Below are 72,089 nucleotides of genomic sequence, written 5' to 3'. Positions count from 1 at the left end.
TATTTATTTTTTATAAAATATATAAAAAATCGGTTAACCATTCGGTTTTCGGTTAACCGAGGTTTAAAAACCGAAAAATCAAAATTTGGCTACCGAAAACCGAACCGATATTTAAATTCTGGTTAACCGAACCGAAATTATTTCAGTTTTTCGGTTCGGTTTTCGGTTAACCGAACCGAATGCACACCCCTACATGCAATGATTTTGCCAAATAGACGACTGTTAATATATGTCAAGGAAGAGCGTAAAAGTTCATTTAATAAATATTTCAAACAACTGTTATTCTAGCACCATGTTATTTGAAAGTCTAGTCACAATAGACCGGTTTTTAAGAAAAAATGTTAGAAAAGTGGTTGGACCACAAGTATTGTAACTAAACCACAACACTTTGTCAAAACAATCGTGGTTAACTGTTATCTAAAAGGTCTTTACATCATATATTAATTTTAACTTACATTGTAGTTTAGGTTTTCAAACAGTTTCATCTTCTAAAACTGACCCTGTTTAGTAAATAAAAACTGTAGTCTGAAAGAATAGCCACAATATTTTAGGTCTAAAACATAGTTATTTCTATTTGACAAAATTATTTATCTATATAACTTGTCCTCGAAACCAAAGTATTTACAAAATTCCAAATTCTAAAAACTAAATACAAAACTAGTTTGATCACTTGCTATTTTTTACTTGGATTGGTATCACGGTCTCGAACAACTTCTTTATTCTATGGCGCCACCAGCATCTTGCCGCTTTGAGTTTTTCACTTGACCTTGTTCTTCAAGTCTAGATGGTATGATCCAGTGCGCACCTGTGATTAAAATGAAGCATACATCAGTTAGGACCAAGATTTTTATGCACCAAACAAGTATCACAAATAACCGAAGGCTTGTAAGAAGAGATAATTACCTAGAAGCTACCATCACCAATACATCTTTGGAGCTTGCTGTGCCACAACTGTATTCATTCCTTCATTTCAGAATTACAGAATTTGGTCATTTTTAGGACTGCTACTGACAACTTACAATACATGGTATATACCATTGCTTCACTTACTTTCATTTGATTAAAACAGGACATCTATCTGATCTGAAATCCCTTAAAGAGAAATCAATCTGCTTTTCTAGTGAATCAAGGTCCTTTCTGTGTAAGAGCCGGATCATCCCCGTTGAAATTCCTGAAAAATTAGAACAAAACAATGTCAATCGAGACATTATTTATAACCATAGGGAGTGCTTTCAGTAATGGAAACATACGACGGAAGATTTTAATAAACAGAGGAACCATTAGGGTGATCAACTTTCTCTGAGCCTAAACATATTGTTAAAACAGGACATATATCATGTGCATCTACTAAAACATGCAAGTCATTTGATTAATCTGAGCTATCACCTTATTTCAAATTCTTTTCTGGTTCCATGGTGTTTATGGTATTGTAAGTCTAACGCTATAACGTTTCATTCATCAGGTATGGGTTAGGTTTTAGGGTTAGTTTGACACATCAACCAAACACCTGATATTGGAAATGATACCTCCAACCCATACCATTTTAACACGATTCCTCATTCCAACCCCATACCCCCTCTCCAACCAACCATCCCTTAGAATGTACGTTATAAACTAATAACAATTCACTTTTATTTACTATATAAACATTTCAGTAATAAATTTTATGAATTCTAAACTTATAAATTAGTTATCTTAAATATCTAAATCAGTTTTATTATAAATGATGTTTCATAGTTGCTTTGACATCCGTTTCCTAGGAACCGATGTGTTAAGTTAGTTTTAAGAAAGTTTAACCCACTTAATCCCCATCGTTCCTCTTAGCAATATTTTCCAAAATTTTCCCACAAGCCAAAATCAAAATATAAAAATTAAAAGATAAATAATCAGATCTTAAAAGCAAAAAACACATAACACATACACAAAACAGATCATATATCTTTCTCTGTCTCTCTCTTTACCAGTTTCTCCAAACCCAAACTCAAGAACCCTAGATTATACCAAGCAAATTAGCTCTGATTCAAGTAGAGGTCAACACGTAATAGCTCAAATGAAGGTTAATAAATAAGGTCTTATTTTTTTGAAAGATTGATGACCAAACAGGCACTATATATGCTTGGTTTTAAGCGTTTTCATTGTAGAAGACGTTTAGATCTAGGGCTGTAAACAAACCGAGCTGAGCCGAGTTTTACCGAGTTCGAGTTTGAGTCAATTTTTTTTTTACCGAGTCGAGCCAAACTCGATAAGTTTATCGATCTTTTTTTTTCAATTCGAACTCGTGTTCGTAAAAAACCGAATCGGGTTCGAGTTTTTAACAAACCGATCCGAGTCGAGTTGGCTTAACAACCAGCTCAGTTCGTTTATAGCCCTATTTTCTTCTATTTTTTCAAGTGAAAGTAAAATCAGCTGCAAATTCGGTTGCACTAATCCGATAATTAGTTTCCAATCTTCACTTCGACTTGACCGGATTTAAATCTTGCAGCCTTTTAATTTGAACTAAAATTGCTTATATATATATATATATATATATATATATATATATATATATATATATATATAGAGAGAGAGAGAGAGAGAGAGAGAGAGAGAGAGAGAGAGAGAGACAAGAGAGAGTAAAGTTCTATGGAGACCACTTTTATTGAAGACCGTAGAGACCACTTATGTTCTGCAATCAAAACACTATAAAATACATTATTTTGTGAAGTATGTTCAACAAATATCATGTATTCATTAAAATTGTTGAAGATCATCAATGTTTCATAAGTATATAATGTATGTTCTGCAAGCTGAACAATGTCCTGCAAACTAAATATATTTCGTAGAATATAACATTTTGTAATGTTCTACATGCGAAACTTATATGATATTCAAGATTTTAAAGTGAAATAATGATTTTGTAAATGTGCAAAACTATACGTTTTGCAATGTTTTTATGCAATATTTCACTTGCAGAACATAAGTGGTCTCCACGGTCTTCAATAAATGTGGTCTCCATAGAACTTTACTCTATATATATATATATTCAAATATCTCAAAGATTTGAGTGTAAATACATACTTGTCAACTAACGCTCTAATTTGCCATGCTCCTGATCATTCACCCTCTCCCGCACGAAGTAGTGGTGTGTAGATTATATTTATGAAAGGTGGTTGTTCGCTTGTTCTAATGCACCTCCGACATGAGAAGAAAGCTGCGGTTATTTTGACAATAATAATTTTAGTTATTAGTGTGAGGTATGTGCAAAATTCAAATTGTACAAAGGATTATCATAATTATTTCAAATTTGTACTTTTAAACTATACAATGTTGGTGTTAAGGATACGCATGCAACCGAGTACGACTGTTTCAAGAAATCCAAACGACTTAGGACGGCAGCAGGACAATATTCTACATGACTACATCTATATATAAGAGGAAAAACCTTTGTGGACAGATATACTACAATCAGATTCATACAAATTCATCTCTGTACGTGTTTTGTAATTACATTGTTACATTTTTAACTCAAATCAATTCGGGGCATATAACAGTCAATGATCAGCTTGGACATTAATACCTTTTATACCACTGTTGAGCGTGCTATACAGAATTTCGTGAACAACAGGGACTGTAAATCATCTCTGTTATAACTTATTGGCCCAGACTATTGTAAGGTGTGAAAGGTTAATTCCGTAGGTTACATATCCTGGTGCAAGGTAATAGAAATTGAGTAGAGAAGAAGTTATAGAATAATGTTGTGTTACAAAAACGTCACGGTACTTGATTAATGTAACTCAACTCCTCCCTGGATACAAGATAAATTCTACATTTTAGCATTCAGATTTAGCAGCTAAGCAAATTTTTATTCCAAGGCAGGTAGATTGTGACAACCATATTTCTTTTTAAAAATTTTAATAAATAAACTTTAAATTAATATGTATACACATAGAAAAAACATAATTTAAGAAGATATACTGAACAGAGACAAGCAGCAATTAAGAAGGAAATTATAATTATTTCAGCATTAGTCGTAGAACTTCAATTGGCAGTGTTTTTGTGTGATGGATAAGCACATAACATGTAGCTTGCCTACTCATCATTTTACATTGATTCTCCAACTCTTTTTTTTATCTTACAACACAGTTAACACTGAATAAGGATAAATAATCCCACAAGTCTATAACTCCAACTATTAAGCTTAACATATAGCTCTCGTTCAATGGTACCCTTTGATAATATATCTTAATTTTGATGTTGTTAAAACGCGTAAGTAGAAAATAAGAACAAGTATACAAATACATGTTAGCAAATAACTCACCAGCAACCGCTGCAGCTGCCCTTTCCATCTTCTTAGCATTTGCAACTTCAGCCATAAGTTTCGGAATTTCCGGTTCCATAGAACGTATGTTCTCCTCCAAAATCTGAGTCATCTCATTGTTGACAGCATGCATAACTTGTTTACATATTCAAGGGCAGCCTTGTTCAATTTATGAATATATATATATACACCTTGTAGAAATCTACAAACTACTAATTTATAGATATAACCAATAACATAGTATAACTAATTTTTCTTTGATTCAATAAGCCTCCATTTGATGCACAGACAACAAACTGATGTCAAAAATAAAAAATAATGTCTCGAAATTATCAATTCAATACTCATTATAAAATAAATTATAACAAAAATTCAAAAAAAACTATATATTAAAATGGTTTTCAAACACAGAATGGATCTTAAGAATTATATTAGGATCACATTTTGTGAGTACATAAGAACATAAATATACGAAAATTGTAATATAAATCTTGTTAAAAAGTTAATTGACAAGGAAAATCAGTATAATAAATGCTTAGCATAATGATAACACTAAATCTGGGCCACCTAGGACAAAATAATGACTAAAGCAAAAGAACTTCAAATAACAAATTTTATAGAGAGGTATAATTCTTAAGATCCATTTTGTGTTTGAAAACCATTCAATATATAGTTTTTTTTTTTAATTTTTGTTATAATTTATTTTATAATGAGTATTGAATTGATAATTTGCGGACATTATTTTTTATTTTTGACATCGGGTTGTTATCTGTGCATCAAATGGAGGTTGATTCCATCAAAGAAAAATGAGGAGGATATTGGTGAACACATCCCTAGAAATATATGAAATAGTCTTATTTTTATAAATATAATTTGGTCTTATTCATCTTTTTTCCTAAAAAAATAGATTTCAAAATTTTCTAATTCCAAAATGAAACTTAAGATCCCCTGCTACCCTACCTATATATTAATATAGCTGCTGACCAGATTTGATTAGTTCTAACACTCATATACACACTCTTTTTTGTAAAATATATTTTTTTTGTGTGATTTTAGTTTGCAAGTATAATTTTGTGCTTCTTTTTGTAATTGCTGCTCTTTTAAGGTAAAAAACTTGCCGCTCATTAGGGTAAAAGTTTTAAAAAGAGCATGAGTCTCTGGTTGTAGTAATAAGTTTAATTTCATAGACCTTGATGAATGGATACTTGATTATTTAATAACTCCGTTATAGTATATATTAAGATTGTTTACCTCAATTAACTTATAATTTTTATTTATTAACAAAGTTAACTATACCAGCCTATTAATTTATTGAGGTTTTTGTGGACAAATACTAAATTTTGTCTTGGATCGTAACTTTCTCCGATTATCTTTATTTTGTTTGTGTTTGCTAGGGTGGCCAACAAGTGGGAGGGCAGAGGAGGATTTTCAAAAGAAAAGAAGAAGAGAAAATGAATAATCTACTGGTGGTAAAATCTTGACTCTACATATTGTCTTTCTCTAGATAGAAAGTAAAATCATGGAAATATTTCTCAAAAGATGAGCTGAAAATTTTATTGTCGAACACATTGAATTTTCTATGCGAAATCAGCACGTCATATATCTCTAATATCTTTAAATTAGCTTATGATAGAATTTTTTTTAGCATAATTTACCTACCATATTCTTTCATATTCATCATCTAACATCTATTAATGAAATACTTGAAGCAAATAATGAAAAAAAAAATGCTCCAAAAAGAATTGAGATTCATATGTCCATGAGTCTGTGACATTGACAAATATCTTAAGGTAATATTATTTTACTTTCATAGAAAAATTATTCCATGTTAATTGATTATTGAATTTATGTTGAGAGTTAATACGTTTATGCTATTTTAAAAAAATCACTTATACACGTTGTTGGGTACAAAACTTATAAAATCAAAAAAAAAACTTTTTAATAGGTTTGATTATATTTTTTTTTTTGTTTTTGCTTACATACATGGGGTTAGGAAGATGAGCTTAAAGAAAGAGCAAAAGATTATGTATGATAAGGGTAAAAATCTTGGAGCTAGATACCATCATTTTCTCGTGTTATTTGAATGCATAGGTTTGTGATTCCTAACATGCATTCTACCTTGAATGTTTGTGATTCCTAACATGCATTCTACCTTGAATTGCTCTACATTGTTATGGACCTCATGTACATGCGCACCACTAGTAAAATGCCTAACATTTTTAAACTAAAGGTCATACTTATATACATATAGTTTTAGAATAATTAAGATACAAACGTCACAATAACAAAAAATATGTCATACCTGCACATGATAAACAACAATTCTCATCTGAAGATGCTCGAAAAGTAGAGCTTCTGACCTCTGCAAGATATTAGGAGGTCCCCATAAAGCAAGCCCCAGTGTGGTATTTCGTCCCAAGTATTTGTCGAATGCTCTTCCCATGGTTTCACTTGGAGAATCAAAAGTGAGAAGTTAGATAGGATCATGCAGTTAACTAAAACAGGGTAGACAACCGTTCAAAGCATAATTATTAAATCCCAATTCAACATGTATAATTAAGGGCAGTTATCTGATATTAAACATTCAAAACCCCAATTCAATAATTTAAAACCCTAATTTTGTAATTAAAATAGATAGGTGAAGAAGCCCCAATTATCAGTTACTCAAGAACCCTGATGCAAAACCCGTTTAGGAGAACCCTAGCTAACTCGGATCCACAGCAGTAGAACCGTTGCTTCAACCCGTTAATGAAGAATCCAAATTGAATTCAATACCGTTGAAACCCCTTTTTACAACCCCTTCTACAATCTGTTGCTCGAGATCCCTAATTGAAACCCATTTGTTGAGAAGTGAGTAAGAGAGAGTTTTGAGCGGGAGAGAGTTGAGACAAAGCTGTGCGAGAGAGATTGGGAGAGACATGTGCGAGAGAGATTGGGAGAGAGAGAGAGAGAAATGTGCCACAGAGAGTGGTTTGAGAGAGAGAGTTGTGAGACAGTGAGCATGTTGTGAGTTGTGGAAATTTTGTTTAACCCGCTACATTGAAAATTTTAGCATTTTAATTATTAATCGCCTTAGAAAAAAGATTTATGTCCCACCGGTTTTTCATTAGTTTAGTTACACCGCTACCGTTACATAGAGTTTAGCATTTCCGTAGATATCGAATCATGTATACAGTACCATCTATTCATATTAATTGTAACGATAAAAAACGATGTAGTCATAGATCAATATGGCTTCCGGAATTCTACATACCGTATTTTCAACCTTGAAGAATATAGCTAACACCATATTCTAACCAAATCTCACGGGTAGTTTAATTTTAGTAAGTCTGAAACAAGAATACACCAATACGCAAAGATTAAATATCAATATTAAAACATAAATCAGTTGAGTAAGCATTTGGGCAACTGGTTCCATATTTGCTTGTGAAAATTACGCTTTAGTTAATTTGTTATTTGTTTTTAAATACGTGTTTTTTAGGTGTATTTTTAGCTTTGAATTAGTTATACTGTGTTATTGGTTTTATCTATAAATTAGTAGTTTATAGATTTCTACAAGGTGTATATATATATTCATAAATTGAACAGGGGTGCCCTTGAATATGTAAAGAAGATATGCATGCTGTCAACGATGAGATGACTCAGATTTTGGAGGAGAACATACGTTCTATGGAACGGGAAATTCCGAAACTTATGGCTGAAGTTGCTAATACTAAGAAGATGGAATGGGCAGCATGCAGCTGTTGCTGGTGAGTTATTTGCTAACATGTATTTGTATACTTGTTCTTATTTTCTACTTATGGCTATGAATAGTGCTTTGAACATATGTAGGATTGCAAATGATAGATTATTTATTCCTCTTTTGATGTTCGAATCATTCTTGTGGGGTCTGTATATGCTTCTAGTATATGCTTCTGATGTGGGATATACCGCTAATTCTGCTGGTCGTCCCCTCCCCCACCCAAAAAACCCAACACAATGTAACAATGTCTACTGAGTTGGCTGACCAAAACCATGCCTTTTAACGACATCAAAATTTAGATATATTATCAAAAGGGTACCATTGGACTCAACTATTACATTCCATTAGGCCTGTCAATTACATATAGTGAAGGAGAGATATTTGTTAAGCTTAATAGTTGGAGTTATAGACTTCTGGGATTATTTATCCTTATTCAGTGTTAACTGTGTTGTAAGATAAAAAAAAGAGTTGGAGAATCCATGTAAAATGATGAGTAGGCAAGCTACATGTTATGTGCTTATCCATCACACAAAAACACTGCCAATTGAAGTTCCACCACTAATGCTGAAATAATTATAATCTCCTTCTTAATTGCCCCTTGTCTCTGTTCAGTATAACTTCTTAAATTATATTTTTCGTATGTGTATACATATTAGTAATTCTATATAATAATATTATATCTTTTATATGTGTGTTGCATGTATTACTTTTAGAAAATCGAATTTTTAGATAGAAATCTAAAAAGATAATGTATTTTAGTTAAAAAAAAGGTAGTTGCTATGTTTTCCAATGTTATTTTTAGAAAATTGAGTTTTTTTAGTTAGAAAATGTAAAATAGAAAATAATTTTAGTTAAAAAGGACAACTCCTTATATAAATAAGCCTCTCATTCGACGCAAATACTGACTGACCAAACTTTTAATGTTTAGATTTTAATAATATACTATAGATGGCTTATCCATGTGGCAAGCTAATGGGGTGGATCCAAAATTGAAAGGATCTCATTGTACACCCTCTTAGTTATGCTATTCTTGAATCCATTTGTTATATAATGATTAAATCACAATTTTATTAATCAGCTCAATCAACTTCTAGCTAATAGCATACGATATTTATGAATATGCGTAATCAGCCGAGAGGGGATACCCAACTTTTGCGAGATCCGATAATATTTATATTTACTTCAACACCTAATTTAATTCCTTTTTACACATTTGAAGTGTGCACTCCCTCGATATTTACATATATAGTGATTAAATACAAACCGAAAGGAAAATACAAAGTACAAACTAATCTAAGTCATTAGATCATTCTAATCTAATGGCCCCCTAAAATTCACCACTACTTCATGCGCGAGATGGTGAATGATCAGGAGCCTGGAAAATTAGGGCATTATCTGACAAGTATGTATTTACACTCAAATCTTTGAGATATTTGAATATATATCACCAATTTTAGTCAAAATCAAAAGGCTGCAAGATTTAAATTCGGTCAATTTGAAGTGAAGATTTGAAACTAATAATTGGATTAGTACAACCTAATTTGCAGCTGATTTTACTTTCACTTGAAAAAATAGAACAAAACGTCTTCCTGAAATGAAAACTCTTAAAAGCAAGCATATATAGTGCTGGTTTGGTCACTGGTCTTTCAAAAAAATAAGCCCTTATTTATTAACCTTCATTTGAGCTATTACGTGTTGACCTCTACTTGAATCACAGCTAATTTGCTTGGTAAAATCTAGGGTTCTTGAGTTTAGGTTTGGGGAAACTAGTAAAGAGAGAGACAGAGAAAGATATATGGACTGTTTTATGCATGTGTTATGTGTTTTTTGCTTTTAAGATCTGATTATTTATCTTTTAATTTTTATATTTTGATTTTGGCTTGTGGGAAAATTTTGGAAAATATTGCTAAAGAGGAAGGATATGGGGATTAAGTGGGTTAAACATTTTTAAAACAAACTAACACATGGGTTCTTAGGAAATGGATGTCAAATCAACTATGAGACATCATTTATAGTAAAACTGATTTAGATATTTAAGATAAGTAATTTAAAAAATTTTAGAATTCATAAAATTTTTATTACTGAATTGTTTATATAGTACATAAAAGTAAATTGTTATAAATTTATAACGTAGATTCTAAGGGATGATTTGGTTGGAGGGGGTATTGGATTGGAATGAGGAATCATGTTAAAATGGTATGGGATTGAAGTATCATTTTTAATATCTGGTGTTTGGTTGATGTGTCAAACTAACCCTAAAACCTATCCCACACCTGATGAATGAAAAGTTATAGCATTAGTATGACATCATGTTAACCAAATAACATTCAATGACATAATTTTATATAAATATTATCTTTATTATTCTAAAAATTATTATTTCAAAAAAATCACATATTTAGTTATTAACGTGAAAAAGTAAGAATGAACAAGTAGGAGAATATCAAATAAGAAAAATTATGTCAAACTCAAGTCATATATTTAATTATTAAGAAGTATGAACCAATCGAATTAAGTTAAATTTATAAAATTCAGGGCTTAGCATGTGTTCATGAACACACCACAGGAAAACCGATAATTAATAACTAGAAATAGAAATGTCACCATTGCCCCAACTATGGCTTCTTTTTTCCATATTATTTCTATTTGGATCTTCAGTTCCGATGGTATATTTCAAAAAAAAGAGTTAAATATCGATCTCGACTCTCGTACGCATAAAGTGATATTTTCAACTATATACAAGTTATTTTATATAATATATGAAAATAAAATATTTTATCATAGTAATTTATGCAACTTTTCTTGTGAAATAACTTTCATACCTTGTATTATCATGTATTTTATGTTTAACTTATCTTCGTGATATCGTCTATGTTACATATATGACGGAATTTCATCAATTTAGTAAATGTAAAAAATTTGATGTGTTAACACATATAAAATTAAAAGATTAGAACAACATTGTTCACCAAAATTAACATTTAATTTTTAAATAAGAAAATAACATAATGCCTTTGTTAGGTGGGTAGGACTAGGCCGGGAGAGGACGTTACATGTTATTCGTAACCACATTTGGACCTATATAAATTTTAGTTACGCTTTTTTTGCATGTGATTTTATCCATTATATACTTCTTTTGTGATGGTCACTTTTAGATTTACAACTGTCATGAGTTAACATATGTGTGTGCGCGCGCGTATGTTCGGAACAATGACAAAAATATAGTAGTAAATGCCTTAATTGCATCTTTGTACATATATGAAAATTGTAAATATCTATTTATTATAATATTTCTCGAACTCATCTACCATTATACAAATTTGCTATAAAAGGGGCTATCGTGAGAGTTTTTTTATTCATAACAAGCATTAACATCTCTTCTACTCAAAACTAGTAAGCTTGTTTTTTTTTAGTTGGCATTCTTTTCATCTCTATTGTTTAAATCTATTTACACTCTTGACCATACCTATTTCTCAACTCATAAGGATATCAAAATAAAACTTATTTTCATTCATTCATGAAGTTTTTTTTCTTTTTTTTAATGTCCACATATATTTTCTCAATGTTTGTTTGATTCAACAATTTGTATATCAAGTCCTACTATACCTCTCTTTATATATTTAGAGATCTTATAAGTATAGCTAAACCTCTTTAAAGTAATAACGTTGGGACCAACGGAAAATATTACTTTATCGAGTTTATTACTTTATCGAGAGTAAAAATACACTATGTACATTGAAAGGCATATGCTCAGCCTATTTGTATTTAAAGAGGTTCAACTCAACTCTGATAAGAAAGCTCAGTAAATAGCAAGTTATCGGAATCCGTACGAAGAACGTCAAATGACTTATGGGAATTATATGTCAGAAGAATTCCAGGATGCTGCTGCACACCACTAAAAGAAGTTCATTAATATGTTCAAGCCTCAGTGCTTAAATAATCTTTTGTGGCACGTCCAGGAGTTCAGAATATATAAAGTTTCTATACATTATTTATTCAGAAGATTCCAGTTTAAATGAATAAAAAACTTACAAGTCGAAGACTCGACGAACAAGCCAAATCTCTATTGTTTATTTGACGAAGAATATTTGATTGAACTAGATACAGATGAACCAGACAGTACATTTTTGTATCAGTTACTCAGATTAAATATTCGACGTCAAGCAAAAGTGGTAGTTCAGTCGATCGACAATTCAAGACGAAGATATTTAAAGTTTAAAGAAGACATTTTGTTTTTCTGCTGAAGGATGAGTGATTAAATATTTTATAGATTATTATTTCACTTCGATCTCAAATAATTAAATTAATTATGTAATATATATATTAAATTAATTCACTCTCGAATTAATTGAATTTATGAAGTTGTATGATTAACTTAATTAAGTGAATAATTTTCTATCTAATATATATTTCAAATTACATTCTAAATCACCTATACAACTCGGAAAGACAAGTCAAATAATTGTCCTACCGAGTTGTTGGCTTGGCTTAAAGGAACACAGCAAGACCAAGTCTCACTTTGTCTTGCCGAATAGTCTAAAGAGGTGAAAAGACTCAGCAAGACAAATGGTGCATTTGTCCTACGTACCAAAGGATCAAGCAACTAGCAAGACATTTCTTAATTTTGTCCTACCGATTGCTTGATACTTCCAAGACAAAGTGGATATTTGTCTTACTACTTTAACAAGTGGCTTCCAAGACATCTTCTTTGATTGTCTTACCGCCGAGTTGTTGAACAAGGTAGGCAATCTCCTTGATTATCCTACCTTGCCTCTTTTTGTCCTGCCCAAGCTAAATATTGTCTTGCCCTTGTGTGTTTTGTCTTACCCTTCATTAGTTTGTCTTTGCACCTTGTAATTATCTTTCCCTTTAATTGTCTTACAAGTTCAAAGCTTTACCTATATATATGATATTGCTTCCTTCATTTTAAGGTTCATTCACTTTGATTTCAAGGCATTTGTAAAGCTTTCAAGTTGTTTGTAACTTGCTTGTTTGTTATAACCACAGTTTCATGTGCTTTGATAACTCGGTTGTTTTAATCACTAATCTAGAATATACTCTGTCGAATTTATTCTACGAACATTAGTGGACATTAAAACTGAACCTTATTAATTATATAACGACTTAAAACATTGTTATATTAATTAATTATAATCAGATTAACAAGCTATATTCTAATCAGATTTACTTCCGCGATTATTTGGTATCGATTGTATTCAACTCCCCCCCCCCCCCCCTCTCCTACAATCGTATCTGGACCTAACATACATTATGTTTGACACTATAACACACTAATAAAAAAAAGCTAGATTATATACTAATACATTGTATTTTTTGATTTCTGAATGAAGGCTTCTGACACACTTACACATCAGTCATGGAAGGTTTCTCTAATTGGCCTACACAAGTCCATATTTCTGAGCAAAATTTCGCGTGTTTCACACCATGGATCGCATGTTATACATGATTATTTTGACAGAACTCTTCTGCGATCCATGGATGCCATGAATACCATGTCCTTTTGGTTGTGGCTTACGCGGGTCGGTTTCCTAGGCATCATAAGAAGAATCATCCATTTACCCATCCAACTCATTAGTGAGCTTGTAGATGAGGCTTACATATGCCTCAATTTTATCAAAAACCCACAATTACCTCTCATAAATGAATTCAATGAAATTCATTTTACACAAAGCTTCATACATGGATTTTCACTCCAGTATTTGCAAAAAAATCAAATACTTGCAATATCTGGAGTGGAAATAGTTCGAACACAAATTTGTATGCAGGCTGTTAGTGATTTAATGCAACAAACTATTCTTCAAAATGAAGCTTGGCGCATAGCTGAGAGCCAACGTTACTTTCCATGCAGTTAATGTTGTCTAATGGTTCTAGCAGTAGTGTTTTGCCTCATGAAAGTCGGACTATGTTTGCTACATTTTTCAAAGGCTATCCAGTGACCGAGTGGGAAATTCAAGAATTTCTTGTGCAAAATTTTTGAGACTGCATTGAATTATTTTCCATGGAAGAAGTGAGAAAGATTGGAGATCAACCAATATTTGCCAGAATTGTATTCTTTGAAGTTGACATAGTTTATACCATCCTCAATGGATTGCCGAAGGCTAAGTTTACCATTAATGGTAAACATGTTTGGATGAGAAAATATGTTCCAAAAAGTCAAAAAAATTCAAATAAAACAACAACTCACTGCGCACAATAAGGTGTTGCTAAAATACTTTTTAGTGCATGTAGTATTTACAAGTCTATGTTTCAATAAAAAAAATTGTTTTATAAGATCATCATGTGTATTTTATATTCACCATCACTAAAAATTTAAAGCAATAATCAATCTTGATGTCGAAAATGATATAACTTGGGAACTCAGTAAACATGAGTGCTGATAGTATGTTTATATAGTAACTCTTCTAAATCATCCATGATTCAGAAAAGAAGGCTAAATTAGATGCTTATTTTATATTTAATAGGTATGAAAATAGTTCGTCCATATTAAGTAATTAACACGAAACATATAATAATAAAATAATACACAACATTTGTTAGGTGGGACGAATGTCGTTACATGATACAACTGTCCGTTCTTGACTAGCCTAAATTTTAATTGGCATCTTTCGTTAAGTTGTTAGAGGGATGTTACATTGTAAAACTTGTCACGTTTGACATGTTTCAATTTTAATTGTCATTATTTGCATGTGATTTTGGATGCTTTATGTGATTTTAATTTTAAACCTCGTCATCATTAAGTTTACACTAGTCATATGTTACTCTGTTTGTGCATATATGATTAAAATAGCAAAAATAAAATGTGTGTGTATGAAGAGTCTTACTACACTAGAAATCTTCTTATCATGAATATATCAGTGTTTACAAGTGATCTCCGTCCTGGGTAATTAGTATTTTAGCAAGGCAAGTGGGGTACATTCTATTTGAGAGGTGAGGGAGTGAGTCTGAATGACGACCCTTCTGAGGGATACGAGACTAGTTACCAGGCTCATCTGGTAGTTACCAGGCTCATCTGGTAGTTACCAAGCTCATCTGGAAGTCGCCGGGCTCATCCGGCAAGTACCCGGGCTCATTCGGCGTGGTCTGCAATCTTCAATACTGCTATCTGCCGTGTTAACCCTCGTGTGGGGGCTTGAGGTGATCACGATTCTTGAAGGCCCCCCGGGGTGGTATGGAGAGCGATAATATGTCTGGATCCTGTATTCTGGTGAGTTGCCCTCATCGGTAGATTGAGACGATCGTGTGCATTGGCTCCTTGATTGCCCTGCCTCTTAGTGATAACCTTCGCTAGGAGGTAGGGGCGCATCCTTACACCTCAAGGAATGGTCACATCTCTAACAGACGACTCCTCCATGATACGAAAAGTAGTTGTTAGTGTTATCACCCATAGTTGGGATAATGCCGTATCCGTGATATGCTTGGACTAGGAGTCAGGTAGTTAGCCTCAAGGCTAATTCTAACTGGAGTAAGACTCTAAAGGCGTTAGACGTCGAAGAGATAAGTCATCGGTTTAAGGTTGTCTTATCCCCAAGAGGCCTAGTCCTGATCAAATTAGGAGTCTTGGTTCAATAGAACTACGTACGGATTGATCCCTATAAATAGGGTGCGTAGGCACATCAAGGGGGTATATCGAGAGTTGTGAGCACGAGAGCAAAAATATATCCTTTTGATCTCAGCCACCCTTAAACACCTAAAACCACCACCCTACGGTGGATTTCCATCATATAATCACCACGCAACACCTGATTCCGGCAACGAAGCTCACGTTTGTTGATTTACCAAATTCCTCTATCAACAGTATATATTGATTGTTATTACACTTTTAATAAAATTTTGATTACAGTATTAAAAATACTTTGTGTGCTATATATATATATTTGTTATAACACAATGACACAATATGGAATCGAAATAAAAACTGAGATATATACATTGAAATACTGTGCTTGTTATGGACTTTAATCAGCAGCCACTTTCAGTGGGGCATCTATTTGACAAGTGGACACCAATATCAACAGCTTTGACCTAACACTCGTGAAACATATTCTTGCTCTTTCGCATGCTTATGGTCATGTTAACTATGCTCCTATTTTTCCTTTCAGTGACTCCATTTTATCAAGGTGATCTTCGAACAATTACGGGTTGTCTAATTCTATAATCTTCACAAAAGTTTAAGAACTCTTTGAATTGAATTCACCTCCTCGGTCCGAACCAATGACTTTTATTTGATATGCTCTTCTTTTTTTAACTTGGGCTTTGAATTTTTCGAAGTATTCAGAAAATTTACACTTCTCTTTGAAAAAGTACACCCGTATCTAATGGCTAAAATCATCAATGAATAATAAGAAATAACGAATCTTACTAAAAGACGGAGGATTAAAGGCCTACATACATCAAAGTGGATAAGTTCTAGAGGCTCCCTTGCTCTTGTCATAGATTCTTTTGGAAAACTCCTTCTTGATTGTTTTTCGAAAAGTCATCCTTCACAAATTTATATAAAATACATTGTCAAACAAAAGTATAATAACACAAACATGTTCGAATTAAAAAACTAACAAAAATCTACAATATATACAATTTGGCCTTCATGTAACCGTTGGACAAATATCATGCCAGCAAGGATGCTAATATCATACACGGGTGAGTACCATGTGTGCCATTGAAAAGAGCTCATCCCACCAAATCACCTTTGTATCTAGCACATTAAACAGCATACCCTTTCTCAACATACTCGACTCTTTTCCAAGTGCTGAATCTAGCAAGGTGATAGATCAGAGATTATGTTTTGGTTCAACCTTAAAATCAGATGATAAATGACATTTTGATCTTATTATAAATGCAGAGAAGTCGAGAGAGTACATATGATACAAGATTATCAATTAATTGAGACAAAAAAATTTCATAATATCTACTATAATTAAACTAATTAAATAATGAAGTATACATTTCTCAAGATCTATGAAATCAAACTTATTACTATAAAGTAGATAATATATCTTTATCTTAAAACAAGAGCATGTTAAGTTTTTTACCTTAAAAAGCGCTTTTTTTACCTTAAAGAGGAGCAACTACAATAACCAACATATAATTATATTTGCAAACTAAATTGCACGCAAAATTTCATATTTTGCAAAAAAAAAAAAAGTGTATATATGATTACAAGAACCAATCAAATAATGTAAGCACCTATATTAATTTATAGGTTGTAGGTGATATTAAGGTTCTTATCAGAATTAGAAAATTTTACAATCTGATTCTTTAGAAAAAAAGATGAATAAAACTCGCCGTTTGGCTAACCTTGTTTTTGGGAAATAATAGCTTATTTGTTGAAAAAAATATATATAGTTCTACTTTTTTTCTGAAATAAGCTCTTATTTTTTTTCGCTAAATAACAAATAAGAAACACCTATTTAACATATATATTCTCAAATGCAAAATTGTACTTGCAAAAGTAAGCCTCCACGCCGTATTTCATATGTTCTCCGGATGTGTTCACTGACATCCTTCTAATTTCCCTTTGATGCAATCAACCTCCATTTGATGTAGAGAGAACAATGCGGTGTGCAAAAAATTTGAAATAATATATGTAAATTATCAATTCAATACTTATCACAAAATAAATTATAAAAAAATCAAAAAATACTCTCATTTATATTGAATATATTTCAAACACAAAATTGAATTTAAGAATCATATCATAATTATATTTCGTGTATATATAAATATAAATAAACGAAAATTGTAATAAAAATCTTAAATTGAGAATCAGCATCTCACTTAAAATTTTGTCAACCTTTACTGCACGTTTTAGATCATTCCGGGCTTATCTGTACATGAAGAATTACACTACAAGATTTATGGGAACTCAAAGTTTCAAGGTCCAAGTATTCAGCACTGCATGCGACTTCTTGGAAGCTGCACGTGATACTTTTTCTTAATGACGCTCTTCTTTGCCCGTTTTATACGGGGCTGGCAATATCAGACACGATCCGAACCCGATCAGAACTCGCAACCCGATTTATTGAGACAAAACCCGAAAGTGATCCGAAAATCACTCGTTTGACACGAAATGGACCCGACATGATCCGAAATTAGAATTTCGTTTCTAATAACTTCAATTTTCACTTTTATTCAATTTTAAGTGATTTTAACTTGACCTGAAATCAACTCGAAATCGACCCGATTGCTGACACGAAACGACCGTTACCCGAAACTGCCACCCCTATTATTAGCACAAATTAATACTTTAGCCGCCCGATTCCAGGTCACCAGTTCTTCCGAGGGTATCCATAATCCATGTGCTAAATGTCCGTTTCATCAATAATTTAGGCCCTTCCCAAAATATGGGACAGAAAATATAGGGAAATGAGTCCATTTTTTATTTCCAAAGCAATTAAGCATGAAAAGATCAAACTATCCCTGCATTAATTTTTTCGAGAGCTTTTTATTATATATGCAGGGGGTGGTTATGTCTTTTCATTCTTCTTTTGCTCTGGATATAACAAATGTGCTCTGAATATAATATTTTCCAAAATATATTACCCCGTGTTGAGTTTTTTAAATTGATTTTGTCAACTTTGCATCCAGTTGAATTCATTTTTTCTATACCGAAGATGCATATATAATTCAATCATAGCCGGGGAGAAATGACTAGATTTCAAAAGAGTTGAGATTAAAAATATAGAAAGTTAAATCTTATAATCGGCTTAAAATCAAGTTTTGTACTGATTTTTGACTAAAAATTATCATTTATAAAATATATATTTATTTTTATTTGAAGATCAATTGGAATGTTAACTTAACGTTGAACCATGTTCACCTTTACTATCCTATATCAATTTTTTGTAAGAGATATTATTCATAATGAAAAGTCATACGACATCTAAAAAACAATCGAGTCGAACAAACGATTTATATCAGTTGATGAAAGTGTTTGGACAAGCTTTTATCTGAGAATTTAAGGGCTTATGTTTTGAAAAAATTGTATATTTTTATAATTTTTTTGAGATAAATGTTATAGGAGTTGTTTTATATTTGTTATTAGTAAGAAATAAGGATTTATTCATAAAAAAGTAAAGTTATATCTGATTTTTGGAGAAATAAATCCTTATTTTTAAAAAATAAGATTAGTCAAACGGTTAAACTGTGCGGCGGGGAGAATGTGTATATAGACGGTGAGCACACATCACTAAGTACGCATGTAGTTTTCATTCATGGAATTTTTGAAAATTCAGAGGAGACACATTGCAAAACATGCAAAAACAAGGTCACTTTTTAAGCAAAGGTTGCCTTGTGGTCTGCTAACACTGGTTCATGTCTCTCTTCTTACAGCTTGGGCTCTTTGGTGGGGCTTTTCTCCATGTTTCTCTCTCGAATCACTTTCCAAGCTCCACTCTAGTCCGCCTTCAACGCTGAATTGCACCATGGACTCTGCTAACAGACGCCACGACTCACCTAATAAGACGTTTTATGATGACGCAAAACTCAACTATTCCATTGGAAGTCCTCTGCAAAATTGGGATGACAAGAGAAGGTTCTGGCTCAAGCATCATCCTTTCTATGCTGCAGAGGATCGCGTACTTATGTTGACAGGATCACAACCATTTCCATGTCACAATCCTATCGGTGATTTCTTCCAATTGCGGTTTTTTAAGAACAAGGTGGACTACTGCAGAATTCATGGATATGACATTTTTTACAACAATGCAATCCTGCATCCCAAGATGGACTCCTATTGGGCTAAAACACCGATCATACGAGCTGCCATACTAGCTCATCCTGAAGCAGAGTGGATTTGGTGGGTTGATTCGGATGCTGTGATCACAGACATGGACTTCAGGCTTCCATTAGACAAGTACAAGGACTACAATCTTGTTGTGGATGGCTGGCCTGGTATGATCTACGTAAAAGGAATGGTTGATATTGTAATTTCAGTATAAGAAGCGAGGCTACAATTGTAAATAGACTAGAAAGTTAGTTACAAGTTTGTTCATTATTGTGGCACTATAAACTATGAGAAAGACAGAGTGGTTAGCTAACATTGTGTGGTGTGTATTTGTGAATATTGGTTTGAATGAATGAATCAATCAATCACTGTTTTCTTCATGGTATCAGAGCGGTGCTTGATCATTACGTTCATATAGGAAATTCTCAAGAAACACAAGCATTAGTGTTCAATAAAGTGTAGATATAGCAGATTGATCAAAGATCGAAATCTCGAGCATCAATTTGATTGAATTACTCAGAGAATCGATTTGATTGAATCGTTTCACATCGCACAAACATTCATCGCTCTGCAATTGCGTGATTCACTGTGTGATTTCACTGTGTGAGTGCAGAAATGGCGACGAGATTCACATTTTCGAATATGCAAAATCCACTGTTCCTTCATCCTAGTGATGGACCGACTTCGATTAATGTTCCGAAGCTACAAGGACCTGGAGATTATCGATCTTGGAGGCGATCAATGGAGATTCAACTTGCTTCAAAGCGCAAATTAGGTTTTGTTCTCGGAACTGAAATACGAAGCGTGACGGATGCAATTCAGTGGGATACTTGCAATAATATGGTAATTTCCTGGTTGCATAACAATATCTCAGAGTCAATTAAGAAATCGATATTGTTTGTGAATTCTGCTAGTGAAATCTGGAAGTTGTTAAGCACTAGGTTTCAAGTCACAAACGGATCTCGAAAGTATAAATTAGCTAGAGATCTATTTCATATGCAACAAAATCATCGATCTCTGGTTGATTATTTCACTGAGATTAGTACTATTTGGGAAGAACTAGAAGCAATGTCTGTGATGCCTGTGATTAGTACTATTACTGCTGAAATTGCTGAATTCATGCGCGTTCTTGAGACTCAGAAACAAGAATCTAGACTATTTCAGTTCTTGAACGGATTAGATGATGAGTACAGTTCAAAGCGTAGTCAAATTCTCATGATGTCGCCCTTACCTAGTGTGGAAACAGCATGTTCTATAATACAACAGGAACAATCTCAACGAGATAATCTATCTTCTTCTCAATCGAAGCCTAAGATTGTAGCAATGTACAGTCGACATCAGCAAAGTGATAAGAGTGTTGTCTGCTCAGAATGTGGAAAAAGAGGTCATCTCAAAGAAAAATGTTGGAACATAATAGGTTATCCAAAATGGCATAATAAGAATAAAACAGGTCCTGCTCAGAAATTTGGAGGTGGTGTCAAAATGGCAATCAGTGCACAATCTGTACCTGTCTCTGCTGAGAATGAGAATGTCACATTTACTCCAAAACAACTTGAACAGCTGCTGAAATTGTTACCTACAGGTCTGAATTCTGAGACAGCAACTAGTCTTGGTGAAGTGGAAATTGACAGTCCATTTTCTGGAATGGTGATGTGTAATACTACTGGCAAACACACAGATGAGTGGATTTTAGATTCTGGAGCGACGGATCATATGACATCCTCTCTAGCCTTGCTGACTAATGTCAAAGTTGTGCCTCAGCCTAGCACAATCAAATTACCAACTGGTGTTGTGGCTTCGATCACTCATGTTGGAGAGGTGACAATGAACAATGGCTTGCGTTTGCTTGGAGTTCTGTATGTTCCCTCATTTAATCACAACCTTTTGTCTATCAATAAACTAGCCCAAGACAATGGCTGTGAAGTGAAGTTTACATCTGATAAATGCATGATTCTATCATCTACTTCTAAAGACATACGAGCGGTTGGTGTTCAACGGAATGGATTGTATTTCCTTCCTGATGTAACTTTGAAGGAGTGTCATCATACACAAAGCTCTCATAAACCAATTAAAGTGGCTGAGCGTGTTTTGTGGCACAACCGTATGGGTCATGCACCACTGCACAAACTCCAGTTGATTTCACATTTGAAGGACAAAATTGGAATGAAATCTGTTCCAGAATGTCTTACTTGTCCTCTAGCTCGTTTTACCAAACTGTCATTCACAAAGAGTAGTTCACATGCCAAGGTTCCATTTGCATTGTTACATGCAGATATTTGGGGGCCTTACCGTGTGGCTACTAGATCAAAATACAGGTACTTTCTTACGCTTGTGGATGACTGCACACGTATGATCTGGGTTTACCTCCTGCAATACAAAAATGAATTTCTGTCAAGCTTACAACATTTCTTCCAGTATACTCAAAATCATTTTGATAAGTCTGTCAAAATTTTGAGGACTGATAATGCGTTGGAATTTCAAGACAAATCATGCCTAGAATTTTACTTTGCTTCTGGAATATTTCTACAGATGTCCTGTGCTCATAAACCGCAACAAAATGCCAGAGTTGAGCGTCGGTATAGGTACATCTTAGAAATGCCACAGGCCTTAAAGTTTCAGTCAGGATTGGACATTGTGCACTGGGGGGAGTCTCTTGACCTCTGTATATCTCATTAATCGATTGCCTTCATCTGTGTTGAACAATGTGTCTCCTTTTGAAACACTTCATCACCAGTCACCTGATTATGATGATATTAAAGCATTTGGCTGTCTTGCGTTTGCATCAAACAATCAGGTCACTACTGACAAGTTTGCAGCACGAGGAATTCCGTGTGTCTTCATTGGATACCCTTCTGCACACAAAGGATATCGACTACTTTGTCTCATTGACAAGACTGCTTTTATATCTCGGGATGTTCTGTTTAAGGAGCATATCTTTCCTTTCAACACACAATCTGGTGATGCAGTGCCATACATGGCCCCTTTACCAGTAGCTATGCCTGATTCTACGTCTACTGTGCAGTTTGATTATTGTTTTGATTATCTTCCAGATACTACAACTGCAAATACAACTTCAAATGAGACTGAGTCAATTACAACTGAGTCTCAGACATCTAATTCCACAACAACTCTGCCTATCAGAAAATCAGCTCGAATCAAAACAGCCCCTCTTTGGATGTCTTATTATCATTCTTCAACAGCTGCTCATGCTAATGCAAACATGATTTTTACTATGATTGATCAAGAAATCACATCTGGTTTTTCTTGTTTCCTTGACTCAGTGACATCTAATGATGATCCTGTTTCGTTTAAACAAGCTGTGCAGCATAAGCATTGGGTGGATGCTATGAACTGTGAATTAGATGCTCTCGAACGAAATGGCACTTGGGAAATCACTTCTCTGGCTCTTGGAAAGACTGCCATAGATTGTAAATGGCTGTTTAAAACAAAGTTTAAACCTGATGGATCTATTGATCGATTCAAAAGCAGGTTAGTCATTCTGGGTTGCAAACAGACGCTTGGCATCGATTATGGGGATACCTTTGCTCCGGTTGCAAAAATGGCTACGGTTCGTACACTTCTAGCTGTTGCTGCGTTACAAAATTGGCTGGTTGTTCAAATGGACGTCACCAATGCGTTTTTGCATGGTGACTTACATGAAGAAGTGTATATGGAATTTCCACAGGGCTATCATGGGTTCGGTAGTCGAATAGCCTATGCAGCTCAGGGGGAGACATTGAACCACTCAGTAGCATAAAAAGAACAGGGTAGACAAGTGTGTAAACTCGTTAAGAGTTTATACAGACTGAAAGAGGCACTGAGGTGCTGGTTCAGCAAATTGTCGGATACACTAAGAAATGATGAATATGAGCAATCAAGAGCTGACTATAGTCTATTCACAAAGACATCAGGTGCTGTGATTACTTTGATACTTGTGTACGTAGATGATCTACTGATTGCAGGAAATTCAGAGGTGCATATCAACTTGCTGAAATCAGTGTTATCTAACACGTTTCACATGAAAGACTTGGGAGAAGTGAAATACTTTCTGGGTTTGGAGGTGAATAGATCAGCTGTTGGATTCTTTGTATCACAGAAGAAGTATGTTTTGGATCTACTCAAAGAATATCATATAGCTTCCGTGGTTAGTAAGTTGCATATGGAAACACATCTTAAGTTGGCTCCAGACAAAGGGGAAGTGCTCCCAAATCCACAGCCATATCAGAGGTTACTTGGTAAACTGATTTACCTAACAGTGACCAGGCCCGACATTGTATATGTTGTGCACATACTGACTCAGTACATGCAAAAACCAACCTCGGATCATATGCAGGCAGTGAAAAGGCTACTAAAATACTTGGCACTAAATCCAGGACAAGGAATTTTGTTGGCTAGCACGTCTGCAGCAAAGCTGACAAGATACTGCGATTCTGATTGGGCAAGCTGTAGTTTTTCAAGGAGATCTACATCTGGGTATTCCATAATGCTGGGAGATTCTCCAATTTCATGGAAAACGAAGAAGCAAACTGTGGTTGCAAGATCGAGTGCGGAGGCAGAATACCAGACCATGGCATTGGCTAGTTGTGAAATAACATGGTTGACGGCTTTATTGAAGGATATGGGCATTCAGAAGCTACCACCGGCATTACTCAATTGTGATAATCAAGCAGCGCTTGCCATTGCAGCCAATCCAGTGCTACATGAAAGGACAAAGCACGTGGAGATCGACTGTCATTTTATACGAGACAAAATTACTGCAGGAGAGATTGTGACATATCATGTGCCTTCTTATGCGCAGATAGCTGATATGTTTACCAAGCAATTAAGTGCAAAGCAGCATTTATACCTCATGAACAAGCTTGGAGTATGCTCTGATCCTGGTCAGACTCACTGCAAGCTTGAGGGGGAGTAAAAGGAATGGATGATATTGTAATTTCAGTATAAGAAGCGAGGCTACAATTGTAAATAGACTGGAAAGTTAGTTACAAGTTTGTTCATCACTGTGGGACTATAAACTGTGAGAAAGACAGAGTGATGAGCTAACATTGTGTGGTGTGTATCTGTGAATATTGGTTTGAATGAATGAATGAATCAATCACTGTTTTCTTCACTACGAGAAACGGAGCTAGTACAGGCTTAATGCTGGAGTCTTGCTACTCAGAAAATGTCAACGGTCTATGGACTTCATCGAGGCATGGGCTAGTATGGGACCTGGATATCCAGATTACGAAAAATGGGGTGAAATTTTACAATCAACATTTACAGACATGGAGTATCCGATATCAGATGATCAATCAGCTTTAGTTTACATATTACTAGAATAGAAGGAGAAATGGGCTGACAAAGTGTACATTGAAAATGAGTATTTTTTTTCCAATGCTATTGGGCTTATATGGTGAGTAGGTTCGAAAACATAACAGGAAAGTACAGAGATTTGGAGAAGGGGGCAGGGATTTTACAGAGGAAGCATGCAGAGGTGGTGAGTGAGAGCTATGGTGAGGTGTGGGAGCAGTATTTAAGAGACGGTGTGATAAGTGCATATTTTTGTATATTTTAAATGCCTAATTATTGCTTGTTCTCACTTATTTATTTGTTTATTTGTCTTTTTTTTAGGAAAATTGCAAAAGCTTGAAGAAATAAAAAAATAAAGCAAAAAGGAGAAAAAGATGGGAAGAAAAGGATCATAGGGGAATATTCTCAAGGAAACATCTAGATGGGACACCTACAACCCCCCCCCCCCCCCCCTCTCCCTCTACCCTAATTTCCCCCTATAAATACACATCTCCCCGTCATGTTTCAACCTACCTAGGATTTTCTATTTTTAGTTCACTACAATATTAGGGTAGCCTCACTTTTCTAGTCTAGATCTAGTTTCAATTTGTATGCTCTCTTCTCATTTTGTAAACACTTTAATATTTTAATGCAAGATTTCATCCTTGTTCTTATATTTTTGTGCTTTGTTTTTCCTATGGCTATGAAATCTTCCTCTAACTACATAAAGTTCAAATTTGTTTGTAGATTGGAAGGAGCCATTAATTAGTTGTAACTCTCTTTATATTTAGATTTAATTTTTAGAAAGTTAGCAAATTCTTACACAAAATATAATTTGTGTGAGGGTTTGGCTTTAGATTTGAAGTTTACACTATATTAAGGTTAATGTTACAGTCGATTTTTCCTATATGTTTATAAAATATTATACTTGTTTACCGGTCCATTTTAGTGAATAGATTTGCTCTGCCTCTCATTTAGTTTTTAACAACTATCCCCTGTTTGATTTAAAACCCTCCCCTGTTTCTTTCTTTTTATTAAAACAAAACGCATCTCCCCTGTTTTACTTTTTATTCGCCGAGTCTGCTGTAGTTTGTTGTTTTGTGTTCTAATTGTTTCGTCCCTTTTGTTTTCTGGGTTTCAGTTCATTATCGAGTCTGTTGCTTTGTATTGATGAGTACTGGGTTTGATAGTTTTCGGGGGATTTAGTCGTCTGCCATTACTGAGTTTTCTGCTCGAGTTGTTTACTGTGTTGTTTTTAGTCGCAAGCTCCGAGTTCAGTTGCTTGTCTAGGTGCTATTTGTGTCGATTTCGTACCGAGTAATTGGTTGCTGAAGTCATGGTTTTGAGTCAGGTTTTAGTTCGTTTGTGTCACTGATTTGCCTCATTTTGCTTGTCGTTCTTGAGTTCTGCAGCTGGGTTTGTGTTTACATCGAGTTCCGAGTCTCAAACCCTCGTCCGAGTTTGGGTTTTGCTTCGTTTTTGTTGCGAGTTCTGAGTCAGTTTTAGCTGCTGTTTGCGTTTGATTTTGCCGTGTAGTTTGAGTCGAGTTTTGCTTATTTTCCGAGTAGTTTCTGTTTGTACTGAGTCATTGTTTCAGATGTTTGTTTGGTCGATTTCGAGGTTAGCAGTTTAGTCGAGTGCTTTGTTTTCTGTGGTTAACTGAGTCTGCATCGAGTCTAGCTGGTAAATTTTGTTTTCGAAAGCTGGGTTCTGCTCTGATTTACTTGGTTGAATTATTTTGAATGTTTGTTATTTGGCCAGGTAGATTAACAAATGATCATGCTCGAATTTAGTTCTTTTTAAATTATGAATGGGTGGTTTTAATTTTAGTTTAAGTTTAGAGTAATTTCTATAAATCCCAAAATTTCAAAATTAAGTTTTTAATTCGCCTAGATTAATTATTAAAGATTTGTGAAAAATAATTTAATCCCTGTGGATCGAATCTTAAATATTAAAACGGTGATCGTGCGCTTGCGATTTAAAAGTATTATTTCTAGCACATCACGGTGGATTTGGAAAGAGACAGGGAGGAGGCCATTTATAACGCATTTTACAGGGTGTCCGCCGTGCAGTGGCGACCACAATGCAAAGTATGTTGGTGATTCTTGCAAGGAAGCCATGGAGAAGGCCTTGAACTTTGGTGATAACCAGGTGCTTCGTAATTTTGGGTACATGCATTCTGCCTTGACCGATTCAGCCTCCGTGTTGCCTTGGCAGCTCCAATGAACGGGATGTGACTAGACCTGACAATTCGTGTCATTCATTCGTGTCGTGTACGAAATTGAGCGGTCTAAATGTGGCATTAGGCTCGTTTTCAAATCATGACATAATGTATATCTCAAACAATTATCACGGCAAATTTGCCCTGACTATCGAAAACCCTAAGCAAACTTAAAGTGTCGTAAACCAGTAGATGCAGAGCGCAAAGAATACACTGAAACTGATTATTGTATAGCATTTCTGTTGGCAATTCACTCAGGATATATACAGTCTGATCTAGATTCTGAAACTCTTCATGTTTATTAATTTATCGTTGGCTCTGTTAGTTTTATTGTACTACTTCTGGTCTTTCATATTGCATTTGTTTGGAGTGCTCTACTGTTAGGAAAAATGCTCATAAAAAAATTGATGTGGTAATAATTAAATAAATATCTGATAATTGTTTTTTACATTTGTATATTTTATAATGTAAAAAATAATATTTTTGCTGAGTTTTGGTAATGAAATTTATGATTATTTCCGACAAACACTGAAAATTATTCCAGAAATATTAGGATCTGCTTTTCTTAGAAGCAGCATGTTTAGAAAAAATGTTTTAAAATTTATCAAACAATTTCAAGTATATTTTAATAAAAGTTAATGTTTTTAACAATGATAATGATAAATGAAACTTTAGTAGGAACGACTCTATTAATTAGCAACCACAATAACAAACGAAGTTTTAATCAAATTGATTCTATTAATTATTAGAGTTTGCTTTGTACTCCCCTACACAGTAGTAACTTGGTTGTTACAAGCAAAATACAAAATCTGATTTTTTGAGAACCAAAATTTAGGCCGGCTTGAATCAAAATATTTAGATACTACGGATGTGATACTATAATAATAATATATTTGTAGTGTATAAGGATGCATGTCAAGATTTACTCTAATTTTAAATCAGGTAAATACTTAAATTTTGTTGCATCACGAAACTTTTTACATCATTAATTCAATAGGTACAAATACTCATCAGAGCATCTCCAACCATCTAAAATCCTTGGCTAAAAGGTGAGTTGGCATACTTAAAATAAAAAAATTTAGCCAACAGCTCCAAAAACTCAACTCCAACCATGCTCAGCTGTTCTATAAATTTAGCCAACCTCTTATGAATGGCTAAATTTGTCGAACCTCTACAGATCTGTAAGAAAATCTATAGGAAGATTCCACATCATTTATTACCATATTGAACTGATATATTCTATTTTAACAATTTAAAATATTAATAACATATTATTTTTAAATTATAACTAACAAATATAGTCAGTACCATTGAAGCAAAATGTCTTATAGGTTCAGCAAATTTTACATAATTCCTTACAGGTCCAATTTAGCCAACGATTGGTTCGGAGATGCTCTTAATCAAAATCAATAGTAGTATAATTTTGTTTCAAATCACGGCTTGGGCGAACCAGCCCAACATTACAATTCCCACTACTCACTACATATCTTCTGCACTCATTCTTCTTGAGCACTAAAAATGGTGTCTTTAAGTCTAACCTCCAGCAACACCATGCCAATAACTCGTCAAGCTTTATCTATATTCGCTTACCCTTTTCGTAAATACACAATACCCACAATTTCATTTTCCCATTTCCCACCAAAACGACATCGTTCTTTCTGCCAGTATACTCATAGTTTGTCTGCTGTTTCTGACCCGAATCCAAGAAATCGGAGCCCCGAAGCTATTGCCTTGGAGTACTCTGACCTTAATCTTCCACACAGCACTTCTGAGGTCACCTTTGCAATTTTCTTTTTATTGATTAAAAAAAAGTTGATGCTTTTTTATATATTTTTCTTGTATTAGAATCGTAGATTTATTTAGAATGTTGGCCTTTTTTATTATATAACAATGTGAATTTAGTCATATGCAAACTAAGTGAGAGGAAAATTTACAACTAGGTTGATTGTATTTGTATGTTAGGAAACCAAACAAAATGTACAAGTATTATAGAAGGACATAGATATTCTCTTTCCGGTGGATACTTGTATGGTTAGTGAATGATATGTCGATGTATTATGAACCAAGGGCATTTTACGTTTTATTGTGAATGTTGCAGGAAAGGTGATTTGTGGTTTAAGATAAGTTATTAAGTTGTAGAATTTGACCCTGTATGTATACAAGTATATTTTATAATTTATTGACAAAAAAAGAGTATATTTAATATTTTTGTTTCGTCAACATGTTTTGTATCGTAAAAGACTACAAACTAGGTACTTTGTATTGTAAAAAAAAATGAGAAGACAAAAGGAGAGGCAGTTTTCACGAGACCCCCTTCATTGTTTGTATGGTTTGTGAATAAAATGTTGATGTACTATGAATTAAGTGCATTTCATGATTTTTTGTGAATCTTGTAGGATTGTGGATTTGGTAGTTTTATAGTTTAAGATGAGTTGTAGAAGAACTTGATGGTGCATATATGTTATTATTTTGTTTTATTAACATGTTTATAGAATCAGTTGATTGTTAGTAATTATATATGACCGGGATATTGTCAGTTATATGTAATACATCCACTCTTACTGAAATGAAATTATTATTAATTGTTATCTCCGACTATACTTGTAACCTTCAAATTTTATATTTTCATGTGGACTTTTGAACTTGAACATTGGTAAATTGGTATTGCAGGAAGTTGGTCCCGTTAGGATCCGTCAACATGTTAACCCTCTGAGCGCATATTTTTCGGTTAGTCTCACAAAATACACCTTAAATGATAGCTTTATGTAAAAAGATCCCACTAAATTTCCTTGCTTTAATAATTTACATAAGTTTGTTGATGTTGATGTATTTTTTAAAGTCTTTGGGCTATTTCCTTAATTAAAAGGGACCAAATGTTTGTTTTTCCACAATTAGCTCATTTTCTGAAATTGCTAGTAGACTCCTGTGGAAGTGCCCAACTGGAATGAGGTGTATGAAGATACGAAATTACCACTAATGGTGGATATAGGAAGTGGTAAAGGACTTAACTTTTTTCTACTACATGACCAAATTGTTTATATTATTGATGCAGTGATTCCATAGTCTTACCATTTTTTCCAGGCTATAATTTATTCAGATATTCCTTCATTAATGAGACTTGTAACTTGTTATAGGTTTGTGACCCTTTAGTGTATAGGTGTTCTGCCATAGTAATCTTTGGTTGTATGCTTTTGAAGCATAAAGGTTCCCTCAAGATTCTAAATTCGCATGTTTTGAATTTTCAGTTGATTTGTTATGTAAGATGTCTAAATATCTGCGCTATAAGTATCATATTTAACATTTTTCTTGTGCCTGTGGAAAATATGTGTTATTTTTACTAGCTCCATAATGCTGAGTGGAACAAGGACAGTAGAGGCAGATACTAAGGTTGACTTGCAGGGTTTATATTAAAGTGGGGCACTCGTTACACTCAAATGTTTCAATTGACTTAACGTTCTCAGCGGGAGCTCATTTAAACCACTTAAATTAATATAATAATATTTTATTAAATTTCTCGAAAAAATTAATATAAAATATCGTAGACTGGAGGTCACCTACTGATGTAACACTTGTAGGATAAGTATTTGACCGAGAAAATATAAAAACAAAGAATAATTCAAAGTCCAATGTATTAGTTTTGTCACTTTTTCCATAATTATTTTTGAGAAATTTAACGGATTGAGATATATGGTGAATTAAGTGGTTTACACGAGTCCTCGTTGAGAATGGTGAGTCAAGTGAGACATATGAGTACAATGAGTGGGCACATTGATATAAATCCCATTGACTTACAAAGGCGGTGGTTTGTCTAGATCTAATCAGGTCCCTGTATGATTTTAAAACCATATATAAAACTGTAGAATATTATTAATGATATCTTCAGCACTTGCTGAGGTGCCACGTCAGCACTTGCTGACGTGCCACGTCAGCAAGAAGATGACGTGGCAGTCTGGGGTGGTCCCCACTGCTGGCGTGGCAGATGACGTGACATGTGCCACGCCAGACGGCCCCTAGTGCTGACATGGCAGGGTGACGTGGCAGCCTGGGTGGACCCCAGTGCTGACGTGGCAGGTGGGTAGAAAGTGTAAGTTTTGGAACATTGATGGCAAAACTAGGGGGGATATTGTTAGTTTTTAAAAGTTTGAGGAAATATTTGATCATTTTGAAACTAGTTTTTAGGTTTTTATGCTAAGTGTGGTTTGTATTTGAACAAGTGCCTATGTGTGTGTGTGTGTGTGTGTGTTGTACTATTCTATATTAGAATCACATTTTATATGTATTTTATAATAGAATTTTTATAAAATTAATGATATATAATGGTGTACTACGGAACTCCATATAAGGACCTTCATGAAATGTTGGCCTAAATATATATATATACAGTCTGAAACAGGCCAGTTCGTAACTGTAATTGGATCAGGTGTCTGTTTTTTGGCAGGCCTCTATCTGATTACATAGCATCAGGTCAGATTTCCAGTCCTTTGACATGCCGACCTAAGAGCGTATGAGATACTTTCAAGGACAATCACCAGGCCCGCCATCTAAAAGAAATAATAATAGCACTAAAGTAGCTTCCATTACACCTCGTTTGGACATTTATGATTAACAAATATGACCTATGTTATCACAGTGTTGGTAAATACCTGGCTACGTAAACATGCCAAGAATATGTAGGAGTCTCAGTGTATAGTGATGAAAGTAATTCTGGTGTTATATACTCTCTGACAAAGCAACATACTGCAGGCAGCGGTAGATTTCTTATGTGGCTTGCTAAAAGAAATCTGCATTCCAAGAATTATCTAGGATTGGAAATACGAAAGAAGGTATGCTGTGAAGTGCATAAGTAATTGTTTTTCCTCTGAGTATGAATCTGATGTCACATATATTAACTATGGCCCTAATTTGCGTACATGAACTGATTTTTGTTATCAAGTAACAATCCCTCTTTTGTAATATGCAGTTAGCATTGCGTGCTGAAGATTGGGCAAAGGAGCAAAGTCTTAGGAATCTGTAAGCCTTTAGTCTCTCTTTCTTTTTCTTTTGTTGCAAAAGCGTAAAGCCAAAAATTTTGTCATAAGTTAATGATATGTAATTAATGCAGGCATTACATGTTTGCAAATGCCACAATTTCCTTTAAGCAGCTTATTTCGGCATACCCTGGACCCCTAATGTTAGTTTCCATACTGGTGAGTGATATTGTCCTTTAGTATATTATGTGGCTGGCCTACTCAAAGTTTTCCTTCAGTTTATGTTTGGGATGAAAATAAATAGTTCGTTTTGGTAGAAATACTGTTGATTTAATCATGCAATTGCAGTGTCCAGATCCTCATTTCAAAAAGAAACATCATAAAAGAAGGGTACTGCAAAAGCCTCTAGTTGATTCCATTGTAAATTGTTTAGCCCCTGGTGGACAGGTTTGTGGTCCATGTTAATGATTTGATCATTTTTTTTCTCTGGCCCAGTTGATGGTTCTTTCTTGTAACCAGAATAAATCTTATAACTATTGCTGACAATCGTATTTTGTTGATGTTTATATGATTTACGATCACCAACAGGTTTTTATTCAATCTGATGTACTTGAAGTGGCACTTGATATGAGGAATCATTTTGATGCTGAGCCGGATATTCTTGCACATGTTAGCAACATTGATGCTAGTATTGCATGTGATGATGAAGGTTGGTTATTAAGAAATCCAATGGGGATTAGGACGGAGAGAGAGATACATGCTGAACTAGAAGGTGCAAAAATTTACCGAAGGATGTATCAGAAGCGGAAATAATTTACAGTTATACCTCCTTTTAGTGTGTTACTTATTAGAATTAGGAATGAGGGCATCAGATAGTTTCTTTGTCGCTCTAAGACTTGCTCTTCAGCTTTCTTTAGGGGAGCCCTTCTCATGCATACTGTCCATGTGCAACTATTTTGAACCAGCAATGCATCATATGCTTGCGTCTAGTTCTTACTGAGCTATACCGTCTTCTGGAGTATTGCAGTCCTTGTGCGACATATCTGTATGTATTTTGGTTTTGATATTGCAGATATCTTTAGTCCTATATTACTTATTCTTAAGATTGTAAATGTGAATTGATTAACCTTTTGAAAGAAGGGGAGGATATAGTTTTGCATTAGTATGCTTCAGGTCAAGGTATTATCATAATTAGAAGCTTCTAAGTTCTTTGTGAGAAAAGGCCCTCGATAACATGGATATCATAAATTGAAGTGACCTGTCGCGTTCATGTTATGAAAATAATAGACCCGACCTGAATATCACTTTAAAAATACTACATTATGTTTTAGGTTGTAAGAATAAATCACTGCATAGTGTTGTAGCGTGCTGACTTTTGAGGGATGTCATATGGGCCAAAGCTTTAGATTTTTTTGGGTTTTCAGGTGTTTTCCTCTCCATCGTCTGGCGTTTTCAAAAAAAATATGAAAACAAAAATATAAACGGTATACGATCTAACGTTATAAAATGATATTTGAGACCATATTTTTTGAATTTGATATTTGAGATATTATTATTTTGAGATATTATTATTTTAATTCATAATAAAGAGGGCCAACACAGTTTTGAAGCACACGGCTAAGGTTTGCTTTTCCTCTCGAAGGTTTTCAAAGCTTTGTTCTTTTGGCGAAAGCGTCTTAGGGTGTGTATCTCTGAGACTCAGATGCGATTTGATCTCGATTGGATTAACGAAAAATGGGTTTGATTTATCCTTGATTTCTAGAATATTATGTACTAATTTTGTCGCTGTTATCTTTCTTGGACTCTATCAGACTCCCCAGATGTTATGTGTGTGTAAGAGGTTTAGTGTTGAATGTATGTTTTTACAGTTTTAATCTTTGATTTTGTTTTGATCCAGAATGTATTTGCGTGTTAAGGTTATCAGGTTATCAAAACATCATCAGGGACCGAAGAGCACAACTTCATTATCGTCGAGTCTGTCGATGTCGATGAAATCAATCGACGATGTTCTATCTATTGTATTACATGATTGATCTAATCTTGTTATGAGCGTTTCTAATTTTATTTGTCGTTATTCATTTTATATTGATATTCATCCGTGTACATATATTTGTGTTGTTCAGGTACTGTTAATTGTGTTAATTGTTATGGATGTAGGAGCTTCTTGCATAACAAGATCATAACATCCATGGTGGCGGTGGAAAGATTCAGAAGGGGCGGAAAAAAAGGGTGCTAATTGGGAGATAATTGTGCCTTAATTAAAGATATTAATTATTCTTAATTAAGGATTTTTTGTACCATTTATGGCGACCATGATTGGGACAATTGGACATGGACGATGTCCCTATATTTGAACAGGAATGCGACACACATCGTAGTTTACCAATAAATAAACAAGTATGATGAGTTAGACATGTTAACAAAAAGTAGCAACAGAATTCAAATTAAACATGATTTTGTGGGGGATTCTTGCTTCTTTTTCCCCCTCAAAATTGGCCCAAATGTCACCATTCTAGTGAAAAGTTCTGACATGAAATAAATGTCATATGCGAATGTCCGACACAAGCACAACAGCCTAAATAGAAGAGTTGAGGTAACATAAGGGTCTAACACTCAGTTGTTTGTGCGAGTAAGCCGCCAACAGTTCAATAAAATATTTTTAGAGACATTTTTACAAGAAAACAGTTTTTTGGTTATGAAGCCAAATAGCTACTTAATTACTATTCATCTGCTGTTCCTGTTTCAGCAATCTACAGAGTATAAATTTTCCGGAATTTATGTTTAGATATTCAACTACATGATTCACAACAGCAGAAAGAGCAACAGAAAATGACATTGCTAGTTAATTGATCAGGTATTAAGCGGGGAATAAATGAAACAAGAAGGCATAGTACTAGGACTGAGTTCTACATATTGGGGGTGGGGGGTAAGCTTCAATTACAGTTGTAACCAAGGGAATAACAACCGGGATTCAGGAATTCTCTGTACGAGTATGGCCACAATCCGTACATGTATAGAAGATTGTTTGTCCTTCGTCAGCAGACCTCATCTGTTGAATGACATAGAAGAGATGTTAATAAGTAACCTCGGTAAATAAGGAAGAGGCTAAAGGTGTATGTGAATCAGCAGCATTAAGGCCCTCGTATATGTTTTTTTATACTTTCTGTTAACGGTTGGTACAGGTTAGGGTTCCATCGACCTAAAATCATAGGATTCAATTGAGAGGCAGGTTTACAGAGAGATACATATCATGAATTGTTAGGATAAGTACCTGTCTGGCTTCGTATTGGAGGCCCACCTTGGGACAATTTTTACACTGTGCACTATAGTCCTGTTCATATATATTATCAAATGTTGTTAGATGGCCTATTATCAAGTTGATAGGACAGAATGTGGGGAAGATTTAAGAAAGATTTTCGACACAACAATTCGACTTACTATTGCTTTTTTATCTTTCTCTCCTTCGTCATCATCAAATGTAGATATTCCCAACGCCTTCCGCATATCCTGAACAAATGGATAACCACATAGCACACTGATTAAAGAGTAGACACATTAGATAATGTAAATACCAAATGGACTCGATAGCTGATTATATATACAAGTCCATGTAGTAGGACAGTACTATAATTTGGATTCTTAAACAAAATATCCACCCAACGTAATTTGCTTAAAGTTAATTATCTAAAAGGAAAACGTTGAACTTTTTATTCTGATGAAATAGGCGCAATTAGAAGAATTACTTTCTTGATCGAATGACAACTTTACTCTACTAATGTCATAACTACTTACTAGCAGCCTGACAAATTGACAATCCCCCTTCAGTGCAGTAATAATTGATTTTAAGTAACATATACTCCTATAAAGCATTTCAAATCTAGTAAATAGGCCACAAAATTGAGTGAATTTGATCCAATTTCACTTCCTCAAGTGGCCTTCTGATATACCTCTTCCGGTTAAAATACTGCCTCTGTCCCCCCCTCCGTTCTTTACGTTGGGGACAGAGGGTTTGGCATGCATTTTAATACTCCTGCAAAGTATAATTTCATAAATTATTTTAAACCTTATTTGTTCTGAATAGAGGTTCAATGTTTAAATTTTTCTTAAAAAAAAGGGTTTAAAAAATAAGTTATGAAACTATACTTTATATACACCTTAAAATGTGTGTCAAGCAGTGAGAAAAAACCGTAAAGAAAAGAGATATATCTGTTCCAGTTAATAATTACAGTTTTTTCTTTACAGTTTCTTCTCATTTCTTAGAAGTTGATCCAATTTTACTTCTTCAAGTGGCCTTTTGATATATCTCTTCCGGTTAATAAACTAAAAGACTTCCAGTGACCTAAGGTAAGTGCACAACATAATAATTTAAGCAACGAGTGATCTTTAAACAAAGTCAAGCAGAATCTAAAGAGCTATTTTTCACTTGAACAGACAGCGCAATAACATACCTCAGCATTCATAGTATAACTAATTTCTCTTTGCGCAATCTCTGTAAAAAAAAAAAAGGTCAAAAAAACTTGTGGCCTACAGATACGTATGCATGCTAACAATCCAAGAGACAACCAGTAAGGCATTTTATATAAGGTTGAATAGATAAAACTGAAGTATGCGCATCTGATTCTGAATATAATAAGACTTTGAAAGTATCAAAATTTAATAAACTTGATCCTTCATTTAATACGCTTGATCTTTTGCTCTTGTTTTCGTACAAGGTACTGATACTGTACTTGGCATTGTTTAAACTTAATGGACAAGAACTATCATCATACACATGATCACAAGAAGAGTAATAATCAATTAACCAGATAAATGAACCCGTATAACACTTAAAATAATGAACATATAGATTACATCTCCTTACATACTAGGCCATGGGGGAAGTCTATCTGAAAACACATGAGACTTTAATACTAAGCTAAATATCAAAAATATTGCAAACAAAACATTTTTCATATTGATAAAAGGGGGAAAACTAAAATGCACATATATTTCCTAGTACAAGGGCAAGACGTATAGATTATATTTTGGACTTATTCCATTCCATTCCAAGGTTTACTACATACCAACACTATTAATTAAAACCAACAATATTAATTAAAACCAACACACCAGTTCTTAGTGCTAGTTTAGAGTCTCAGATATTCATAATGTTAATCTTCCAGAAAACTAGCCAAAACTGAGAACACTGTAACACTTTGTGAGGCAAATATGTAAGCAGTTCTCATTGTTATAAGAAAGGGGAAGGACACCATGAACTTCTATGACGTCGTTTTCTTCAACAAAGTCATTTTCTTCAACAAATTTAAAAAATGATCAATCTGAAACTGTTGCATTTTGAGCCAACAAATCATGATAAAAGATATTAACAGTGAATATTTCCTAGTCACCATCCTTCTTAGGGTTAGTTTAAGCAAAGCGTGCCACTTACCAGCAAGTTCAGTTGCACTAATATTAAAATAAAATCTAATATGTCAAATTCTTATCTAAAGGCGATGATCATAAATTGGAATAGAGAACAAAGGCTAGAATCTCTCAGGAAAAAAGTATATAAGATAGTATTGATACCTTTGGCTCTTCGCTTATATTTGCACAAGGGGCAATGAGCAAACTTGGTGGAATCTAATGATAGCATGGTCCCACACATATTGCAGAACAAGAAATCGCGTTGGTGACAGTACGCCATGACAACCAGCTTCCTTCACAACTATGTTCTAAAAACATGACCAGTATAAGAATTGAAGATCAATAATTGTTTTATTCAGAGGGAATAATGTAGAAATCAGAAAAATGAACCATGAAAGGTGTTAAATGTTTTCATATTTATAAATAAACAAGTGGCGTCATATATATGATGATTTAATATTTAAAGCTTTCTAATATGAGGATACAGGGGGCTTGAAGCCAGTCCTTATTTATCAATGCTATGAACAGGCGATTTATTTATCCCATAATAGTAATAAGTATGATATTACAGTGTGGTCAGAGAGAAACAAAGAAAAAAGATAACGGCTACTATATTCAATAATATGTAAGAGGTAATTAGAGGAGAGAAAACAAAAGAGGATAAAATCACATGTTGGGGTGAATTTAAACAACATATACGAGTTTACATTGATGAATAGCTTAGACAATATTATTCAGATTTAGTATTTGATTGAATAGAAGTACTCTTAGATTACGTTTGGCAACATGTTTTTCATTTACAATGACATGATTTGAGGTGTCATTTCAAGTTCTTGATTGTATACTAGTATTTGAATGTCCAAGATTTCAAATGAAATTCAAATTACAAACTTTTTTTGTGTATACAAACATGTCATCTGATCAAATCCAGATTTTCAAATGAATTTCAAGTTCCCAAACAGGCTATTAAAAGAAACTTGTAAAATTACTCCGAAAAACAAATTCAACTCCCATCCCCATAATATCTTAAAATCCATTTAAGATACATGACACCCAAATAGACCATCGACCCATGAAGACGTATCAATGCTAGAAACTTGCATTTGAGTCTGAATAACATGTTCACGAGAGATTCAAACTCAATTGTCAACTATAAACATTTCAAATTAGAGGCATCTACGGCTCAAATATCATAATAAAAAAAAAATACAATTTCCTGTAACAGAACTTCTAGCCACATAGTTCATCTTGGTATATTTAATTAATTAAACAATAACACAACTATCTAACTTGAGGTGACCAACAGGGAGCTGAGTAACTAAATTCCTTCATCTTGGCGAGAACCTGGGAACTCCAAGTTACTTGTCCAACTTAAAAATTACTGAACAAAACATGGTAACTATTTTTACTTCCAAAAAACTTAAATAACCCCATTTTGTTACATCGAAACAAACAAGGCCATAAACATTTAAATTATCTGGGGCACCCTGTTAATTAATACATGACTATAAACGCTAAAAAGCCCGATAGAACTCTTATGTAAATTATTGATTTTAATATAGAATATTCATGTCACTTGTATATCAGTATCACCATTATAACTCTAATCAGTCTCAGGGGACTTCTATCAAATACCTAATAGGCATTGTTAAGCACTAATCCAAATTAATAAAATTAAAAAACACGGCTATATACACACAGACAAGATTACATATGTGACATATATATACATACATACATGATACCTATGTAGATGAACATACCTGAGTACTGAGAGGAAATTGGGAATTGAGTTTAGGGCAAGCGAAAACGGTGTATTAGCGCATGTAAAGTTTATATATAGTTTGATAGCTATACTATTTAAACATAATGGGCTTTATTGGGCTTCATTGACTTTGAAATACATATTTGGCCCACGTTGAAGTTGCGTATATTTCTCATTTTCGTCGAACAACAATTTGGAGGTCTGCTATGGATACTGAGAATAATGGGGTGTCGGATCGTATTTGTTTTTTAAACTGTCGATTATGACGAGAAAAAATTATTTGGATTTGAGTATAATTAAATATGTGCGTGTAAATAAGTGAAATTCTAATGAAATGTTTTATGAGTTATTTTCAGATTGATCAAATATTTTCAATTCATCATTTTTAGATTGATCGAACATTTTTTTGAGTCGTTTTACTCAATTATGTCCCAATAATTAAATTGTTAATATTTTTATATTATTGTTATATGCAAAATTGTGAAGATCAGCTAAGTGGGCTAAGCCCGTAAAAAGAACACCTATCTGGGCCAAGAAAATTAAGATCAACCCTAATTCAAGGTGACCTTGTTTACAAGATACGGCGCGCCCTATCATCTGGGCGTGTCACCTTACTAATGAAAGTTTCGTCAGCAGTGATTTAGAAGAGCAAAAGGAGATACTTCTTGTTTAGGGGATGCCCTTAAGCAGGGGTAAATCCTACTGTTAATTTATCAAGGTCTCTACTTTGTAGTCTGAGGAGTTGTCCTCTTTGGTAGTAGAAGTAAAAGAGAAGACATACCCTGGGAGGCTCTATCTCTGTAGTTTGGCGGGTTGTCCCTGTCGGGAAGTAGAGTAGTGTCCATGCATTTGGGGTAAGTCTTGGTTGCGCGAGAGTCTACAAGGCCCATAATTAGGCTTCATTGTATTGGGCCCTTTTCAGGAGAAAGATTCTAGAAGGAGAGGCCCAGCCCACATGGGTCTCTTAGGATAAAGACCTACGTGCCGGCTTGATCCCCTATATATAGGGGTACGTAAGCAGATTGTAGGCATCGATCATCTTTGAGAGCTATTCCAATTAGCAATCTAGAACCCTTTGCTTACAATCGCAGCCGCCTCTAAAACAAACAACCAACCACCTCCGATAAACTCGCCAACAAGAATCTTTATCCACACCGTGAACCTCATCTTTGTTAACAAACCAGTTTCCTCCGTTAACAGTTATCATTTTCAGATTGGTAGGATATTTTTGAATCATTACTTAATTTTTGACTTAAAATTGAATTGTGAACCGAACCAAAAATTTAAATCATTTCATATCTATGCTAGAATAGACATTATATCTTACAATGTCCTTCTTGCAAAATTATATGTTTTTTCAAGTTTTTTTTATTAAAGAATGATGTTTATAAATATGATTTGTAAAATTATAAATTTTTAAATAATTTTTTAAAAAAATGCTCTCCATAAAGTTTTACCTTATTTTAAAGAGGTATTTTAAGTTCAACAAGATACTTTCTTTTGTGAACTTGTGAAGTTGTGACTTACATATAATAAGAGGCGTAACTCGATATCACATTAAAACACTATATCGTGTAGCTTACACTGTAAGATTTAGAGTAAAATATATTATGTGTACTTGTTCTTTAAATTGAGACACTACATGCAATGTAATGCTTTATTTTAAAACCAATAACTTGCAATATCATACTTTCAAACCCGTAGCTCTTCCGTCAAAGTTTTTTAACAGCGTTAACAGAAATGAAATAATTTCGTCCATTCACCTAGTAACGGCTCTTTTAGCTTTTTAACGAGCTACACTCCCCCACTTCAATCTATTACTTCCCAACTCACTAAACAGTCCATCAAGCTACACTCCCCCACTTCATTCTATTACTTCCCAACTCACTAAATAGTCCATTGAACTCGCTTACATCCTCTAATCTATTATTCGACTCACCTCATCTACTCAGTCCTTATATAGCTCCTCCGTCAAATTTCTTTAAAAGCGTTAACAGAAATGAAATAATTTCGTCCATTCACCTAGTAACGGCTCTTTTAGCTTTAACCAGCTACACTCCCTCATTTCATTTTATTACTTCCTAACTCTCAAATCAGTCCATCCAACTCGCTCACATCCTCCGATCTCTTATTCGACTCACCTCATCTACTCAGTCCTTATATGATGTCCCTCTCCGCCGTATCAATACTGATAGTTCCATAAATATGGACTGTGCGTTGAATCTAGTTCACGAGTGCTAGCATGGCGGTGTTCACCGTTTATTCGTTATTATTACCACCATCGCTGATTTTCATAAAATCTTGAACCTATTGAGCCTTCAATTACAGATTGCAAATGGTAGATCTCTATTTTATGATTCTGAATCTGGAATGAATTTGTTGCTTCTCTCAGTTGCAAGTAATGACCCCCATTTAGGAAGATAAAATAAAATGAAAGAGTGAAACTCGATTAAATAGCTAAAAGAGTTGTTACTTAGATCAATGGATAAAATTCCCCCCATTTCTGTTAAAGCCATAAAAGAAATGAAGGAGCACAATCGTCAATCTGTGAAGAGTTTGAGAGTATAATTGTGCATGTGGTGGTTTTTCAAGTACTCCCTCCGTTCCAATGAATTGTATACAGTTTCTTTTTGGACGTCTCATCAATTGTATAGATTCCAAAAATAGTAAACTTTTATAATATAAAACATCAGTACACCAACTACATTCTTCCACTATCTACATTCTATAATAATATAAACACTATTACACCCACTATTTTCCTCCATTATCTCATATCTATTATTAAATATAGATGGGTCCCATCAATATAGCCACTTTTCATCCAACTTTATTCATTTCTTACACAATTTTTTGGTCTCCGTGTCTCGACCATTTGTACAAATGGTTGGGACGGAGGGAGTACAGTATTTTGAGAATATAATTGTGCATGTGATGGTTTTCAAGTACAATATCGCATACGATGTCTCTGTTTAAAAGCAAGAACATATAATATATTTTACTATTATATTTATAACAATAAAACGCTAAAGAAGCAGCGTTTAAGAAATTATCATATACTAGCCTTTTAACCCGTGCAAAGCACGGGCGGATATATAATTCGTAATTTATTATTTATAATTTAAATTTTAACATCATTTTATTAATATTTTAGTATTAATGAATTGAATTTTAATTAAATTATATTATTTAACTGACTATATTTTCTCCCGTTTACTTGAAAATGGACAAACCCGAATAAATATATATATATATATATACATTAGGATTTTAGTACATTTAATCCGAATTTAGTACACGTAGATTTAAAAATAAAAAAAATCAGAAAATTCAAATCTTTTCCAAACATAGCCGATCGTGTAATACCTTTGAAAGATTCGGTAATCTAATCAATCGAATTTCAACATAATTTTGTAATCTTGGTTTTTTTGACAACAATAACTTTTAAGATTAGTGTTGAAAAGAGTTATGTAATGGTTCGTGTTTATATTGAAATAGAACACGTTAAAGTTAAAAAAGTTATATGAAGGTTCTTGTTAAAAAAAGATATTCAAAATTGTATATTTATAACATCATTAAAATTTTTTTAATGAAATATTATATGATAATGTATTGTTATGAGTGTTTTTAGTATTTGAAACTGTTTAATAATGTATGACTAATAGACTCCATATTTGTAGACTTGTAGTACCAAAAGGAGAGTACCAAACCAAAAAATATAACTAAAACCTTGGACTACAAATTATACCCATGTTGGCTTATTATAGTATAGTATAGATGAGAATGGGCTTACAACATTAGATAAAGGAATGTTACTTCAAAACATTCAAAAAATTGCAAATACTAAATGATTTACGTTATAAGTGATATTTGAGACCAAATTGCAAATACTAAATGATGTAACATTATAAAATGATATTTGAGATCATATTTCTCACACATGATATTTGAAACTTCATTGCTTGAAATTATCAGATAAATGGCCAGTTAATTGACCAGTTATGCTTAACTAAACCAAATACTAGTAGATGGGTATAAAGTTTGATTCTATTGAACGAGCTTATACTGGTATATAACTATATTTCAAATTCTAAGAGTAGACCAACTGTGGTGATATATTGATTTTCATAATGCATAGTTTGTTTACTACTGTCAGTCTCACAGAGATCAATTAAAATTCATAATCACGATTAAAAGAAGAAATTTTAGCAACACCATCTCTACGAAAAATACTTGAATTTCACGATCCTAATTTTTCACACAGATTTAAATCTGGAAATACAGTAAATCCCACCAAATTAAAAAGGAATTGGTGTTTAGTTCAAAAGATCTGCACTATTATAACTTGGTCATCCCCTCCCATCTACAACAGCTATCAAGCATTAGCACTGTCGCTGTCCTTGTCCATCTCTTCAGGATCCTCGAACCGCTGATCATTAATTTGAAGCTGCAGTAAGAAAGACTCGATACATTAAGATCACCATGAAACTCACTTCATAATTAGATTGTATGAATGTACAAAGTACTACTGTATATAAATTAAAGAGAGCTGATTTCTGGCCATTGATGGCCAGGAAGCTATTATCCACATCAATTTTGACCACTGTATCAACTATCCAACGGCTGGGATTGAAAATTCTGCTCCCCCCACCCTACCAGCACAAAATTTTTGCTGGAAGACTTACCTCCTTATGGTGACTTCTTTACTAGAAGCCATACCTCCTTCCATCCTAGTTGGGGAGCAGAATTTTTAATCCAAACCGTTGGATCGATCCAATGGGCGGAAAACTGATGGCGATATAAGAGCTCCCTGACCCTATGTTACCCGGACTCGGCTGAAAGTGTCCAAACTGGATACGTGTCCGAGTGTCGGACTCGGCAATATTTTGAAAATTTCACATGTTTTTGGCCTACAATAAGTGTCGGAGTGTCCATACCCATGTCCGAGTGTCGAGTGTCCGACACGGGTACTCGAGGCAAAATGAAGAGTCCGGGTAACGTAGCCCTGACCAGCTATCCAACAGTTGGGATCAAAAATTTTGCTCCCCCCTACCAGCACAAAATTTTTGCTGGGAGACGTACCTCCTAGCAAAAAATTTGTGCTGGTAGCGGGGGCAGAATTTTTTATCCAGCCATTGGATTGATCCAACGACCGGAAAACCGATGGACATATAAAAGACCCCTGGCCATATTGAGCTCCTTAGACTAAAAAGTGCCTAGTTCCAAATTGGTCTAGGACTTTTATTGTATGCATCTACAAGTGTTGTAATATACTCCCTTTGTCCCGGTTTTCAAGTCCTTGTTTCTCCCCAAAAGGTTGTCCACATTAAGTTAATATCGTTAAATTTGTTAATTTTTCTTAAGAATAATACAAGGTTTTAGTAACATATAGGCTATATCTTATATTTGAATATAAGGTGGGTTTTAATAGAGGGACAAGAAAAACGGGACTGACGGAGTATAAAAAGCAACTACTTGTTCCAAATCAGGTCAAGGATAGCATTCTCAATCTATCATTTTCCAACAAAGTGATTAGGAAATATGATCTTTGACAACCGCTTTTATGGTAACGCTTATTAAATTATCTGGATTTACAATATAGGTATGTTACATATTTTGTGTGTGGCGTGCATACTGTAATAATATTGAACACACGGCTCACATTTGGCATATTTTACCACTGGAAAATGCATAAACAGGTAGGCCACAAATGGGATTCCCATAATCCCATAATATGGATTCATATTGAACACAGGTGATTTATCGATTCTTACTGGTTCTGACTTGCTGGACCTAATAATCATGAAAACTATCAGCTAGAGTCTAACACGGAACCTTTTGGCTTCTAGATGAGCTCGAATGATTCTTCTCATTCCAGTCATACTAAATTCAAACCCAATACAATTTATCATTCACATGATCACATCAATCCTAAATGACAGGCCCCAACAGCACAGGTAGGAGGAATGAAAAAAGATTATTATAACAGGAGTAACCAGCAGTAGTCTAAGGATTATAGAAGCCAATTAAAAAGAAATAGCAACAGAAATATAACCTGAAGCACAGTATGGGCCAAGTCGTTATCTCCATTAGAATAGCCAATTGAACTGGTTGGAGCCAAGACGTCATTCCATTCCGAGTCATCCACCTCTATTAATATCCGAAAGTTAGAAACAATACTGTTAGTAACAACATGATAATAGAATGAAATTTATACAAGATGACCAAATGAGATGATTGAACCTGCACCATCAGTAACCATCTGCTCAGCACTAAAAATCCAATTATGCTCTTCTTCTCCTGAATAAAAGTAGACATGCATATATGCTTTAAATAGCCAACACAATATAAGCATAACACAATGGCAACATCTGTTTCCCAATCTGCAAGACTAAAAGCAAACCTTCACTTTCAATAGGATCTGGATTCAACTCAGCACATTCGCAGAATACATCAAAAAGTATGTCCACTGAGAAGCAGAAGTCAAAAATGATTTTATAAATATAACCAATCAAATTTAATCTAGCAAGAAAAAAAAAAGACTTTGAAATCTAATGGGAAAACAAGGAGTATATACATACATTGACTATCATCTTCCGGCACAAGCCTCAACTCAGAGATCTTACTTAAGTCTAAGACATCATTAGATTCTGAGTCCGAGCTGTCAGATTCTTCATCGTCGTCTCCAGTATCAATCTTCAAGAAGAAATTTCAAATGGAAAAAGTTTACCAAGCAATATAACATGGGAAAAAGAAGGGTTGAAAACAATAAAGTTGGCTAATAGTCTAATACATCTGGAACTCGTCATATACGACATAAAATTGCAACATTTCTAACAGACATAAAGAATATTATAAATGGCAAAGGTCTATCAAGAAAAATATTATATATAGGGAAAAAAAGTGTTGTAAGAACTAAGAAATATTATTAGCCAAAAGTGATCAAAACTGCAGGGACTTGTCATATATTAGACTGAAAAATGCAGCATTTCTAACAAATAAAATCTCAGATCCCTCTGCATTTATGGAAAAATAAAGGAGAATATTCTGAACCATATAAGCCAGATTCCTGGACCATAGACTCTGCTCAAATCTCGGCCTTCTAACTGGAACTTAAGACCTGCTTTTTTGAATTGAAAATTCTTTTGAAATTCAAGAGGTAAACTCAATACATGCGTCAACTTCCTAAATTGGGTATTCGTGATAACTAAGACCTAAACCCAAAACACTTGAAAAGATTTTAAAATGGAGGCAAATAAAAACTTCAAACCTGGGCATAAATACAAGGGGAAGGGTAAGCCTCTTGATCTCTGGACACAGCATGAAGTGACACCGAATAAAAATCAACTGCATAACCTTTAGACCTGTCTGAATCACTCAACCACACCACTTGCCTGATATAAACCATTGTTCACAAATCAGTTACGTAAGTCGGGGTGTTCATGATAGAGAAAGGAGAGAGACAGTACCTGGAGGTCATGTAGAGAGTGCCTGGGGCCTCAAGGGAATGATTGCCAAGGGCAATGGCGACAGAGGGCTGTAAATGAATCAATTCCTCATCATGGCTAAATACTGGTTCTCCAGCACCTTCTCCGGTCCTCTCTGTGAACAGTCTTAATCCTCCTGCCATTTCCTCAAAGTAGAGTATCTCCCTATTCAAAACCATAAATTGAAAACTGAAGTTATTAAACCAGATATTCATTAACCAAATTATGTAATTATAAACTTACAATTTATAGGTAATATAATTCACATAGGAGCTCTGTATGGCATCTATATATTTGCCGCATAACTGGCTATGAAAACAAATTCTTAAGATGTATATACAAGCATAACATAGATCTATAAATCACTAAAGAGATGCATTGTGCACAAATCAAGAACCTGATATCTGGTGACAAGAATGACTCTAATAAACTGTCAGTGTACTAACTATTCCATAGAATATTTAAATTGTCAATAAAACAAATCCTACTTCCAGAATTTGTTAACCCTGTTTGCATCACGTAAATTCAATCTCCAGCACTGAAACAACTTCGACTTTATATAGCAAGTTAAGAGCTAAATAAATCCTCAACCTTGTTGAATCAACAGCCATCCTAAATTTTCATAAAGGTCTCTGTAGCTGTGTAGCATGATATTCTTAAAACATATACTACCTCCATCCCAAATTAGATTAGCTAGTTGACTTTGGGCACGTAACTTAAGGTGCATTGACCGTATAGTTCCGAAATTTATTTTTTTAATTTTTCTTTTGTAAATGAAAATTTCGTATTAAATTTTTATTTGCAAAACTAAATTTCAAAAATAAGTAACGTAGCTATGCGGTCAATGGACTTTAAAGTGCGTGCCCGAAGTCAACGAGCTCATCTAATTTGGGATGGAGGGAGTATTTAGCAGAGTATGCCAGTATAAAGTAATTTGCCAGCTAATGTGATGATGACGGCCAGTGAAATTCTTGAAAAACAGCCAATTACAGTTATTGGTGTATAGTTCTTTGACGGTGACTCAATAACAGCAGACAAAGCTCACATTTATACTTGTACATCTTCTGTACAGTCAGAAAACCGTACATTACAGCTTTGAAGGTCCGGAAATATAATATAAACAATAATCCCATCCAGTTACGAGATCTTAAAAATGTTGGACAGGACACCAATCCGAGCGTCCGTCCTTATATTGGACAACCAAACAACATACATTCTATAAATCGGATAATGTAATGTGAACTCAGAGGCGTTCTCGTCTTAAACCTTTTATATCAAATTCCTTTTTTTTTCTCATATTCTCCGAATCGCATCTTAATTTCACAACATCACACAGTCTTAAACCAAACATTAAAAATTTCATTCAACCGACCGGAGACGGAACAAGTGTCCGAAAGCGAGCATAAGCTTAGCTAATCTAGTATAACCACACAAAGTTGTCACTACATTTATAGATATATCAAACATGTATCGAAAAGTATTTAAATGAAAAACAAGTATAGCTAAAGATAAGAAGTGAAGCTAAATTAAAGTGCAGATTGCAGAATAATAAAGGAATTGTATAAAAATACCTTATCGTTAGTAGAAACCTGGTTGTGAGCTGCCGGAACGGTGCAGAACGATTCCTAGGGTTTAGAGTGATGAAATAAGATGTCTGGAATTCTGGAAATAGAATTCTCTTAATAAAGTTCAAAAAAGAAAAAAGAAAAAGAACTTAACAGAGAGAAATTTTATAAGAGTATATATATTGAATATTGGTGGGCTGGATTTGTATTCTGCTGGGTTACATTGTGTTCGGAGATTTTGGGTTGATATGTTTTCTTAAAAGCCCATCCAGAAAGACAGGCTCTTTACTCACAATACATGACACGAACAAGGCTGTATTGGATTGGGATTTTAAATCATTTTTTTTCATTCATGAAATCCGAAAGTATTCGATTGAGATTGTTTGAAGTCCATTAAAATTTCGAGGTATTCAATTGGGATTTTAAATTATGCTACAAAATCTGGTGGTATCCAATTGGGATTATAAATTATGCTACAAAATCTGATGGTATTCAATTGGGATTGTTTAAAATCCATTCAAATCTACTGATATTCAAATGCTGATGGATTTTTTTGGATTTCATAAAATGATGGATTTTGTGGCATTTTTCGGTGTTATTTAAGTTTTTTGGAATCCTACCAAAATCAATGGGATTTTCAAGTATTGTGCTTAAATCCTATCAATTCCGCGACATTTTATCAAAAATCCGCACAAAATCAAAATTACATACAATCCATTAAAATCCATGCACTAAAAACAATCCATTAAAATCCCAATCGAATACGCCCTCGTAACACACGAAAAGTTGTTGTCTCGATTTCAATTTTTGTTAGACCAACACCAAAGTGCATAGACAATTTAGTGTCGGGTTTGAGTTTTCGTTTTATGTACACGATGTAAATATATTTTTAAATAAATAAATATACTTTCATATGAAAAAAACATATTTATATATATATATATAATACATATATATAATAAAAATACACTTGTACATAATTGTATGCAAATATAAAAATTTAATATATATTTTATTAAATAATACATAAAATTATAATTTTTCAAATACACTGTAATTAAATATTATTATTTTATTTATATTAAATGTATTGTACACGATATGTTTGGAAACAGATATTGGTTCAGATTACGTACACGAACCCTAAACGAATCGGTTATTTTAATTACACGAGATACGAAGGAACTAGAAAAGGATTTATCTACTAGTTTAATTTTACATGCAACTTCCAAATCTCAAAAGCAACTATCTTCGGGAAATGTTTTGGTTGTATTTTTGAAAATACATATTAAAATATGAGTATTTTTCAGAAATTTCCATAAAAGTTAAAGATAAAAATTTCAAAAACCTTTAATATTACTTGATATTGAAGAAACCACTATTTATTCAATATTTAATTTTAGATCGGAATCAAAACAAATACTTGAATACAGTTCTGATATGATAGATTTTTATAGTATTTGGTCAAATTAATTTACAACTTTTTTAAAAAGAAAAAAAAAAGCAGTTTATTTAAATTCAACCTTATGAAATTGTGAAAATTGTCATATTAAGTACTATATGAAGTAATTATATAAAAATTTAAATGTTGAGAACAAAATTGTAAATAAGATAAATACCTAATATTTTAAGAACTAGACCAGCTAAACTCTTTTAGATCAAGTCTAGAAAATTATTTACTTTTTAAAAAATAATCGAGCTTTTGCCTTCTAATTCATCATAAGTGTTTTTAATTTTTGAAACTGCTTAATAACGTAAGAATAAGAGACATCTAAGTGTTGTAGACTTGTAATTATAAAATGTGAGTTTTTTAATATTAAGTTTTTTATTTTTCATTTGAAATATAAAATAATTTTAAAATGCTCAAAAAGATATAATCAAATTTGAAAAATGTAATCAAACTGTATTCATTATTTATTATAGTAATATAATACACCTCTATTAATTTTTCTCCAAAATCCAAACACATTAGTACATTACATAGAGAGAAACTCTTATGATAATGTAAGATAATTACACACAAGGAAAGCAAACCACCGGTTTGACTATATAAGTACTATGAAAGGGATATTTGAGGAGCTTTAATACAAAGATTTGACTGAGTTGATGGAGTTGGACAAACACTGTGGCCCTATTTGAAAGTTAGAGGTTTTAGATAAAATTAGAGGTTTGGGGTGGTTTAGAAATTTGACCATTTGAATATGCTAATATAAGTGTTTGGTAGTTAGCAGATTGAAATAGAGGTTTGAATCCAAAAAGCTAATTTTGAAAAAGCTACTTTAGAGAGCTTTTTGGGTTAGATGTTTTAGTTTGTGTCAGAGAAAGCTAATCAATCAACTATTAACCAAACAGTTTTACGACAAACAAATAATTCAATCCGTTAGTCAAAATATCTATTTCAATCCGCTAGTCAAAACATTTAATTCAATCCGCTAACCGCTAATCCCAAACATGACCTATCTAGTTTACATATGAACATGGACACTTGGTTTTTGAATCTTTGGACCACCGTACAAGTCTTTATTATCCAACAATAGGCCTGTCACTCGGTCTATCGAATATATTCCATCTTTTTCACTATAAAAAAAAATTATTCCTCGTCATGGTTTTAAAAATTTCCAAACTGAGTCGATTAATTCTTGATAATCTCTTACCATAAAACTTTTCGGGTCAATTTTTAAAATTTGATTAATCATTTATAAACTTTTATAGATAATATGTTATATAATAAAGTAAATTAATATATCAATTATTATATAATATTATAAAATATCCGATTTTTAAATATAATTAATGCACAATGTTCTGATTAATCCTAATCAGCACCTCCGGTGATCGATCCCGATTTACAATTTTTACAATCATGCCTACAAAATTAAAACATTATTTTTATCGTTAAAATTTTAATTATGGCCTATAAATTATAACTTTATATGACTTATAAATTATTTATATATATATATATATAGGGGGAGGTTCAAAAGAGACGGGACATAAGCGAGAGACGTGAGAGACGTGAATGCTGACCGTTGGATCAGTCTTGATCTTGTAATCTAAGCAAATACTATACGTACTGTATAAATACAATTAAATAATGATTAAGGGCAGTATACGGAAGCTTTTAAAACAAAAAAATATTTCGACGTATATTTGTTTGAATCAATCTAAGATTTATTACAAAACTTACCAATAACACTCTCCTTGATTGATTCTTACATCGAATTAATCTATTTCCTTTTTTCGTCGTTACAGTTGTCTCTGTACAAATCGTCTCTTTGCTTGCTCTCGAACGGAAGCTCTTCGCGATGGAGAACACTAGCCGGAACACTGAAGTGCATTCGAATTCCGGTTTGATTTCTTTTTCGCGAAAGTTTTGAACTATGTATCTTAATAATACATTACTTTCTTCTGAATTCTTGTCTACGAGATTAGACCATTACGTTTCATTCTTTTATTGTTTACAGATGCTTATAGCAATACTGTGTTTGATCACAATAGGTTTGATGAAAATTTTGATGTTGATCTGCAAGAGCTTGGTAAAGATTGGATCCCTGAATGTTCTGAGGGATTGAAACCTTACATTGATCAGCGTTTTAGTGATCTTGATCAGGGATTTTGCAAGTTTTAGTTTCATTGATCAGGGATTTTGCAAGTTTTAGTCACACAAACCTTAGAATTAGACAATTTGACATTAAAACTCAGGCAAAGGAATAGAAACAGGAGCGATACTCATACCTAGGACCTCTTAGTTATTTTTGGTGTTCAGAGTGTTCTTAAAATATGCAGATATTGTTGTCCAGTGTTCTTAATATACGTGCTATCAGTTTTTTTCTGAATTCTTCATTGTGTTCCAAAGAGGCTCATATTTAAAATTTATACGTGCAATTCTGTTTTGGATTCTTCATTGTGTTCGGCATATACATTTTAAAATATTCAAGTACTATAGTTTATGTGCAAAGATATATAGAATCAATATTATTTATGAGTCATAATTAATTAACAATTAAGATAGATGTTATTAACTAGTAAAGGAAATTGTAACGTAAATATCTATCCACATTTAACAAAATCTTTATGTTATGGCAATACATGTTGATTTGAAGATCTCTCAGTACAAAAGAATCTTTATATTTTTGGTAATAAATTTATAGCAATCTTTATATTTTTGATGATGTGTTCATGTCAATGTATACTACTATTCAACTTTTTAAATATTTTGTGACTCATATGTTTAATTGTTTTTACCAGCTAAACTTAAAATTCATGGGAGAAAATACTAAACAACAAGATTCATAACTTCTATTCTGTTAAAATATATTAAGCATGTAGATCACTTAAAAGAACTCAAAATAATTATAATAAATTTTGCTAGAATATAATCCAAAAATTATATTAAATTTTTTTAAACACCTACTCGATTCAAAAATTTAGTTTGAACACTCACTTAAAAGATTTTGCAGATATTACAAGTAGAACCTCATTATATTAAAAATCATGATAAAGATTAGAATAAAGAATATTTTAAAAATCACATTATATATTGTATTAAAGATCATAATAAGGATTATAGTAATAAAGATTCTTTAAAAAGATCGTGATATCAACCAAAATGTACCTACAACATTGTCCACTGAATGACTCCCATTTAGACTATATCTTTTTTTAGATGTTACTTTTTATAGATTATTATTTTGAAAATTTGAATTTTTTTCAAAGACGTTGTAAAATAAATAAGACTTCACTGATATTTTATTATTATGAAATTTTAGAAATTAACTAAATTAAAGAACTCAATAAAGAACTTTAAGAACACTCTATATTAAAGAACATAATAAAGATCATGTTAAAAGATTATTTCAAAAATCAAAACAAAAAAAATAATAAAGATTCTTTAAAATGTCGTGATATCAATCAAAATGTACGTATAACGTTATGCAATGCATGGCACGACACATTAGACTATACCTTTTTTTTGGATATTACTTTTTGTAGATTATTAATTTGGAAACTTGAATTTGTTTTTAAAGACGTTGTAAAATTAATATGACTCTATTAATATTTTATTATTATGAAATTTTAAGAAATTAACTAAATTAAAAAACTCACTATATTAAAGATCATAATAAAGATTATTTTAAAAATCATATTAAAAATTATTTTAAAGATAATAATAAAGATCTTTAAAATGATCGTGATATCAACCAAAATGTACCTACAATGTCCACTGCATGACTCCCATTTAGACTATATCCTATTTTAGATATTACTTTTTGTAGATTGTTAATTTAAAAAATCGAATTTATTTTTAAAGACGTAAAATTAATATGACTTCACTGATATTTTATTATTATGAAAATTTAAGAATTAACTAAATGAAAGAACTCACTAAGGAACTTTAATAAATCACTATATTAAAGAACATAATAAAGAAACATTAATATAATCATTTTGATATGTGAGATAAACTATTAATATTTTTGAAATAATTTAGTTATATTTTGAAATATATTTACATTTAAATAAATTATAGATAATAAATAATTTAAAAATATTAAGGCATATTTTAAATATTTAACAATTAAATATTGATATCGCCGATATATTTTTCGTAAAGGATTCTTTAAAGTGTTGTTTATATTTATATTTATTTTAGTTTGAGATTCTACGAAAATATTTTGTATATTTAATTATACGTAACAAGTGTTCCACAAAATGTTGTATAAATATATTTAAATATTTTAAGGTGTATTTTAAATATTTAAAAATTAAACATTATTATTCACTGACATATTTTTCGTACAGGTTTCTTTAAAGTGTTATTTAAATTTATATGTGTTTTAGTTTGAGATTCTACAAGAATATTCATACATTTTATTTACGCATACTAAATGTTCCACAAAGTGTTGTATAAATATATTTTTTAAGATAATATGTCTAAGTGTAATATTTTATGATCTTTTTTTTGTTCTTTTAGTTATCCTACTATTTTAGCTACATATTGATATTTAAATTTTAAACGGGGTTCTGTAAAAGTGTTGTATAAATTTATATTTAAAAATTAGAATATTAATATTCGATTAGACTTTTCTTAAAGACGTGTGAAATCAGAAAAACAAAGTCGGGAGATTTAAAAATAATTTTGGAAAAAAAAATATTGTTCTTTTAAGATTTTCATATAAACCAACTTACTAAATCCATTTCTTTCAGCGAACTTACAAATGTTATAATATCATTGATTTCAGAAAACTCTTTCCAATATTAACTTGCAGGAGATTGAAATATATTTGGTAGGTACATGGTTATTTAATCATAAAATATTTAATTGTAAACATGTTCTAGGTAAGATTCTATTACGTGTTCCATATGATCGGTGAACTGGATCATCCTCGTATCCTCGTATTAATATGAATTCGAAAATTTCCACAGGGTATTCCTTCAACTGAATACTTAGTATAAAATCAAAACCCGTCGAGCAAATCCACGATTTCTGATTCTGCGACAGTGATGATAGAACTTCTACAAGTAAAAAGTCTAAACCTAACAATGAATCTCTCCTGCCTGTGCATAGAATAGTCAAAAAAATAAGATAAACGATTCTTATTAGGTTCCCTCAACAGTTCATATAATAGAAAAAATATGCAGATTCATTCAAAACCCGTCGAGCAGGTTCCCTCATTCAATATGCAGGTTCCCTCATTCAAGTGAAAACTTAGTATCGAATCAAATCCCATCGAGCAGATCCATGATTTCTGATCCTGGGACAGTGAAGATAAATTTTTTACAAGCAATCAAGGTCTAACCCTGACAATGGGTTTCTCATGCCTGCACATAGAATACATAAAAAAAAAATAAGTTACACGATTCTTAATACAGTTCTGCAACTGTTCGCTACGGTTCTCACGCCTGAACCAAATAAAGAATTAAGAGTTTAGGGTTCCTTATGGTGTTCTATAGGAAATTCGGAAAAATATGATGAATCAATGAGATCAAAAGAAAGAACAAAACCTTGGGTCGCCCATGTTAGCTTCCATTGACATTGCTATTACAAACCTCTGCAAATCTTTTCAGCGCTTACATACTTGATTCTGAGTTATATATGTCTTATATATTAAGACTTAGAAAGCTTCCAAAATTAGAAAATCCATGATGGAAGCTCCAAATCAGTAGTATATTTACGTTACCTTATAAAGAACATATATTGATCGTATGTTTCTAATTTACATCAGCGTATGTTTCATTTTGAACTGATTATCAGCAGCTTTGTTTGAAATAATAAAGTTGCAAAGTTCGGTAGCAGTGACTTGATAACATTGTTTTGCCGGGCCAAAATTTTGTGCCCAAGCTTTTTTCACACATACATTGTTAACAAAATCGACGTCTACCAGCCCTCGAGGAAAACCCATGATTTCATGTACATCTTCCTCGCCTATCTCAAAAATTTGTTCATTAATCCTTAAAATCGAAGGATTTGGTTCAAAAGATGATAACAGATATTCAGAAAGCTTCACGGGGTACTCGTTAAGTTCAAAACTTATTATAGAATCAAAGCCGGTTGAAGAAATCCATGATTTTTGATCATCAAAAAGCGACGACAACACACGAACAAGCATACTAGGTTTGATTCTAACAATTGACTTGTCGTGTCTGAGGAAAAAAACATCAAGAACAAAAAAATTGTTGGTGTTCTACGTCATATTTTTAGAAAAAATAACAACTACATACTTAGTTGATTCTGAAAAGAGTTTAAGAAGCACAACTAACCTTGGGATATGAACTTCAGGATGAATTGACATCGACGTGTTCTGCAACTGTTCGCTATCGTTCTGATGCCTGAACCAGACAGAGAAATCAAAAGTTAGGGTTCTATAGAGTGTTCTATTAAAAATTCCTGAAAATATTGTGAATCGATGAGATCAAAAACAAGAACAAAACCTTAGTTCGCCCATGCTAGCTTCCATTGACACTGCTGTTACAAAAACCTCTGAAAAGCTTTTCGATGCTTCTGTTCTTGATTCTGAGTTATATATGTATCATATAATAAGACCTACATAGCTTCCAAAATTATAAAATCCATGATTGAAGCTCTAAATCAGTAGCATATTAACGTTGCCTTATAATTGACGTATACAGATCGTATGTTTCCATATTAGATTCGTGTATAATTCTTTTTATTCCCAACGTGCCCCTGTATTGGTTGCTAGAGTACTGATGGAATCAACGGCTGTAGATGCGTCTCTCTCGTCTCTTGATAAGCTGCGTCTCCACGGAACTTGACCCTATATATATATATATATATATATATATATATATATATATATATATATATTCACATATTCGTAGGCTCCTCGGTGAGGCGGCACGCGGCAGGGCTTTTGGTACGGGGATCGTATAAATTTTGGTTGTTTAGTTTCTGCCTTATTTCTTGCAGATAATTATTTTTGCTTCTCATCACCACCCCATCGGGATATTTTGCTTCCCCACATCATGTTACTCCAACCCGTTATTATATATATTAAATAATTATGCAGATAAAAATTATTAATTATTTGAATATTAATTTTTTAGGTATATGTTCCAGAGAGAACCATTAGAGAGAGAACCATAGAACCCTTACCTTATTAAGTAAGGGTTCTGCAGTAGAACTTAAGTATTAGTTGGGATTCTGCAGCAGAACTTCACAAAAAAAATGTCAATATCTATGGATTATATTTTTAAATTATTTTTGAACACACACAACGATGAAAAAACATGAAAAAAACATGTATTTTAGATTTAGATCCTAAAAATCTATTTAAAATTTTGGGTTCTGCAGCAGAACCCTAGTGGTTCTATGGTTCTATTTTAAGGAGTGGTTCCCTCTGGAACGCGACCCTTTTAAAGAATATAAATATAGATTTAATATGATGTTACCATCTTTTTTGCAAATTGTTAATATTTAATAATTAAATAAAAATATGTTGAATTAATATTAATTTTGAAAACATATTATTCAATAACAAGTAAGCGTAGGCAATATAACATAACAGAGTTAAGTTCCATGTAGTCCACATATTTACTGTAATACCGTAGACCACGTATGTTCTGCAACTATAGAATGACATAAAAACATTGCAAAATGTATGAAACTTGTTATTTTGTGAAATACATTCTATAAATATCATTATTTCATGAAAAATATTGAAAATTATTTATGTTCGACAAGTAGAACACATATGTTCTGTAATATGTAAATATGTTCTGCAAACTTAACATGTTTTCAGAATAATATGTTTTTCACTATTTAACTTGTAGAATGTTTAGGATTGTCAAAAATTTTAAAAAAATAATGATGTTTATATAACATGATTTGCAAAATAACACATTTTGCAATGTTTTTATGCCATTCTATTGTTGCAGAACATACGTGGTCTACGGTACTACAGTAAATATGTGGACTACATAGAACTTTGTTCTAACATATAATTTTATTATTTGTCAAAAAAAAAAAACCATACAATCCTATTAAATCATTATGCATTAATTAAACTTTATAGATATCGTTAAATTAACATAAATATGGTACGTTAAATTTCATAGTACTACTTTATATTATAGATATATTCTTACTCTAATACAAACCAACTTAATGTACTAATTAAAAATTACAGCCCAACCCACTATTTTAAAAACTGTTTTTCATTATTATACCATAAAAACTAAAATATGCACCCACTATATACACAAAACGGTTGCACATAATACAAACTCATTTCTCTCCAATCTTCATCTTTTTTGATCTCAAGGTCAATTATATTATTCTAATGGTGTTTTAAGTAGTATTCCTCCAGTTTGAAGTCTAATTTTCTCGTTGACACGGAACATTCGTACAAATTTGAAACACAACGAGGGTGAGTTTGTGCTTTGATATTTTACGAACATTAGTATTTTCTAAAGCGAAAATCATTATTTTTAAAAACGGAAACTGAAAATTAGACTATTGTTCCATGGAGAACCATCTTATATGTGTGTGTGTGTGTATGTAGAAAAAAGTTCTATGGAGACTGAATTTCGTGGAGGATAGAGAGACTTAATCACAGTCATCCATTTCTTACACATCCAAGGGCTCATGTTATTTGTCCTGCATATTCGTTTTCTCTCCCTATCATGTCCTACACTTCTAAATCGGTGAGTGAACAACAAGCAGTACTTCTAAATCCCGCATAACATAAAATAATAATTCCATAATATTAGTGTTCAATTACCGAAATCCTAACAAATAGAAATAATAATTGCATACAAAACAAAGATGTAGTTGGACATTACTATGATTGGCACTGAACTCATTGTCATTGTCCTGCAACGAATTGAATTTGTTGCAAGACAAAATAACACCTAGATATATGAGAAATATGCTGGACAAATTATTAGTATTACATTAATAGAAATGCAGGACAAGAATAGTGTAAATCATAAAGATAGTTTTGAATTAAAACTAAAACAAGAAATGCAGGACAAGAATATTAATAATACATTACTAGAATTGCAGGACAAGAATAGTGTAAATTATTAATATTACAGTAGTAGAAATGCAGAACAAAGAATATTTAATCATGTCCATTAATTGTCAGATTATTTTAACAGTAGATCTTGTAGTCTCTAAAGACTCTAAAATTTTTGGTCTCCATTGAGCCCAACTTTATATATAGGTCTTTGGAACCATTTTATATAGAGTCACGTAGAGATCCATTTAATTCCATTAAAAGTCACTAATTATATTAAAATTAATCATATTTATGAATAAAATTTGTAACTAATGTAGAACACTAATCATACATAACATGCACAAACAATCCAACACATACAATTTAGAAAAAAAAAATGATTTTTATGTTTGGTTCTACTCTAGAATCACTTTGGATGAATATGATTATACTATAGAACCAATAAGGATATTGTGGTTAATTTTAAATATTTTTTTGGAAAAAAATTGACATTTTTTTTGATTTACAAATATATTTGATAAAGAATGAGATTGATATATAATTTCATGCTTATATATGAGTATTCTATAATAGACTCTATATAAGGTGGTTCTTTATTCGGCGCGGAACGACTAATCTCCTCGGATAATCTATTAATATTGTACCCATCCCATATACTGACGGGAAAAATAAATAATCCACATTCCTATCTAAGAGCAACTCCAACCACGTTCTTTATATGAGTTATCTAAAATAATGTATAATAATGGTTGTTTAAATTATAGATAACCAAAAAGGTGTGTGTCTCTAATGGTATTCTTCATATTAGTTATCTATAATAACAAAATCAATATTATATCAATTTTATTTCACATTCAAATTTCAACGGCTATAATTTTTTAAACGGCTATATTTTTAACGGTTATAATTCTAACGACTATATTTTCACAGTCATATATTCATATTATGTACATCACTACTTGTAAATTTATAGATAGGATTCACTACTTATAAAAACTGTTGAGAATTCCTGCAGATTTCTATACAAAACTGCTGAAAATTGCAGCAAAATTCTTTCTACAGAAAACTGCTACAATGATATGTTGAATAGTTGCAAAAATTTTCAATAGAATGCGGCATAATTTGACATAAACAATGATGCAAACAAATTAATAAACTGCAGAAATTAATACAAGTACAAGTACCTTGTCTTGTTCACCGACTCCATTTTGATTTTTTCTGTCTATTTGCTCACATAAAATTGTATCGATGACCAACGATTACATAGAGAGCTTGAGTTCATTCACTTGTGAATGTTTTGTACTCGTTGAAGTAGCTTGTTATTCTACTCCAATATGTTTGTTATGTTTGATTATCGCCTTGTATTGGGTCCAAACTCACATCTTCCCACGCGGATATAAGTAACATATATTGTTGAATCGTGAGATTTTTTGACCGGCACTTTGCCTTTTTCATTTTATTTGTTGCTTCGTGTGCTTGTGATAATGGAGGCGATTCTGAACTCATCCCTTCATTATATACCCTATTATTAAGCAATTGAATTGAAGATGAATCCATTTTCTACAAACACAATTTATCAAGTCACTGCAAATTCTGATTGTCCTAAAAAATAAGATACGTGAGAGCTCAACTAGACTGTTTTAGACTCTTCACAATAGAAGAAGCACAAGCATATACATGTATTTGATTCAACTAACATAACCAGTAATTAAAATATCAAAATTGAGACAAACACATGACAACACTCAAAAATCCATGGCAACATTGAAAGCTCTTTACAACAATAGATCAAACACATAGTAGACAATCCAATATAATATACAGCAAACAAGAAAACACCACACAAACATTCAAAATCTAATATGTTTGACAGAAAATTAAGCCCATCTCAATCTATTTTCATCATCTCTAAATTGACAAATAAAATATCTTAATTAAAATTCAGCATTTGTAAATGATAGTTGAGTTTTAACATACCTTGGACTTTGGTTTCTGGAACTAAAGAAAATGGGGAGGAGGTGTGTGGAACACTGAAATTACATTACATTGTGAAATAACTGGACTCTTTTTACTGAATGGGGTTTTCTAGTGAATATACAAAACCCTGAAGTTATAGATAATAAGAAGGTTGTGTTGGAGTTGCTAAATCAGCTTTCTATCTTCATAATCTCTATGCCACGTCAATTATACATAATGAGAGTTGAGAGATAAGGGTTGGATTTGCTCTTATACTCCATATTATCGGGGATTAATCTTCAAAAAGAGGAGATTTCTTTGAAGATCTCACTTTTTTATTATAGACAATACTCCTTCCGTCCCACAATATAAGTCTCTTTTGAATTTATTTTTTTCATAATACTTGTCTACTTTTAGTTTCAAATGCAAATATATTGACATTATTCCAAATTACTTTTCTTGAAAGTTGTATAATAATTAATGAGAGTTGAATAATAATCTACATTCATGAATTTATTAGGAGTACAAGTGAGAAAATATTATCTAATTAATGTTTTCTTAATATGCGTCATTTTTTCAAAAGAGACTTGTATTATAGGACGGCGGGAGTATAAAATTTAAGAAAAATGCTAGGTACCCAAAAAAATTCTCAGATTTTACGTGCAGTTACATCAATCTCATCAATATAATCATCTCAAATTGACAAATCACCTATTTGGGAATACTTTTGGGAATATAATTTGGGTACCTAGGTCAGCATTGTCCTAGAATTAATTTTTAGTCTCAATCGGTTTTTCAAATTTTTTAATTAATTTTAAGAATACTCATTAAGGTTTGTTCCGATGAATGTCGATAATTAATGATTTTTCAAATTTTTTAATTAATTTTAAGAATACTCAATAAGGTTTGTTCCGATGAATATCGATAATTAATGATTTTTCAAATTTTTTAATTAATTTTAAGAATACTCATTAAGGTTTGTTCTGACGAATCGATAATTAATGGATAGCTCTGCCATTTCTCTATGGAAAATGCTTGGTGCACATAATTGTGTACAAAAACATGTACATAATGACATGTGGTGGGTTTTAATTGGAATGGGCCCCCTGCATTTACATCAACAACTCCAATTAAAACCCACCACATCATTTGCCACATCATTTTGTACAAAAATTCTGTACACAATTATGTGTACCTAGCACTACTCTTTATCTATTATTCAAGATGCTTTTATAATAATAAGTGAGAGTAAAAGAAGAAGAACCCCTGTAAATATAGAAAAGAGGTAACAAAGCGTCACTCTCGTAGCAAAAGGGGGCAGAAACAGAAACAAAGTGTCGAAATCATTGTCAATTGTTACAAGTAATTGAAATGCATTTTGGTTGGACGAAGCTACGTTCTTTTTGGCTATTTGTTTGTATAAGCATATATGTACGCATAGACATATAGTCGTCCACTCGTCATTGTCACATGTGCTGTTTGGCAATGGCAATAAAGTATGTCTCTTTTCATATATGGAAGAAGTCGACTTGCGCCGTTTCCTTCACATGCAAACCACACGTATTTCGGGCAGGCCTGGATTGGATATCGGATGGGACCTCATTCGATCTAATACATATTAATATTTCGATTCATACTCGTCTTAAATTTGTGCAAAATATGAAATACGGGGGAGTATATTTTTTTCAACTAATTATAAATTATATACTCCCTCCGTCCTTACGACTTTTTACACGTAATTTGAGGTGTAAAAAAGACATGTTTTCAAATATCATTTTCAAATTTTTTTTTTCTGAATAAAAAAATAACTGTTAAAATTTTATTTAAAAAAGAAATTTTTTTTTTTTGCCGAATTTAAAAAAGAAATTTTAAAAAATGATATATAGAAGTATATTTTTTTTACACCTCAAATTATGGGTAAAATGTCAAAGCGACTCTTATTATGGGACATATGGAGTATAAACCGGTGGGAAAGAGAAAGAAAAGAAAAGTGGGTAAAGTGATGAGATCCATCAATATTTAATTGATATATTTGAAAAAGTAGAAAATAGTGGGTGGTTGAGGTTTTATAATATAAAAGATACTTTTTTGAAGCAATTATAAATGATTATTATTTTAGGAAAGTTTTGAAATGCAATACTATCTTTGTCCCATTTAATTGTATACATTTTTTTCACTGCTCGGCACTCACTCTAATAAAATATAGTTCTATAACTTATTTTTAAAATTTTCTTTTTTATATATAAATATAAATGTTATATTTTTATATAAAAAAAGAAAATCATAAAAATAAGTTGCAGAACTATATTTTATTGAAGCATTAAAATCCGTGTCGCGTCTTTGTCCCCGTGGTATACTATTGGCCGGGACCGAGGGAGTAGAATTGAGTTAGACACGGACATCCAAAAAAAAAGAAAAAATGTATAAAAATCAAAGGGACAGAGGGAGTATTTCATTTTTTTCGTTTAAGAAAAAATATTATTTATTTTGTATGAGTTACACGATAACTTCATCTTTATTTTGAAGTAGAAGACATAGTGTTAAGAAGATTCACGCTTATTTATATAAATATTTTATTTGACTTCCTATTTATTTATATAAGTTAAACATCCATTTACAAGTAATTTTTAATATTAATATATGTTATTGATAGTAGCTTTATTTTTTATTTTTAATTAGTTATAAATTATATTTAAAAAGATAATTATGGAGTTTTTTGTCTTATAATACATCACAAGTGTTTTTAATTTTAAAAACTATTTTCTTAAAAAAAAATTAAAAACTATTTAATGATGTAAGAGTAAGAAAACTCCACGTGTTGTAGCATCTTTTATGTAATATACCATTTACTTTTCCAAAGATTATAACTGATTTTATTTGTAATGGAATTTGATAGGGGTCATCTTCCGCGTATTCATCTTCATATCTCCAGCCTACTACTCTGATACTAGTTGTTAGGTCTCATTTGCAGAAGCAAGGTTGAATGCAACTTCTACATTCTAAACTCTTCGCCTAACAAATTCTCGAAGTTTATAATATAGCAACGTACATGAATTGATGTACACAATCAAGAATCAATATTATCGAAATTAATATATTTATTAATTTCCGAATGCTACAATAATCTGAAAATGAATTTCTAGCATCTAGTTTGCTGCAGAGAATACAAAAGTTGAATTGGTCACATTATAAATGTGTGAGGAAGCTACTAAGATACTCGAGAGACAACTTCTAAGCTAATATGTGATTATCTGCAGTATTTTTTATAATCTATCTAGACAAACTAAAAGTAAAACATGAAAGCAACTTAGATACATTATGTTAACGGGAGAAAATGGTTAACAACAATGTGGGCATTTACGTGATTGTAGGAAGAATATCGCAAAGAACATGGGACGGAGAGTGATGGATATTGTAGCCGATCTTGTGGTTTGATCCTTGAGCAAACGAGAGAAAGTATTCTCAGGCGTTTTCAGCAAGAATCAGGTTATGAGCCACAAGAGGCCTATGTACCCTATTTATAGGGGTTCAAGCTACCACGTAGTTCTTTCGGGCCAAACTTCTTTGTGCGGGCTAGGTGTCAGTCCGGTCCACTAGGACCCAAGTCCATAGGATCGTGAAAACCGCCGTCAAGGGAGACCCGTATTCGCATGGCTCAGGCCCATATGACAGAGGCTCAGGCCCGTATGACAGAGGCCCAATCATCCTCTTATGGGGTGAGAGAACCAAAAATAGAGGGGGTAGCCCTAGTTTGCCCACGATGGACTAGCTGTAGAGATGATGAGGCCTGAGAGCCTATCTGGAGAATGAGTCCTAGGGTGATAACCCCTAGGTTAGGGGTCTTCAACAAAGACGACCCCTAAGAATAACGAGCCTGCGAGGCCAAGGGGCAACAACCCCTAGGCTCGCCATTTGTGCTTGCAGCGACCCTTCAGGGCGACGACCCCTAGAGGTGATGACCCCTAGGGATGATGACCCCCTAGGGTGATGACCCCTTAAGTCTTCATATATCTTCTAAGTAGTGGAGGCTCACTAATGAGGTGGCCTAACAGAATGTTGAGCCCAAATGATCGACTTGGTCCAGTCTTAATGTTGGGCTAGAGAGCAAATAATCTTTATTAATAGAGGTGGATGATCCCACCTTAATGATCCATATCTGAACATGGGCCTGCCAAGGCCATGCCAATTTTGAAGCATAACACATTATATCTTAAGGTTATACCATATCTTTATGTTGAGTTCATGTACTGGCAAAGTATTTTGATTTTAAGTTTTTGAGAAGTTAAAGTGCTTGTCAATGTATTATGAATCAAGTGGCTAATGGCTATTTAGGATTGACATCATGACCATTGGCAATAGAGATGTTCAGGATATATCATAAGCCTTCATGATTTGTCTCACACAACACATATGCGGTCTTACTCAAATACAAACTTTCTTAAAATACTAACTACAAACTAAAATAAAAAAAATTCTAAATCACATCAAAATATATCACATATAATATGTAAATTGATTGTTGGGAAATGAAAAAATACAATGAGATCATATTTTAAAAAAAGTTCATCGATTGATGAGAAAAATCGAATTATAAATGAAAATAATTATGTGTGATCATGTGTGGAAGGGTATAATTTAGAGCTTACTGCACTTTGCAACCCTCTACTTTGCTCGAAAAACACTTTGGTACATAGACTTTGAAACGTGTCAGTTCGCCTCATTAACTTATAATTATCCTGCAGTTTGCACCCGTTAATCGTTTTCCGTCTGTGGTCAAACTGTCAACGTTAAATTGGAGGATAAAACTGTAATTTCACATTTTAAATTAAAAGAAAAAAAGAAAATACAATCGTGCATTACTCTCGAGCTCATAGACACTTCGCTTCACTTCCCTCCATCCCCAAATATCACTTTCCCTCCTTCCTGCTTTCACCCACCATTCTGTACGAGTTTGAAGATCGATTTGGAGTTTGAAGATCGATTTGGAGTTTGAAGAGGGAAACAATGCGAGGTCGTCTACGAGTTACCAGTTTCGCTGATGATCCTTTAAATGGCTCCAGCAATATGACCTCTTACAAGGGCTTCGAAATCCCTAAATATGGAGGCAAGTTTCATCTTTGTTCATCTATTTTATATGTATTTTGATTGCGCGAACTATTTTGCATGCATGTGGTTGTTTTTGTTAGGGTTAGGGTTTATTGATGTCCGATATATATTGTTTATTGTAGTGGACTGTGGTCCTTTTATGTTTGCTTTTTTATATTTGTTGTTGACAGTGGGTTGTTGCCTTCTTTGAATGCTATTGAATTTTTTGCCTAAAATATCATTTTCCCCCTTTAAATCGCCTCAATTTAATGTAGTAACATGGCTGAATTTGTTATGTTCTGTAGAGCAATCACGGTACTTTACAATTGCACTGCATCACAGTGGAGATTTTAATGAGACTTCTACAGAATATGTTGGTGGCAAGCTTGACTATTTTGACATGTGTAGTGTACTGGATATGACAATGTCTGAGATAAATGCAATGATTGGGGAATTAGGTTTTTCTGCTGATGATACTCAATTGTATGCATTGATCCCAGAAAATATATTGCCAGATGGTTTATACCCTTTAGAAAGTGATACTGATGTGGACTATTTAACAACTCTAGTGGAATACACTCACTGTCAAATTGTATATGCCACTAAGAGAAGAATTAATGTTGCACATGATCTTATGGACTTTTCATTTACTCAAATGTATGAAGATGAGAGGGTGGATAGAATAGAGAAGATGAGAGATGAAGTAGAACCTATGGAAAATGACAGTGAATCTGAGAATGGTGATAGTCAGGATGAAGAAGAAAATGTTGGAGATGAAGAAAATGAGTGTGACTATGGTGATTTCAATAGTAACAGTGACATAGAGAATGATTCTGAAGATTCTGAAGATTCTGATTATGTTTGTGATGAGATTACTGATGAAGTTACTGAAAAAGAGGAGAAAGAAAAGCATACTACTAGTGAGCCAGCAGTTAAAAGGAGAGGAAGAATACCTCCACCCAACCCTCCATACAGGACTAGAAAAAGAGGGAGATATTCTATGCTAAGAGTAAGTTTCATTGCATTTATATTCTATTTATGTGAAATTTATGTGCTTTTCATTGGATTTATGTGATATTTTATGTCTTTTTTGATGCAGGGTTTGTTTAAAAACACTGAAGATACACCTGTTATTGTGGATGAGGAAGATGATCAGCATGTTCCAGATGATAAGAAGGGTAAGAACAAATGTGTTGATTTAAAAGGAAAGAACAAGTCTGTTGAGGTAAAAGGAGAGCCTAAGAAATTGGCTAAAAATCCCAGAGGTAAGAAGAGTAGCCCTCTTAAGATGTCCAGACCTCCAAGCAAAGGGAAGAATGTGGTGAATCCTAGACCTAGTGCTTTGAAGCAACCTCCAAGCAAAGGGAAGAGTGTGGTGCATTCTTCAAAGAAAAAAAACAAGAGAGTTAGATTTAAAACTTCTGACACAGAAGAGGATGAGGAGAAGAAATTTGAAGATGAGGATGATGAGATTGCAGAAGAAAGTGGCAGTGAGAGCTCAGAAAGTTTGTATGACAGTAGTGAGGAAAGAATTGCATTGAGTTCCTGTGATGAAGATGATTCCACATACCCTGAATTTAATGAAGAAATTGATATGGATGACCCTCAGTTTAAAATAGGGATGCTTTTTATAAATGGACCAGCTTTTAGGGCTGCTATAAGAAAGCATGCCATTGTCAATCAAAGGCCAGTTAGGTTGAGGAAGAATCATGGTAAAAGGATCAAGTGGATTTGTTCTGGAGGGTGCAAGTGGAAAGTGTATGCAACACAACAACAAAGATCTTCAAGTTTCCAGATCAGGGCTCTCCATAAACAGCACACATGTAATCCTACCTGGGACCAGAAGCAAGTAAATTCAACCTGGATTGCTAGGGAATATGAAGATGAGATCAGGATGAACCCTGATTGGCCAGTAGCTTCTTTTAGATCCAAAGTTGTGAATGATTTAAAGTGCAATATTAGTGATTCAATGATCTACAGAGCTTTGAGAAAAGCAAAAGAGGTGATTAAAGGGAAGCATGAAGAATAATTCAAGAAAGTATATGACTATGGCAATCAATTATTGAAGGAGATGCCAACTTCCACTGTGAAAGTTATGACTGAACATGAAGCAGATGCTACAAGGTTTAAGAGGCTGTATGTATGTCTAGGGCCACTGAAAGAGGGGTTTATACACTATTGTAGACCCCTTATAGGTTTAGATGGATGCCATTTGAAGGGTCCATATGGGGGAATACTTTTAACCGCAGTAGCCACTGATCCAAATGATGGTATTTTCCCATTAGCTTGGGCCTGGGTAGAAGCTGAAAATAATGATTCTTGGGAGTGGTTTATTTCCTTGCTGAAAGCTGATTTAAGGATTGAAAATTCAGGGGCATATACCTTCATATCTGACAGGCAGAAGGTAAACTCTATTTATGTGTATTTTTTGCTAATTAATGTACATATCTTTGTGTGGTTTCTATGCTTAATAATCTGGTTTTAACAGGGACTTGTGAATGCTCTGGAAGCTCTAGTTCCACAGGCAGAAATGAGGTTCTGTTGCATGCATTTATATGCAAATATGAAGAAAGAACACAAAGGCACTGGAGTAAGGAGGTTTCTATGGTATGCAGCAAGAGCAACTAGTGAGTATTATTTCAAGAAAAACATGGAAGCTTTGCAGAAGGTATATATCTATATCTCCAAGCTTTGCAAATTTCCTAACAATAACTATATCTCCTAATTGTTTTGCAAATTTCATAACAATTTATGATAGCTCAATGCTAAGGCCTATGAATGGTTGAGTGCAAGACCTAGAAGTCAGTGGAGCAGAAGTGGTTTCAGGGAACATTGCAAATCTGATATGTTTGTAAACAATATATGCGAGGTCTTCAATAATGCCATATCCAAATATAGAGATATGGGCATCATTACAATGTTCAAAGGAATCCACCTCAGTTGCATGCAAAGGATACAAAAAAGAAAAGCCAAGATGGAAAAGAGGAATGGCAAGTGGTGTCCAAATGCAATTAAAATGCTCAACAGGTACACACTATAATCTCTAGACTGTATAAAATGCATATAATTGCTTATAAATCTGTAGACTGTATAAAATGCATATAATTGCTTATTAATTAGACTATTTTACATATTGAAGCTCAATCAAATTAGCCGCGAAAGCTAGGCCGGTTTGGAATGGTGGTGACAAATATCATGTCACCATGACAGTAGGGGGCCATGAGATAGTTGTTGACTTGAATAACAGGACATATGCTTGTAGAAGATGGCAATTAACAGGCATTCCATGCCATCATGCTGTTTCATGCATTTATTTCCAAAAACAAAATCCAGAAGACTATATACATGCCTGCTATGAAAGGGAGAAATTCATAGGCTTGTATAGCAATCTTCTAGAACCAATCAATGGTGAAGAATTCTGGGAAGCTACAAATCAGCAAAGTATCCTTCCACCAGTTATTAAAGTAGCTCCCGGAAGGCCAAAAAAAAAGAGAGATAGGAAAAATGATGTTGTAGAAACTAGGGAGAATGATCCTACCATGCTCAAACGGAAGGGGACCACTTTATCGTGTGCATGGTGTAAGGAGTATGGCCACAATGTTAGGAGTTGTAAAACGAAGGTATGTTCATGTCTTTCACCTGCTATAGTTTCTATTTATCGTGTGACCACTTTATCGTGTGCATTGTTTGTTGTTTTTTTGTTGCAGAAACTTGAAATGGCAAGAAAATCACAGGAGGAAGGTGAAAATACTGAAACTACTGCTGCAGCCCCAGTCCAGGAAAATGCAAGTAATGAAGCTACAGAAAATAATGCAGCATTCTCAGTCGAAAGAAAGAAGAAGACTTGTTCCTATTGCAAGATTGCAGGACACACTGTAAGATCATGTTCTGCAAAGGTATTCATTCTTTTGCTACATCTTTTAAATAGTGTTTCTTTTGCTAGATTTGTTCTTATTTTCTTTCATTTTCGACTAGAAAAATGATGAAGCTTTTGATGGGGAGGGGGTGATGGATCATGGAGAGAACCTTGTTCAGGAAGCCATGTCAGCTACTCACACACATGCCGGAATTGTCAACCAATTTCGAGCACCTAGACAATATCCAGGGAAGGCTCCGTTAGGTGTTGAACCTGAAAATTACAACATAAAGGATGAGAAGATGTACACCTCTCAGAGGAAGCTGACAGAGGCATTGCAAAAGAAGAAGAAAGAGGTCGAAGCTAAAAGGCCAGAGTAATAGTTGTGTTCATGTTCAGTAGCTAAAATGTGGCTTCTTTTGGAACAAAAAATTGTGCCATATCATTTTGTCAGTTATTTGATGTCTGATATCATCAATTTTAGCATCCTGACTTAAACAAGTTGCTCCTGTGAAGCATACTTTTGTTGGAATATTGAATATTTTGTTGGAATGTTGGATATTTTGTTGGAATATTGAATATTTTGTTGGAATATTGAACCATTTCGCTTCTTAAACTTGTACCATTACATTACAATATTCAAGATGAGAACAATACAGGAAATTAAGAACATACAAGCTACCATACTACATTTCTGCCTCAGTTTTTTTAGAGAACAAATACACGCAAATTATAATCCAAGTCAATAGCAATAGTAAAGCAGTTTTGTTGCATGGCATGTCCGTCTTTTGCTTCTTCACTTCCAAAGCCTTCACTTCACCTTCAAGGACATTAATCCTTCTTATCAGGCCGGGTATTATCATCCTAGCACGTTCACAAAGCGGACCATCGACCCAACGAAAGTAATTACACACCTGATCCGGACATCCAGCAAATCTTCTTCCGCTGTTTATTTCCGTCCAAGCTGTGCGAACAACCACCCATTTATTACAGAAGCATCGCTCAGCCATAACAAAAAGATTTAAGAGAAGAAGAAGATATAGGAAGAAGAAGATATATGCAGTATACAAATGCTGCATCACCCACATATATATATGAAGTAGTGCTGCCAAAAAGAGCCGTTGGCTTTTTGAACAATTAACGTTAACTGGCCAATGTAACGGTGAGGGGCAAACTGCTAACGGTTTCAAAGTTAATGAGGCAAACTGACACGATTCAAAGTCTATGTACCAAAGTGTTTTTCGAGCAAAGTAGAGGGTTGCAAAGTGCAGTAAGCTCTATAATTTAATTATATGTGAAGACTTATACGAGGCTATTAAATTAGATTAATCTAACGTTCTGGATTAAGTTTGTGAACAAAACGATATGGTCGTTAAAGAATCGACTCGAACTTGGTAAGAAACTTGACTCGGCTCGACTTGGCTCATTAACGAGTTTTAGTATAAACAAGGGAAAATAGATTTTTTTGCCACCCAACTTATTATTTGTTTAGAAACATACCACTAAACTATAATTTTTTTCTTTTTTGCCATTAATGTTAGGTTAGGATTTTTTTTTGTCACTAACGTTAGGTTCGGATTTGATTATTAACACTATGTTATTCTTTTTAGAGTTAATTGCATTTGGCACCCATTTGATTTCAGCATATTGCACATTGCACCTTACTTTTAACCCGTAGACACTTTGCACCTTTTCTGTTATCTTCTGCCGTTACCGTTAACTTTTGCAGGGGCATTTTGGGAATTTTTATTATATTTAATTAAAATCAAACCTTTATTTAAATTTTCCGACCATCTAAACGATATTTTTCGGAAACGATATTTTTCGGAAATCTATTTTTCGGTAGTCTGCAATATAATGGTGATCTGTGTCTATATCTTTATATGTAGTACTCCATATGTGTTATAGGTAGTTTATCTTGGAGGACGAGAGTACAAATTTTTTTACTCAGAAAGGAAATCTCAAAATTAACTTATGGAACTATATTTATAAAAAGTGGGAACCTTAAAATACGTGACAAGTAGTGGGAAAGAACAATAAAGTCAAGTGATACTATATTTTTGTGGAGTCTTAAAATAATTTATAAAACTAAATTTTTTAGGTTCTTAAAATGCTCGTTAAACTCTCATACTTCAAGGTAAACTAGCTAGGAGACATATAGATGGCTGTATATAATGTTATAGACACATATCATATCACCATAATATTGCAGACATTATAATGCTAAAAAAATAACATATTGTTAATAAA

The 72,089-nt window shown here is 33.2% G+C and overlaps 4 protein-coding genes and 1 pseudogene across 14 annotated transcripts; 2 read left to right on the top strand and 3 right to left on the bottom strand.

Annotated features, from left to right (window-relative positions):
- Positions 1–545: 545 nt before the first annotated feature.
- LOC108218361 (uncharacterized) lies at positions 546–7,316 on the bottom strand. Of its 10 annotated transcripts, none has more exons than XR_001806370.2 (6): positions 6,600–7,316; positions 4,298–4,432; positions 3,058–3,190; positions 1,051–1,171; positions 904–963; positions 546–805 (listed from the first exon to the last, which is right to left on the bottom strand). XR_001806370.2 is itself a non-coding variant. In XM_064091300.1 (6 exons), exons 1-3 carry the CDS (start codon positions 6,738–6,740, stop codon positions 3,093–3,095), a joined length of 342 nt encoding a protein of 113 aa, XP_063947370.1. In that variant the 5' UTR covers positions 6,741–7,316; the 3' UTR covers positions 546–805; positions 904–963; positions 1,051–1,171; positions 3,058–3,092. The 10 variants fall into 10 exon arrangements, 4 of the variants coding, with proteins under 4 accessions (XP_063947370.1, XP_063947371.1, XP_063947368.1 ...); XR_010291034.1 differs by having other exon boundaries at positions 3,058–3,171; XR_010291035.1 differs by having other exon boundaries at positions 3,058–3,162.
- Positions 7,317–19,270: 11,954 nt separating this feature from the next.
- Positions 19,271–28,605, top strand: LOC108217065 (galactomannan galactosyltransferase 1-like; annotated as a pseudogene).
- Positions 28,606–28,694: 89 nt separating this feature from the next.
- LOC108215985 (uncharacterized) lies at positions 28,695–33,403 on the top strand. Its single transcript, XM_017388629.2, has 8 exons — positions 28,695–29,047; positions 29,945–30,001; positions 30,194–30,269; positions 32,018–32,097; positions 32,235–32,284; positions 32,376–32,460; positions 32,590–32,688; positions 32,830–33,403. The coding sequence occupies exons 1-8, from the start codon at positions 28,793–28,795 to the stop codon at positions 33,052–33,054; spliced, it is 927 nt and encodes a 308-aa protein (XP_017244118.1). The 5' UTR covers positions 28,695–28,792; the 3' UTR covers positions 33,055–33,403.
- Positions 33,404–34,996: 1,593 nt separating this feature from the next.
- Positions 34,997–39,548, bottom strand: LOC108216676 (uncharacterized). Of its 2 annotated transcripts, none has more exons than XM_017389503.2 (6): positions 39,408–39,548; positions 37,807–37,952; positions 36,690–36,730; positions 35,680–35,748; positions 35,513–35,572; positions 34,997–35,290 (listed from the first exon to the last, which is right to left on the bottom strand). In XM_017389503.2, exons 2-6 carry the CDS (start codon positions 37,922–37,924, stop codon positions 35,213–35,215), a joined length of 366 nt encoding a protein of 121 aa, XP_017244992.1. In that variant the 5' UTR covers positions 37,925–37,952; positions 39,408–39,548; the 3' UTR covers positions 34,997–35,212. The 2 variants fall into 2 exon arrangements, with proteins under 2 accessions (XP_017244992.1, XP_063947857.1); XM_064091787.1 differs by having other exon boundaries at positions 37,807–37,947; positions 39,408–39,523.
- A 4,028-nt stretch (positions 39,549–43,576) lies between these two features.
- LOC108216299 (chloride conductance regulatory protein ICln) lies at positions 43,577–48,606 on the bottom strand. The gene is made up of 8 exons (XM_017389024.2): positions 48,468–48,606; positions 46,879–47,061; positions 46,680–46,803; positions 45,991–46,105; positions 45,813–45,878; positions 45,653–45,709; positions 45,465–45,559; positions 43,577–43,856 (listed from the first exon to the last, which is right to left on the bottom strand). The coding sequence occupies exons 2-8, from the start codon at positions 47,037–47,039 to the stop codon at positions 43,785–43,787; spliced, it is 690 nt and encodes a 229-aa protein (XP_017244513.1). The 5' UTR covers positions 47,040–47,061; positions 48,468–48,606; the 3' UTR covers positions 43,577–43,784.
- Positions 48,607–72,089: the final 23,483 nt, after the last annotated feature.

The sequence above is a fragment of the Daucus carota genome, chromosome 4, assembly GCF_001625215.2.
Source record: "Daucus carota subsp. sativus chromosome 4, DH1 v3.0, whole genome shotgun sequence".
Classification (NCBI taxonomy): Eukaryota; Viridiplantae; Streptophyta; class Magnoliopsida; order Apiales; family Apiaceae; genus Daucus; species Daucus carota.
The sequence above is the reverse complement of the archived record's forward strand: the minus strand, read 5'-3'. Positions and strand labels throughout refer to the sequence as shown.

Bases quoted from the DNA above. Each gene is read 5' to 3' on its own strand.
- LOC108218361 (XM_064091298.1), bottom strand. From the start codon at position 6,740: ATGGGAAGAGCATTCGACAAATACTTGGGACGAAATACCACACTGGGG. The intron at 4,401-6,599 runs GTATGACATATT...GAGATGACTCAG, and splicing joins TTGTTGTTTATCATGTGCAG to ATTTTGGAGGAGAACATACG. The intron at 1,172-4,297 runs GTGAGTTATTTG...CTAATTTTTCAG, and splicing joins GGCAGCTGCAGCGGTTGCTG to GAATTTCAACGGGGATGATC.
- LOC108215985 (XM_017388629.2), top strand. From the start codon at position 28,793: ATGGTGTCTTTAAGTCTAACCTCCAGCAACACCATGCCAATAACTCGT. The intron at 32,098-32,234 runs GTATGCTGTGAA...TGTAATATGCAG, and splicing joins GATTGGAAATACGAAAGAAG to TTAGCATTGCGTGCTGAAGA. The intron at 32,689-32,829 runs GTTTGTGGTCCA...GATCACCAACAG, and splicing joins GTTTAGCCCCTGGTGGACAG to GTTTTTATTCAATCTGATGT.
- LOC108216676 (XM_017389503.2), bottom strand. From the start codon at position 37,924: ATGGCGTACTGTCACCAACGCGATTTCTTGTTCTGCAATATGTGTGGG. The intron at 36,731-37,806 runs GTATCAATACTA...TTTTTTTTACAG, and splicing joins ATATAAGCGAAGAGCCAAAG to AGATTGCGCAAAGAGAAATT. The intron at 35,573-35,679 runs GTAAGTCGAATT...ATATATGAACAG, and splicing joins AGAAAGATAAAAAAGCAATA to GACTATAGTGCACAGTGTAA.
- LOC108216299 (XM_017389024.2), bottom strand. From the start codon at position 47,039: ATGGCAGGAGGATTAAGACTGTTCACAGAGAGGACCGGAGAAGGTGCT. The intron at 45,560-45,652 runs GTTCAATCATCT...GGATATTAATAG, and splicing joins GATGGTTACTGATGGTGCAG to AGGTGGATGACTCGGAATGG. The intron at 43,857-45,464 runs GTTATATTTCTG...TTCTTACTGCAG, and splicing joins TGGCCCATACTGTGCTTCAG to CTTCAAATTAATGATCAGCG.